Source organism: Amaranthus tricolor, chromosome 17 (assembly GCF_026212465.1).
Source record: "Amaranthus tricolor cultivar Red isolate AtriRed21 chromosome 17, ASM2621246v1, whole genome shotgun sequence".
Lineage (NCBI taxonomy): Eukaryota > Viridiplantae > Streptophyta > Magnoliopsida > Caryophyllales > Amaranthaceae > Amaranthus > Amaranthus tricolor.
The window spans coordinates 10,168,182-10,229,324 of NC_080063.1; the positions used below are offsets into that span (position 1 = coordinate 10,168,182).

A 61,143-nucleotide genomic window follows, 5' to 3' on the forward strand; every position below is an offset into this window, starting at 1 on the left:
CAAGGAATGTTTACGATTATTAAGAGAAATGAATATTTTATATAGTGAATATATTATTTTATAAAATAAATAAATAAATTTGATGGATAAAAAGTGGGGATCATAAACATTAAAAGATAATAAAAGAAAGTTAGTGAGAAAAATATAAGGACCACAACTAATAAATTTTTTTTTTTATAAAGTTAGTGGGAAACATGTGGAGACCATAAGTATATAAAAATGTTAAAATGAAGTTAGTAAAAGATATGTTGGGATTATAAGCGTTATTTAAATATTACAATGAGGATGAATAAGATTATTTTTATCTAAAATTTATGATATAAATAAAAAAATTCTTTGTAAAAACAACAAATAAAACACCTTAAATTAACAAATGAGAATTTCTTTAAGAAAGGGAGTGAATACTATTTAGAACGGAAGATATAATTGCTTTTGTGGAAAGAAGCATCTCGACTTGACCTGTAACTAGCCAAATCATTAAGATTTTAAATTGACTTGATCATACACAAAATAAACGAAATTGTACAACTAAATAACGAAATCTCACATAGAATTTTCTTTTATTTAAATCACACTCTAGTACCATCACATTAAGTTTTTGCAATTATTAAGTATAGTTTCATTTTAAAAATTAATATAGAATTTTCTGGGACATACTAAAATAAAAAATGTAACTCTTCTTATAGAACAAGGAATATTTAACTTTGTCATACCTATTGAAAATCTAATTTTATCTCAGTTAAAATAAGTATTACATTTTTCAAAAAGAGTCCTATTTTTTGATTCTCGCTTGACACCCCCTTTCGCTAAGCTTACCCTATAATTTAACAAACTTTGTCCTACCTATTCTGTAACCTTTTAAAAGTAACAATCATACTTAAATGAAAAATGTAGCTAATCTCAATAAATAAGGAATATTTAACTTTGTCCTACCTATTGAAAATCAAATATTGTTTTCATTGAATCTTATGTACTTTTCAGATAAGATCCTGACTTTAATTCTCACTAAACAACCCCTGTTGCTAAGCTTACTGTATAATTTTAGAAAACTTTGTCCAACTTATTTGTAACCTTTTTAAAATAGAATTTTATAGACGATGAATATATTATTTAATTGAATAATGTATTTGTTGGAGTAAAAGTAGGACCACAAGTATTAAAACATATTAAAATAAATTTAGCAGAAATAATATAGGGACCATAACTATTTAAAAAATGTTAGTGAGAAAAATGTGGAAACCTTAAGCAATATAAAAATGTTAAAATAAAGTTAATAGAGAATATATGGGGACCATAAGCATTATTAAAATACTAATATAGAAACTCGTGCAATGAAAATATTTTTTTAATATAAATCAAGATAAAAAAATAAATTTATATTATTGATTTAATTACATATTATTGTTATTAGATTCAAATCTTTTCATTCAAATATAGTTATCACTCTATAATAATATTATGCCATTTACATAACATATAATTAGATGTGAAAAATTATTCAAATCATACATATACAACTTATGAAAAAATTATAAGAAATAAAATATAGATAATATATATAAAATAACTCCAAATATAAAGAAGATAACTTCAAAGGTTTTGAAAGACCTCTTTATATACAACATCATCAATGCTATACAACTTATGAAAAAATTATAAGAAATAAAATATAGATAATATATATAAAATAACTCCAAATATAAAGAAGATAACTTCAAAGGTTTTGAAAGACCTCTTTATATACAACATCATCAATGCGAGAACTCATTTCATTATTTTGATTACATATAACGGCCCGTTTGATACATGGTATTAGAGGGCGGTAATGGTAATAAAATTAAGTAATAAAAAATTTGGTTGTTTGGATGCCTTCAATGGTAATGGATGGTAATAAAATAAGGTAATGAAATTACCAAAAAGTGTCATTTTTATTACCATCCAACAACCTGGTATTAGGCTGTAATGGTAATGAAGTATTACTGTGGTAATAAAATAAGGTAATGTTATTTCGAGCTGAAGAAAAAAAATAATGAAGAAAAAAAAGGTAATGTATGTAATTATCCAAAAAAATATTATTATTAAAAAAAGAATCATTAGATAGAATAATTTAGATACAATAATGCTTTTAGATACAAATATACAATAATGAAACTAAGAGTCAGTACCATTTTTTATTACTTACAAACAAATGCAATCAATGGAATATTATCTTCCATTACCATTCTTTAGTCATGCACACCAAATAAAAGAATCTGCATTACCAATTCTCATATCCATTCCTTCATTACTATTGTCATTAAAACATTTCATTCCCATTACTTCATTACCATCAACCAAACGGGCCGTAAGAGTTTTAAGACCTTTTCTGCTAGTCACTCAAGAAATTGCGACATAAAATTATCCGTGACTAAAAACAAGCTTAGGTAGGAACGACCAGCATTTGATAATGATTGCCCTTGACTCTTATAATAATCATAGAAAAACACAATGACATGAGAAATTACCTTCTTGTTACCTTTTTTTAGTGAAAATTTGAGGACGATTGATTATTTACCACAATATTACATCAATTAAGGCAGAATTATTTAAATTTGTAAATCATAATATATCAATAATATTGCATCAAGTAAGGCAATTTCATAGAAATTGAAAAATTATTTTTTGGATGGAAATCATAAGATTAACAATATTAGTAGTGGCGAAACTTAAATAAAATTTTATGGGGGCCCAGTTAACAAACCTTTACCCTTCAATTGTAGATGATAAGCTTAATTTTTGATTTTGTCAATTTTCCCTTCGTTTTCTTTTTTTTTTTTGTATTTTTTTCGGTTGTTAAATGATAATTGTAATTATGATTTAAGGATCCATTATTACTTATAAGATGTTTTTTTTTGTTATTCTCTTTCTTTAATTGTGCTGCTTTTATTTGTTGGGCAGAAATTATAAAAATATAAAATGACGATTGTATATTAAAACTTTTGCTGAAAATCTCGGGGGAGAAGCCTTTATGCCCCCAACTAAGTTCCGCCTATGATTATATATCATATTTTTGCATCAATAAATGCAGAATCATATAAATCCCTTATAAATCTATCTGAGGGCTCAAATATTCAAAAGCCCACCCTATTTGCAGACCTATTTTTTTGTCGTTACCCGCCCATTTTCTTTGCGGGTGGAACCCGTGGGTAAGCGGACATTTCTTATACAAAAACTTAACCTACAATACAATATATAAAGCTAAGTCTTTGTAACAATTAAATTAATACACTATACTGTCCAAACTACTCAAAATACATAAAAAGTCTTAAACTAGGTTGGATAATCATTATTCAATGGGTAATGTAGATAGTAAATGAGTAGACTAGAGCAACTTAAAAATAATAGAATTAATATGTAATAATTAATTTATTAAACTAAGTTGGCAGGCGGGTATTTTTTTTGGTGTCGCTACCCGCTCTGTATCTTGGCGGGCGGGTATTATCCGTCCTAATTTTAAATTTTTTTTCAGACACGTTGTCTCGCACATTTTTTTATCCGGATGGGTCAAGTCTGACAGGTAGTTCGCCCATGAACAGCTCTAATATATATATATACAACAAGAAAAAAAACCAAAGTTCAAGCTAGGGGGTGTTTGGCAATTATAGTATGTTGGTTGGCTTTTAGTTTTTTGGTTGGTCAAATAGCCAAAAAATATTTGCTTACTAGTTTTAAATTAGCTGAAAAGTTAGTTTTTAAACCAAAATAAAAAAGTTAATAGATAGTTAATACAACAAATAATTTTTGCCAAATATTTTCATCATTTCATAATAACTAATTTAACTAGCTTAACCAACTAACTTAACTGCCAATACTAATAGCTTATTAAATGAGCCAATAACTTCTAGCTCTAAGTTACAATTATTTACTAAATAAGCCATTTTGGTTTGGTGACTTAAATTTCTTAACTGGATAAGGATGAATAATTGTTTAGTGGAAATAACAGGTCGTTATGCAAGTATGCCCTACAATAGTAGTTTCATGCCATGTCATTGCTAGATGGTATTTTATTACCAATCATTTACGAAGAATCAATTTCAACAGAAAAAAAAGTTCTTGTTATATCGATCACGTAAATTTATAAGGATGCATTTCTGATGGATAAAATGAGGTTCCTTAATCCACAATGATATGGAATTCTTATCCATGTACTTCCTCCATTCTAAAATATTTACTACTGATAATAATATATTCAGTGGAAAAATATCACTCGTAATAGAAAGTATAATGAAATAGAGGAAGTATATATATATATATATATATATATATATAAATATATATATATATATGTGTGTGTGTATATATATATATATATATATATATATATATATATATATATATATATATATATATATATATATATATATATATATATATATATATATATATATATATATATATATATATGTATGTATATATATATATATGTATGTATATATATATATATGTATGTATATATATATATATATATATATATATATATATATATATATATATATATATATATATATATATATATATATATATATATATGTATGTATATATATATATATATATGTATGTATATATATATATGTGTATATATATATATATATGTATGTATATATATATATATGTGTATATATATATATATATATATATATATATATATATATATATATATATATATATATATATGTATATATATATATATATATATGTATATATATATGTATATATATATATATGTATATATATATATATGTATATATATATATATGTATATATATATATATATGTATATATATATATATATGTATATATACATATATGTATATATATATATATATATGTATATATATATATATGTGTATATATATATATGTGTATATATATATATATATATATATATATATATATATATATATATATATATATATATATATATATATATATATATATATATATATATATATATATATATATATATATATATATATATATATATATATATATATATATATATATATATATATATATATATATATATATATATATATATATTACTAGTGGAAAAAAACGTATTTGCTGCTTATCATTTGCTGCGGTTTTTGTATATTCGCAGCAATAAATAGGAAAAAGATTTGGAAAAAAAACAACTACTAATTGCTGCGGTTATCATCGGGCCCGCAGCAAATAATCCAAAATTACCGTTAACACATAGCAAAATTAAAAAAAAGCATTAATTTCTGCGGTTGGCTAGGGCCCGCAGCAAATAACCATATTAATTGTTGCGGTTATCAAGGGGCCCGCAGCAAATAATCCAAAATAACCGTTCACACACAGCAAAATTTAAAAAAAAAGCATTTATTGCTGCGGTTGGCTAGGGCCCGCAGCAAATAACCTTTGTTATTGTATACAACACGCTTCTTCATCAGATTAATTACACAGCCCGCCATTTTTTTTCACAAAACTCGACTACACAACGTTTCCTCATCTCAAACCCATTTTTTCACGCTGTCTGTCGTCTTCATCGTTCAAAAACCCACAAAATTCCGCCATTGTCTTTCCTCTACTGTCTGCGTGGTTCTTCCTCTTCCGCCATTATCACGCCATTTTCTTCTTCTTGTTCTACATTTTCTTCTGTCTGTGGTACTTCTTAAACCCACGAAATTCAAGGTATCTTTTTCATTTTGATTTTGTAAATTAGGTTTAAATTTGTCATACTTTATGAATGTGTATGTTGTTGTTGTTTTTAAGTTTTAAATTTTGATTTGTCATACATGTTCGTTTATGCAAACATTTAGTTACTTGGAGTTCATTGATGTATGAGTTGTTTGTAGTTTGTGATTAGAATTATAGAATTATATAATTCACTAGAAATAATATGCAAATGATCTAATCACATTCTATAATTCACATTCATATAAATCAATTTTATTTGTAAAATTCTTTCAACAATGCTTTTTTTTTAAATCATTCCCTTAACTGGCAAAATAATGATACATAATCTATAATCCAAAACCAAAACCAAATTCGATTTTATGCGTTTTTAAGCCTTTTTGTCAATTTCGCGCGTAAAGTAGGTCAAACTTGGTTTGTTATGCACGAAACTTAGCACACAACACTATTTGGCATATATTATTGTGTTGAAATGGTTAGAATTGAAAATAATAGTCATATGCTAGAAATTAGAAGTTAAGTTGCGATTTTAAGGGTTTTTAAGCGTTTTTGTAAATTTCGCGCGTAAAGTAGGTCAAATTTGGTTTGTTATACACGAAACTTGGCACACAACACTATTTGGCATATATTATTGTGTTGATATGGTTAGAATTGAAAATAATAGTCATATGCTAGAAATTAGGTGTTAAGTTGCGATTTTAAGGGTTTTTAAGCGTTTTTGTCAATTTCGCGCGTAAAGTAGCTCAAACTTGGTTTGTTTTGCACGAAACTTGGCACACAACACTATTTGGCATATATTATTGTGTTGAAATGGTTAGAATTGAAAATAATAGCCATATGCTAGAAATTAGAAGTTAAGTTGCGATTTTAAGGGTTTTTAAGCGTTTTTGTCAATTTCGCGCGTAAAGTAGCTCAAACTTGGTTTTGATGCGAAACCGGGGCTGATTAAGGCCTTGGTTATGCAAGGATTAATGTTGTGCATAAGCTTTGATTAATGACACAGACAAAAACTACAAATGATCATGAAAAGAACACGAAACAACCACAAACACTTAAACAATTCTGATCTAGCAAACTGTCGAGCAGCCCTCCTTTCAGCTCAGCTTCTAGAAGTCCACGGGGATTGTTAGAATGGTTTTAGGACCTTGATAGCTAGATCCAAGTACCAAGATTCCATTTCCACTTTAGCCTAGGTCCTGGATGCATAGGTTTGGTCTCCACGTATCGCGCAAGGTGGTCTGGTCACTAGTTTGCTGTTGTGTCTATTACGCGCGTAAAGTAGGTCAAACATGGTTTGTTATGCACGAAACTTGGCACACAACACTATTTGGAATATATTATTTTGTTGAAATGGTTAGAATTGAAAATAATAGTCATAAGTAGAAATTAGGTGTTAAGTTGCGATTTTAAGGGTTTTTAAGCGTTTTTGTCAATTTCGCGTAAAGTAGCTCAAATTTGGTTTGTTATGTACGAAACTTGGCACACAACACTATTTAGCATATATTATTGTGTTGAAATGGTTAGAATTGAAAATAATAGTCATATCCTAGAAATTAGGTGTTAAATTGCGATTTTAAGGGTTTTTAAGCGTTTTTGTCAATTTCGCGCGTAAAGTAGGTCAAACATGGTTTGTTTTGCACGAAAATTGGCACACAACACTATTTGGCATATATTATTGTGTTGAAATGGTTAGAATTGACAATAATAGTCATATGCTAGAAATTAGGTGTTAAGTTGCGATTTTAAGGGATTTTAAGCGTTTTTGTCAATTTCGCGCGTAAAGTAGCTCAAATTTGGTTTGTTATGCACGAAACTTGGCACACAACACTATTTAGCATATATTATTGTGTTGAAATGGTTAGAATTGAAAATAATAGTCATATCCTAGAAATTAGGTGTTAAGTTGCGATTTTAAGGGTTTTTAAGCGTTTTTGTCAATTTCGCGCGTAAAGTAGCTCAAATTTGGTTTGTTATGCACGAAACTTGGCACACAACACTATTTAGCATATATTATTGTGTTGAAATGGTTAGAATTGAAAATAATAGTCATATCCTAGAAATTAGGTGTTAAGTTGCGATTTTAAGGGTTTTTTAGCGTTTTTGTCAATTTCGCGCGTAAAGTAGCTCAAACTTGGTTTGTTTTGCACGAAACTTGGGACACAACACTATTTGGTATATATATATTATTGTGTAGAAGTTTTTAGAATTAAAAATCATAGTCATATTCTATAATTTACGTGTTAAGTTGCGATTTTATGCGTTTTTAACCGTGTTTGACACTAACATCTATTTTCTCTTAGTGCTTTCAACAACCTTCTTCTTCCGTTGACTGCGGCTACTACGCGCTGAAATATATGGACGATATTATAAAATCCGTGAAGGACTTTGGAGTCGAAAATATAGATGTCGTAAGTATTTGTTACGTTCTTAATTAAATATATTATTGGTAAAATCTAATGTTTCTATATTAATCTTTTATTTTTATATTATATATAGGTTTTAAACAACATTCCGAGGGAAACACGCCCTTTGAGAAGTGAAGAGATGCGCGAATTAAAATACAAGATTGCCGCGTATCTTGCTAATATTTGTCCTTGATAAATTGTAATTAGTATAGATTATTTTTTATACTTTAATGTATATTATACATACATACATATATATATATATATATACATATATATATATATATATATATATATATATATATATATATATATATATATATATATATATATATACATATATATATATATATACATATATATATATATATATATATATATATACATATATATATATATATACATATATATATATATATACATATATATATATATATATATATATATATACATATATATATATATATATATATATATATATATATATATACATATATATATATATATATATATATATATATATATACATATATATATATATATATATACATATATATACATATATATATATATATATATATATATATATATATATATATATATATATATATATATATATATATATATGTACGTACATAATATTATATTATATATACGAGCGAGAGTTTATTATTACAAAGAGATTATTGTTGATTATCTGTGATTATCATTGGATTAATCACTGTTATTACATTGTATTATTATTGGATTATTATAAGGATAAAACGGAAAATGGAAAAAAAAAATAGAAGTATTTGCTGCGGTTTTGCCCTTGACCGCAGCAAATAATGCCCCACTTATTTGCTGCGGTTTTGCCCATGACCGCAGCAAATAATACCCTTTTTTGCTGCGGTTTTTAACCGCAGCATTTAAAATAGGCTATTTGCTGCTATCACTATTGCTTGGAGCCAAAACCGCAGCAAATAATGGCCAAAAAACCGCAGCAAATGAGGTTTTTTCCACTAGTGTATATATATATATATATATATATATATATATGTATATATATATACACACCCGCCGTTTGCTAACTTACAATGCATATTTGTTTTCTAAATTTAATAATGTCTCATATTACTCAGTTTATTTTTTAACAAATAATTAATTCAATTAATAGTTGTGATAATATTATTATACTGATAACTATATTTGAATAAAACTATTTGAAAAAGATAAAAATAATACGTAATTGAATCATTAATTAAAACTAGAATTTTTATATTAATATATATTAAAAGATCCGTGAATTGCACGAGATGCTATACGAGTACATCATAAACTGACAAAAAGAAAAGTGATTATTTAAAAGATATTTTCCATGATTAAAAATAATCACTTTTCTGATCATTTATGAAAATATTCCACTAAAATCATGAATAATTTAATACCTTTAATCATATAAAATGATTAACGAAATATTTAAAATATGTTTGGCAAGTTTTATTCACAACAATATTAAAAAAATTTTGAATGGTAATATTTATGTAATACTATCAATAAATTCAATGCCTTTTAACCATGATGATCATATTGAATATATATTTATTCTCCTTTTCTTATTTAATTGCATTATTATTTACTCTCTCCATTTTTTTTTATTTGTCCACTTTACCTTTTTCACGTATTTCAACGCAAATTTTGAGTTTCGATATTTCATAGTACGCATAATAAAAAATTGTAAAAATTATATATAAAAATTATTTGCATCAAGTAGTGTCTAACAAGATCTCACATAAATATATTTTTAGGGCCGGCAAAAGCTGACCCAACCTGCTAACCTGATCTGAAACCGATCCAAAATTAGCGGGTTTGGGTTTAGATTTTTGACCCAATTAATTAAATAGGTCAACCCGAACTGATCTGTTTATTAAATGGGTTAGGTTCAGGTTGAATATTTAAACCCGAAAAATGGGACAATCAAAGCACAGCGCTAACCATATAGATATAGCCAAAGAAGGAAACAAGAAGCAGTGAATGAAAGCAAATACCAAGGAACGCAATCAAGATATGCAAAGTTTTAAACATCACAGACTTTTGCAGAATAAAGTAATAGTATCAGCTTGTTCAAGAGAATAAAAATACATAATTCGTACCCCAGCTGGTACTTAAAAACATAAAAGAAATATTGTTTGATAGATAGACAGATAGATGGTTAAGCCAACAAAACATAAAACTTAGCAGGAAGAGGGATCAGGATGCAGCCTCTTCTTCATCTACAAACTCGGTCTGCACTTCTACTGTGTCAAGCTTGGCACTAAGACGGGCCTCCATCTGGGTAAGCTGATCAGTAATCGATGCAAGTGTGACACGAATTTTGTCTTGGAAAGCAAAGAACTAAGACTGGAGATCATTGAGCTTCGAGAGCACGAAATCTAGTGGAGTTGTAGGAACAGAAGAGGAATTAACAAAGCCTAAACTAGGTGAAGTGTGTATGGTGAATGGTGGTGGTGTAAAAGGTATAGATGATGGTGGTGGTGATGGAATCTGATGTGATGGTGGTGTGGTTGGCTTTGGTGAAGAAGGTGCGTTAGTGGAAGGCTCAAGAGTGTTGTGTGAGGAAGAGTCATCATCCAAACTAACAACTGGACGTTTTAGTTTAGAAGCAAGCCTATGACTTTTCCTTGGGGTCACAACAAGCTTCTTCTTAACTAGTATTCGAACCTCCTCATCACTGTCATAATATTTCGTACAAAACAACCAAGTTTGAGCTACTTTATGCGCAAAAGTGCCAAAAACACTTAAAAATCCTTAAAATCGCAACATAACACGTAACTTCAAACATATGACTATGATTTTCATTTCTAACCACTTCAACAAAATAATATATACCAAATAGTGTTGTGTGCCAAGTTTCGTGCAAAACAAACCAAGTTTGAGCTACTTTTTGCGCAAAAGGGCCATAAACACTTAAAAACCCTTAAAATCGCAACTTAACACGTAATTTCTGGCATATGACTACGATTTTCAATTCTAACCACTTCAACACAATAATATATATACCAAAAAGTGTTTTGTGCCAACTTTCGTGCAAAACAAACCAAGTTTGAGCTACTTTTTGCGCAAAAGTGCCAAAAACGCTTAAAAACCCTTAAAATCGCAACTTAAAACGTAATTTGTAGCATATGACTATAATTTTAAATTATAACCACTTCAACACAATAATATATACCAAATAGTGTTGTGTGCCAAGTTTGGTGCAAAACAAACCAAGTTTGAGCTACTTTATGCGCAAAAGTGCCAAAAACTCTTAAAAACCCTTAAAATCGCAACTTAACACGTAATTTCTAACATATGACTATGATTTTCAATTCTAACCACTACAACACAATAAATATACCAAAAATTGTTGTGTGCCAAGTTTCGTGCAAAACAAACCAAGTTTGAGCTACTTTATGCGCAAAAGTGCAAAACCCTTAAAATCGCAACTTACCACGTAATTTCTAACATATGACTATGATTTTAAATTCTAACCACTTCAACACAATAATATATACCAAAAGTTTTGTATGCCATGTTTCGTGCAAAACAAACCAAGTTTGAGCTACTTTATGCGCAAAAGGGCCAAAAACGCTTAAAAACCCTTAAAATTGCAACTTAACACGTAATTTCTAGCATATGACTATAATTTTCAATTCTAACCACTTCAACACAATAATATATACCAAATAGTGTTCTGTGCCAAGTTTAGTGCAAAACAAACCAAGTTTGAGCTACTTTATGCGCAAAAGTGACAAAAACGCTTAAAAAGCCATAAAATCGCAACTTCACACGTAATTTCTAACATATGACTATGATTTTAATTTCTAACCGCTTCAACATAATAATATATACCAAAAAGTGTTGTGTGCCATGTTTCGTGCAAAACAAACCAAGTTTGAGCTAATTTATGCGCAAAAATGCCAAAAACGCTTAAAAACCCATAAAATCGCAACTCAACACGTAACTTCTAGCATATGACTTTGATTTTGAATTCTAACCACTTCAACAAAATAATATCTATTAAATCCTATTGTGTGCCAAGTTTTGTGCAAAACAAACCAAGTTTGAGCTACTTTATGCGCAAAAGGGCCAAAATTGCTTTAAAACCCTTAAAATCGCAATTTAACACGTAATTTCTGGGACATGACTATGATTTTATATTCTAACCACTTCATCACAATAATATATACCAAAAAGTGTTGTGTGCCAAGTTTCATGCAAAACCAACCAAGTTTGAACTACTTTATGCGCAAAAGTGCCAAAAACGCTTAGAAACCCATAAAATCGCAACTTAACACGTAATTTCGAGCATATGACTATCATTTTCAATTCCTACCACTTCAACAAAATAATATATACCAAAAAGGGTTTTGTGCCAAGTTTCGTGCAAAACAAACCAAGTTTGAGCTACTTTATGCGCAAAAGTGCCAAAAACGCTTAAAAATCCTTAAAATCGCAACTTAACACTTAATTTCTAACATATGACTATGATTTTTATTTCTAACCACTTTAACAAAATAATATATACCAAATAGTGTTGTGTGCCAAGTTTCGTGCAAAACAAACCAAATTTGAGCTATTTTATGCGCAAAAGGGCCATAAACACTTAAAAACCCTTAAAATCGCAACTTAACATTTAATTTCAAATATATGACTATGATTTTCACTTGTAACCACTTCAACACAATAATATATACCAAAAAGTGTTGTGTGCCAAGTTTCGCGCAAAGTCATCCAAGTTTACTTTATGCGCAACAGTGCCAAAAATACTTAAAAACTCTTAAGATCCCAACTTTACACGTAATTTCTAGCATATGACTATGATTTTCTATTCTAACCAATTCAACACAATAATATATACCAAAAAGTGTTCTGTGCCAAGTTTAGTGCAAAACAAACCAAGTTTGAACTACTTTTTGCGCAAAAGTGCCAAAAACTCTTAAAAACCCTTAAAATCGCAACTTAAAACGTAATTTCTAGAATATGACTTTAATTTTAAATTATAACCACTTCAACACAATAATATATACAAAAGAGTGTTGTGTGCCAAGTTTGGTGCAAAACAAACCAAGTTTGAGCTACTTTAGGCGCAAAAGTGCCAAAAACTCTTAAAAACCCTTAAAATCGCAACTTAACACGTAATTTCTAACATATGACTATGATTTTCAATTCTAACCACTACAACACAATAAATATACCAAAAAGTGTTGTGTGCCAAGTTTCGTGCAAAACAAACCAAGTTTGAGCTACTTTATGCGCAAAAGTGCCAAAAAATGCTTAAAGACCCTTAAAATCGCAACTTAACACGTAATTTCTAGCATATGACTATGATTTTAAATTCTAACCACTTCAACACAATAATATATACCAAAAAGTGTTGTGTGCCATGTTTCCTGTAAAACAAACCAAGTTTGAGCTACTTTATGCGCAAAAGGACCAAAAACGCTTAAAAATCATTAAAATCGCAACTTAACACGTAATTTCTAGCATATGACTATGATTTTCAATTCTAACGACTTCAACATAATAATATATACCAAAAAGTGTTGTGTGCCAAGTTTCGTGCAAAACAAACCAAGTTTGAGCTACTTTATGTGCAAAAGGGCCAAAAACGCTTAAAAACCATTAAAATCGCAACTTAGCACGTAATTTCTAGCATACGAGTATGATTTTCAATTCTAACCACTTTAACACAATAATATATAGCAAAAAGTGTTTTGTGCCAAGTTTCCTGCAAAAAAACCAAGCTTGAGCGACTTTATGCGCAAAAGTGCCAAATATGCTAAAAAAACGCATAAAATCGCAACTTAACACGTAATTTCTAGCATTTGACTATGATTTTCAATTCTAACCACTAATACACAATAAATATGCCAAATAGTGTTGTGTGCCAAGTTTTATGCAAAACAAACCAAATTTGAGCTCCTTTATGCACAAAAGTGCCAAAAACGCTTAAAATTACAACTTAACACGTAATTTCTGGCGTATGACTATGATTTTCACTTCTAACCACTTCAACACAATAATATATACTAAAAAGTGTTGTTTGCCATGTTTCGCGCAAAAAAAATCAAGTTTACATTATGCGCAAAAGTGCCAAAAATACTTAAAACCCTTAAAATCGCAACTTAACACGTAATTTCTAACATATGACTATGATTTTCAATTCTAACCACTTCTACAGTATAATATATACCAAAAAGTGTTGTGTGCCAAGTTTCCTGCAAAACAAACCAAGTATAAGCTACTTTTTGCGCAAAAATGCCAAAAACACTTAAAAACCTATAAAATCGCAACTTAACACGTAATTTCTAACATATAACTTTGTTATTCAATTCTAACCATTTCAACACAATAATATATACCAAATAGTGTTCTGTGCCAAGTTTAGTGCAAAACAAACCAAGTATGAACTACTTTATGCGCAAAGGTGCCAAAAACGCTTAAAAACCCATAAAATCGCAACTCAACACGTAATTTCTAGCATATGACTATGTTTTTCAATTCTAACCGTTTCAACAAAACAATGTATACCAAAAAGTGTTGTGTGCCATGTTTCATGTAAAACAAACCAAGTTTGAGCTATTTTATGAGCAATAGTGCAAAAAACACTTAAAAACCCATAAAATAATAACTCAACACGTCATTTCTAGCATATGACTATGATTTTGAATTCTAACCACTTAAAAAAAATATCCAACAAATAGTATTGTGTGCCACGTTTCGCGCAAAACAAACCAAGTTTGAGCTACTTTATGCGCAAAAGGGACAAAAACGCTTAAAAACCTTTAAAATCGCAAGACGTAATTTCTAGCATATGACTATGATTTTAAATTCTAACCACTTCAACACAATAATATATACCAAATAGTGTTGTGAGCCAAGTTTCGTGCAAAACAAACAAAGTTCGAGCAACTTTATGCGTAAAAGTGCCAAAAACGCTTAAAAATCCTTAAAATCGCAACATAAAATGTAATTTCTAGCATATGACAATGATTTTCAATTCTAACCACTTCAACACAATAAATATAGCAAAAAGTATTGTGTGCCAAGTTTCATACAAAACAAACCAAGTTTGAGATACTTTATTCGCAAAATTGCCAAAAATGATTAAAAACTCTTAAAACCGCAACTTAACACGTAATTTCTAGCATATGACTATCATTTTCAATTACAACCACTTCAACACAATAATATATACAAAAAAGTGTTGTGTGCCAAGTTTCGTGCAAAACCTACAAATTTTGAGCTAATATATGCGCAAAATTGCCAAAAACGCTTTAAAACCCACACAATCGAACTTTAACACGTAATTTCTAGCATATGACTATTATTTTCAATTCTAACCACTTCAACAAAATAATATATACCAAAAAACTGTTTTGTGCCAAGTTTCGTACAAAACAAACCAAGTTTGAGCTACTTTATGCGCAAAAGTGCCAAAAACGCTTAAAAATCCTTAAAATCGCAACTTAACACGTAATTTCGTAAATATGACTATGATTTTCATTTCTAACCACTTCAACACAATAATATATACCAAATAGTGTTGTGTGCCAAGTTTCGTGCAAAACAAACCAAGTTTGAGCTACCTTATGCGCAAAAGTGCCAAAAACTCTTAAAAACCCTTAAAATCGCAACTTAACACGTAATTTCTAGCATATGACTATGATTTTCAATTCTAACCACTTCAACACAATAATATATACCAAAAAGTGTTCTGTGCCAAGTTTCGTGCAAAGCAAACCAAGTTTGAACTACTTTTTGCGCAAAAGTGCCAAAAACGCTTAAAAACCCTTAAAATCGCAACTTTAAACGTAATTTCTAGCATATGACTATGAGTTTAAATTATAACCACTTCAACACAATAATATATACCAAATAGTGTTGTGTGCCAAGTTTCGTGCAAAACAAACCAAGTTTGAGCTACTTTATATGCAAAAGTGCTAAAAACTCTAAAAAACCCTTAAAATCGCAACTTAACACGTAATTTTAATATATGACTATGATTTTCAATTATAACCACTTCAACACAATAAATATACCAAAAAGTGTTGTGTGCCAAGTTTCGTGCAAAACAAACCAAGTTTGAGCTACTTTATGCGCAAAATTACCAAAAATGCTTAAAAAACCCTTAAAATCGCAACTTAACACGTAATTTCTTGCATATGACTATGATTTTCAATTCTAACCACTTCAACACAATAATATACACCAAAAAGTGTTTTGTGCCAAGTTTCGTGCAAAACCAACCAAGTTTGAGCTACTTTATGCGCAAAAGTGCCAAAAACGCTTAAAAACCTTTAAAATCGCAACTTAACACGTAATTTCTAGCATATGACTATGATTTTCAATTCTATGCACTTAAACAAAATAATATATACCAAAAGGTGTTTTGTGCCAAGTTTCGTGCAAAACAAACCAAGTTTGAGCTATTTTATGCGCAAAAGTGTCAAAAACGCTAAAAAATCCTTAAAATCACAACTTAACACGTAATATCTAGTATATGACTATGATTTTAAATTCTAACCACTTCAACAAAAAAATATATAACAAATAGCGTGGTGTGCCAAGTTTGTTGCAAAACAAACCAAGTTTGAGCTACTTTATGCGCAAAAGGGCCAAAAACGCTAAAAAACCCTTAAAATCCCAACTTAACACATAATTTCTAACATATGACTATTATTTTCAATTCTAACCACTTCATCACAATAATATATATACCAAAAAGTGTTCTGTGCCAAGTTTCGTGCAAAACAAACTAAGATTGAGCTACTTTATGTGCAAAAGTGCAAAAAACGCTTAAAAATCATTAAAATCGCAACTTAACACGTAATTTCTAGGATATGAATATGATTATCAATTCTAAGCACTTCTACAAAATAATATATACCAAATGTTGTTGTGTACCAAGTTTCATGCAAAACAAACCAAGTTTTAGCTACTTTATGCGCAAATTTGCCAAAAATGCTTAAAAACCCATAAAATCGCAACTTAACACGTAATTTCTAGCATATGACTATGATTTTGAATTCTAACCACTTCAACAAAATAATATCTACCAAATAGTATTGTGTGCCAAGTTTCGTGCAAAACAAACCAAGTTTGAGATACTTTATGCGCAAAAGTGCCAAAAACGCTAAAAAAAACCCTTAAAATCGCAACTTAACACGTAATTTCTAGCATATGACTATAATTTTCAATTCTAACGACTTCAACAAAATAATATATACCAAAAAGTGTTGTGTGCCAAGTTTCGTGCAAAACCAACCAAGTTTGGGGTCAAATGACCTCATATACAAATTAGTGCATGGTTCCGTCTCTGGAATGTTACACTCCCATATTTTAAAGACATGTTTCCTCAAGGATATATATTAAAGGCATTACTTATATTTCACACTATTATCATTCTCAAATTTAGTTTAAAATTTATACTTCAATTCGATTAGTTTATTTCGAGTACATATGTATTTTTTTTTGAGTTATCAAGTAAATATGTACTTAATTTATAGTATTTTTTTATTTGACTAACTTTATTTTTGACTTAGTTTTACTGATATTTACTGTAATATTTTTTGTTGTAATTACTAATTATGATTTAATTAAATTATTTTTAGTTAAATTAAAATTATTATTTCTACCAATTTAAACATGAAAATCATATAGTGAAGTTTTTTGAGGCACCTTTTCCATCTTAACTTTAACTTGTGAAAACTATTATTTTAAAATATAAAAACATACAGATTACTCTCTATAAAGAAAAACAAAAATTGCAATCATGTCTTATTCGAAATCTGTTGCGTAATTAAGCCAACATTTTAAGTTTATGTGCTAGCTTTTTAGGGGATGGGTCAAGTAGATTTACAAGAATGAATTAATAATTTTGTTTTAACTCAGCTAACAAATTATGTTCATAGTAGCAATTTTGTCAACCCACCAGTAAAATTAAATATTTTGCGAATTACAATATTGAAGTTTTAGACTTTTACAAAATACAGTTTTAATGTTTATTTTTTTACGAATTATAATCACTAAAGTATCAAAGTTTACAACGTTTAAGCCAAATCATGACATAATTCCGACCAAGTTACCTAAAATTCTGACCACCAAAATGGTCGAAATTCTGTGATTTGGCCTGAACACTGTAGACTTTGATACTTTAATAGCTGTAATTCGTAAAAAATAAACATTAAAACTGTAATTCGTAAAAATATTAAACTTTAATACTGTAATTCTCAAATTATTCAATAGAATTTGAAGACACAACCAGCCAAACAATCGCAAAATGATCACTATTTTGAAATATTGATCATCTTGAATCAAGTGGTCGCATATAGACGTGTTCGCTTAATCTTTTTGGTTGAGAAATTAGACACTATGTGCACCACCTGTTAGGTCAATGATTGGTCGACAATTAATAGTTAGTAGTGACGGATTCAGGAAAAAAAAAAAGTGATGTCAAAAAAAAATTTAAGTGCAAATTTAAGTAAAAAGCACCTTATGAGTTTTGAACCATGGTCACTTATAAATGAAAGAAAATACACTAACGAACTCATTTTGGGTATATTTACATATATTACATGATTTTATTTTAGATTTAAGTGATGTCAATTGACCTTAATATTAGAAAACAAATATGTGTAGCCTGTATTAGAAATATAATATATGTAAATACACTACAAGTCTACAATTACAATGCTATATATTGTAGACGCCTTTGTGTATGGCAATGAATGGAAGTATTGATTAGATGAACGCCAAATGTGGAACGCCGTGAAGATTTGATTGTGACACTTGAGTCACTCGAAAACTTAATATATATTAAACGCGATATGCAAACTTTCCTTTTTGATATTTTCCCACAAAAATACTATGTATAAGATATGATCAATCACATCAAACACTAACTGGTACAAAGTGATTAATCTAAATGAATATGTGCTTTAAGGAAAATGATATAATCAGAGACACTGTGAGGAGTTTATAAAGTTTATAAATTATTTATTTATTTTTTTAATCACATCTTATAATCGAAATTTCATGCAAGTTTATAGAATAGTTTTTTTAATTCTACTTTATGGTCCATTGGGTCGATCCAGCACCTATGTATATAATAATATCATATAAAAATAAAAAAATGTGGTAAAATTTGTTTCGCAATCAATTCCTATAATTATCCGACCCGGCCCGGACCAACCTTTTACACCAAGACCCGCTAATGACTCGATCCATTATTAACATAATCCTCTAAGGACCCGTTAAAATGTGACTCGACCTTGACCCGTTGAGCCGACCCGCACAGTTAAACACCTCTAATTGTCAGTAACATATTGCATGACATTTGGTCACGTTGCAAAACAAGCATCACGCTCTGCGATATTTGGTGGAGTTGCACCACCTGTCTTTTGTTCACTTTGCTTCAATTTTTGCATTTTATTTTCTAAAACAATCTGGACTGGTAGATATGAATCTATATACGTTCCACTATAATGGATATAAATCCATAACACTACATAGAATATGTCCTAATAATTGACTCTAAATGCCAACTAACTTGTATTTTGTAAAACTATTGAAAATTAAGTATTAGTGTAATTTGTATTTTGTAAAATCATTACAATATAGAAAATATATTAGTGACATCACGTGCCAAACACAGAAAAACTATAGAAAATATGACTTATACATGCTTGGTCAAACTTCACTTTATGGTTAATTGACGGTTTCCGTTAAATAATAGTGTTTTATAAACATTTGAGTCATATGAAATAGCTTTTGCATTATTAAATAATTTCTTATAATTTTTTCATTAAAATAATGGTGAAATTTTCATTTAAAAAATAAAGTTTTTGTCAACATTTCATTTGGTTTAAAATTGGGAAGTATGTTATACATATCCCAACGTCTAGTGAACAAAAAAGACGTATGAGCTAGTTAGAGTCCCTATCAGCTGACAACTAGAAAATGTAACCGTTAGGTACTCTTCTGTAATTTCCTTCTTACCCGACTCTTCTTTCAAATAAATCTGCCGAAATTACATTCTCGACCCCAATATTATTGTCGCCCTCAATTAAGACACATTTATTTCTTCACATACAAATTTAAGAGAAATTTCACGTGGTAGCATTCAGTTTCCATGAAAAGTCAATGATAGCACTTTTGTAGGATTTTTCACATTGTAGCATCCAGTTTATGCACTATCTAACTACTATAGCCCGTTACATTCTTGTTAATTTCCGTTTAATTGATCATTTTGTAAGATATTACCACATTGTAGCATCCAATTTTTGCTCTCAAATATTTAATTCACCATTTTAACGTTTAATTCACCTATTAGTTTATTAACGCCCTTAAATGTTGTAACAATTAAGTAGATATGTATTAATACTTGAAATGCACCTTTTAAACTTATGAAATACACCTTTTGAGCTTATAAAATGCGTCTTTTGAATTATTTATTAGTGTTTGTAACGCCCCTTTTGAAAACTAGATGTTATCACGTGGAATTTCCTTTTTATAAATGCTGGTTTAATTCTAATTTTTTTTTATAAAAGCAGCTTAGAGTAAATTACTATAATCATTTGTTGTTCAAGTTCAACTAATTCAGCAAGTCTTGTACACAAATTGTTGTGAGAGTCGGTATCTCCGAGTGACGCATTAGATATATGAGCTATATAACCTAATAAATACAAATTAAAGAGAAATAAAAATGTGGATTTCTTGTTTTGGGGTCGTCTCTTTAAGAGACGGTCTCTCAAAAGAGTAGATGAGTCTTGTATGTCGTCTCACGGTGAAACGAGCCTATACAAACAACCCAAATTATTTATATATTTAAAAAATTTAATATAAAATTAAATCTAAACTTTTTTTATTTTTTTAATTAATTAGAATTATTCCAACCTATATTAAGTTGTCACACAGTGAGATCATCATCACCATCATACCCAGTGTATCATGTTACTAGAAAAACTATGATCAGGGTCTAGGGAGGGAAGAACGACGGTAACTCATACCCATAGAGGAGAGTGCGGTTAGAGTCCCTCGGCCCAAGAAAAGAATCTTCAATGAAAATGAAGGCTACAACTAACATGAAGTCTGCAATTTACTACACACATTCACCCTTAAAGATAAATAAATAAATAAATAAATAAAATACAAATAAAATTTAAAAAAAATAAAAAAAATAAAATAAACATAAAAGTAAAAAGTAAAAGGAGGTGGTAATAAGATAAAAACGAGTAAAAGAGCGATATATAAAGGCAAGAAACTATATTAATGATGTATAAGATGTACATATTCAATAATCTAAAATGTGAATAAAGCGCCGCCAACTAATTCTATTTTAGTTTTAGTTTAGTTTTTAAAAGAGCGATAATCTTAATAATGAATTTATTTAACTAATTTAAGTTTTTTTAATTCTTTCCCCTTTTTACGGATCTACCCCTCCACATTTTCCAATTTCCCTTTACATTTTCCAATAAAAATACAAAATTTTTATTTCAAAAAAAACCCTTTTGTAAATTCAAATTTCGGACTCTACTACCCTTTTGTTTCTAAACCCTTTCTCTCTATTTACGCTCTTGTCTCTTTCTCTCTCCTCTACTATACTCTGCGCAAGAAATCAGAAAAAATCATCAAAATGGATGAAGATATGGAATTGGAAGAGGAGGGAATTCCATTTTATCAAGTAGTTGAGATTGATTTTGATTATGAATTTGATGCGACGAGGTTCTTTGATTTTACTCGTCCTGAGTCAGAAGCTGAGTCAAGATTTTCCGAGTCGTGGTTTTTTTCTGCTCCTGATTATCCACCTTCTCGTAAGTCGCTCTTTGAACCGTAATTTTTTTTGGTTCTGCTTGGTGTTTCTTGTTTGTGTTTTCAAAATGTGATTTTTTTTATGCTAGTTTGAATTTCATTAAATGTTGTGAAAAATGCTGTAATTTGAGTGTTAATCTGTTTTGGATTATCAAATCAGGATTCTTTATTGCGATGAATAAATATATAAATTGAAATAAGGGTGGAAATGTGATAAAATTTTATTTGATTCAGTGCAATTTAATTTTTATAAAGAAAAATTCCATTTTTAGCTAGTTTATGTTGAATTAAATGTCGTTCTAGCGTTGAAGATATTTGTGGCAAATGAAATTAGGAATTTAAGGTTTTCATATAAGTTCAATTTGATGTTTGTGGATGTGAAGCTTATATCGTAGTCTTTAATTTGTTAAGCTATGTTTTTGGACTCTGGCAATGTGTTGAGAATCGCCTAATTTAAGAAAGCTAGAAAGTGTTATCATTCTAGGGTTCTTATGATTGTATTTTTTGTGAAATTGAATGTTTAAATGTCTACTTTTGGTATGATGTCATTGCCTTGTCAATTTTTGAATTTCTGAATGTAGTATGTTTGAAACTGTAATAAATTACGACTTGCGAGGATGTGGAACGTTAGACTAAATCTTTTTAGGCTCTGGATTATGTTGCTTGATAGAAAATTTTTTAATACTGTGTTTAAAATTTATTCTTGTTTTTGGAATTGACACTTCTGGTTTCGTTCAACATCACAGCTTTTATTGCTCAACTTTTTCCGCTAAATGGTTTGAACTCGCATCGTGTGGATGTTTCACTCAAGTCTAGATATGATGACCAATCGGAGATGGATGATGATGATGATATTGATCATCGCACGGAACATGGTGATCAAGATGAGGCATGTAGAGGTATTAGTTCAGAGTTTTATTTTTGTTATTTATTCTTATTTTATCTGTGTAGAGGTCTTGTAATTCAGTAAGACTTCATATATGAAAACTATTTTGAAGAATTGGGAGCTTACTTAATAGTCTTTGTTTTTGTACTTTGAGAAATTACCTTATTATTATGTGCAAAGGAAAGATTATAACTAGAATATAAATCATCTAGCTTTTGATTATAATTAGAATATAAATCATCTAGCTTTTGACTTGGTTATTGGCTGGATTTTATTTATCTGCATGTTAACTTCCAAGTAATTTTTACTATCAAATTGGACTTAGTGCATGTGGTTTGGAAACTACCTCTTCTTCTAGAGCCTCCTTATGGCAATACCATTGATGGGTTGGTGTTATCATTGATATTGCCCGTTTTTGGTAGGGGTGTTAAAAAAAAAAACTCGACCTGAAGACCTAGAATCTTATATGTCGAGTCAAATTAGGAAAAAAAACTTAGTCATGGGTCATATCCTGTTATTGTTGGGCCGGGTCATGGGCCTTTATCATAAATACGTGAGTACCCAAAATGGGTTGACAAACTATTTTAATTATTTTCCAGGGCGTTTGAGGACGCTTTATAACTAGGGAAATATTATATGGTAAAATTGACGACGTATTAATATTCCCGAGCGTTTGACTATTATGGGATTATATAACACTAGGAGAAAGATATTTGGATTTTGGAGTGTACAGACGCTATTTCAATGAATTATATGTCATGTTGTAATAGCTAAGTGTATGTCTAGAATAGTAATATAACGTTTGGTGGGCATCCCTGCAGTTGGATTAGAATCATGGTGGAGCTTTGTTTTATGGGGCAATACGTTGCAAAGTGCTATAACAGTATGTTGCTGGGTCAATTGGGTACCCATTGTTTCGACCCAAATTATTCGGGTCGATACATCAGCCGGCAAATTTAATACCCAACTATCTGGGTACTCGAAATGCTGGATTCTCACTTAAGAAAACTCCTAGTTTCTGGTAGCTAACCAAATTTGAGTGGAGCAAAATGCAGTGTTATGTGTGCTTCGAAAATTGCGTGCAATTCTTTCGCTTGCCAATTACACATGTTTTTTTTAAGTAAAAAATCATGTTCCTTATCCGCTGGTGATTTTTAACAAAAGTTTAATCTGACTCATTGTGACATGTCATTGTAGGTCAAAATCAACTATCGTCTAAGCATTTTTTTGATTTTTTTTTTTTTGCAATTTAGTCCTTATGATGTCTTACTTTGATAACTAGTCGTTAGATAGCTTTCCCCCTCTTTATATTAGGGGGTTGCTTATAAAATTTTTATGCCTTTAGGCTTATGTTGGCAAAAATTTAAACTTCTTTTTTTTTTTTTTTTTTACTAATTTAAACTATATATGATGATACCATTCGAATATAATAACCATAGGCTTTGTGGTAAATTTATTCTTTTGTATAATTGAGAGGTCAAAAGTATAAATCTTTGCACCTTGTGTCCCCGTCAAATTTCAACACCAGTTTCGCCACTGTGTTGCAAGTTATGGTGGAACTTATTTATTTTGACTGAATGCTAATAGCCATTATACATTCATTGATCTGGCAATACAATTTTTTCCCTTTTGTTGCAGAAGAAAGCAGTCAGGCTTTGTTGCAAAAAATGTATGACAGTCGTTTCCCCAATTCTCAAAAGCAGGCTACACATTTACATGATGGTCTGCTCATATTCTTTTGTGATTATTCATTTCAAGTATATACATTGCCAATAATATTTTATTTTTCTAAAAACATGAATTATTTTTCAACTATTGTTTGCAAAATTGAAATACTGCATACTTACCTGTAATGCAATATATGGAATCACTATATCTTGATAATGAAGATGGATAGAAGATGGATAAACCTGTAATGTGATATATGGAATCACTATATCTTGATATTGAAGATGGATAAACCTGTAAAGAATGGACGAATGCACGGTGATTACTGTAAAATTATATTTTTGTTGGAATTTGGTCCTTTCTTTAAATCATTAAATCTCCAGTTAATTTCTTGCATTGTTGTGTAATGTAACGGTTTGATTACTCTAATGTAGTTGTATAACTTTTGATGTTACTTGTTTATACCAGGTCCCTCAAGAGGTTTGACTTTCTTCAATCACTTGGCTCATGATATTAAGAAAACAAAAACCAAATCTCTCGCTAAGCCTTGCATTCGAAAGAGCTCAACTTTAATGAAACCCACTGCAAGTCAGTTGGCAAAGCAAAATCAACAGCGTCAAGTTTTAAATTCCAGGTGAGTATCAAAGTGTACAATACAGGTTCTCCCTCCCTCATGCCCTTAATCATCTTTGTTTTGAGTGGGTTGAGGATGGCGGAGGGGTTGAATCAAAAAATTTCTTATTGGTGCTTTTTAAATTTGAAATTATGCTTCTAGGTTGCAAAAGAATGAGGGAACTTTAGGTACTGCTTGTGGCATGGAAAGTCAAGCTTCAAAAAGACAAAAGCTTGATGGAGGCCTTTTACGCAAGGTATGTATATTTCTCCTTTACGTTTGTGCTACTTTAAAATATCATTTTAGTTTTTCGTACATTGACCTCATTGTGGGACCTGTTTTCTTGGAATAGTTTGAACTGGATTTATTATTGTTGAATGGAATTGAATTTTTTTTGTAGAAATGAATTGAGCTGAATTTGATTGTTGAACTAAATTGAACCGATTGTTCTAAAATTACTATAAATTTGCAAAAAAACAAGCCTATAATTTAATGTCTTTTTTATATATTGATGAGAACACTAATTATACTGCTAGCTGTTCAAGAGAAGCACTATCAATGTTATTTTGGGGTAAGATTTTGCATGCATGATCTTGTTCGGATGTTTAATTGATAGACGATGTTATACCATGTGATTTTTAAATTCACTGTCATTCATTTGTTCTGCAGTAATTGATGATGATGCACATGTTTGATTCTTATGGTTGCGTTGATGGCGTATTTTTTTTTCTTTTTTGCGAAGGGTGTATATATTGATCCTGTGCTCTACGGTTGTTATGCGTTGTTTTGATGTATCCAAGTATTGTTGAGTATTTTGTTTCTCATTCTACAGATTACCAATTTGAAGCAGCCTGTCAATCTAATCCACAAGTTGCCCAAAAAGGTATTAACATATTCTGAGGTTTTTCCTGCCAATAATTCCATACATAATTGATTTTGTACAAGTCATGGAACATCTTCTTTCCTTGCTATTGGTTGTGCATAGTCTTACAGAAAGAAAAACGATTTTTGGATATACCCAAAATATAACTTTTGTGCATTTTTGTTTTGTGATGCCGTAAAGGCATTTTGGTAAGTCATATTGTAGCAACACCTTTTCGCTTTAAACTGGTTATAGATATCTTTAATGTTTCTGTACTAAACTGATACTTCTACTATGGTAGATAAAGGCTATTGATCATGTGGATTGCATCCTTGATGCAAGTGACATGGCATATAATCCTGCTGAACCCTTGATTATTCTTTCAGGATGCAACTGTGCAAGGCTTGAATACACAAACGAGGTTGAGGATTACTATTCCAAGGGAGCCAGATCTTGCTACTGCTCATAGAGCAGAAAGGACAAGGTTAATAATGTAGTAATGTTGTATATGTATTACAACTAGCTTGCCTTGTTGACAAGCACTTATTTTCTCTTTAAGTCAGGTTACAAGTTGTAAGATTTTTATGATTTTCCCTACAAATGATGTATGTAACTTTCGTTCTCACAGATCAGCGAGCTCTAAAGAAATGCAAAATCCTACTGCAACCAGATACAAGTTTAAAGCACGGCCGTTAAACAAAAAGGTTTATCTTACTTTTATTCATTAAGCGATTTCTACTATAATTCTGAGACCTATTTTATTAAATTTTTTTTCCTATAATGTGCAGATTCTTGAGACTCCTGTGTTCCCACACCCTACTAGAACTACACAACAATTGCCTGATCTTAAAGTGAGGCATCAATGTCTTGGCCTCTTATTCTCTTTCGGCTCTCAATGCTTATCAAAAGAAATTGATTATATCCTTCACCATCTTGGCTAAAGTTGTTTTATGTTCTATAGGCACCACACTTTAAATCAAGTGGACAAACAAAGCATCATACCTCCACTGCCGCATCATCAGTCTGTCAAACTGATAAGGTTAATTAATTACCTCCTACTTTCTAGATCAATAATTGCTTCTAGAATAAATGTTGCGGTATGTTATTGCATTTTTTTGATACATGAATGACTATCCTTGATTAACCTTATATGTGTGTGAATTGGATTAGTTCTATTGTTTATATCAATTTGTAGATGATAATAGATTACAAGTCATGTCCTTCTATTATGTATATAACCTACTTATAGTTATTGGTATTCTTGACAAGAGAAGGGATCTAGCCCTGAAATAATGGGACTCTTCCGCTTAATCATAAAATGATTGCCTAGATGTAGACCTGGGAAAACGGTCGGTCGGTCGGGTTTTGGGTCAGATCAATTTCGGTCGGGTCATTTTCGGGTCGGGTCAGTTTCGGATCAGGTCAGTTTCAGGTCGGATCACTCTGGGTTTCGGGTAGGTTCGGATTGACCCAACGGTTTACCATAAAACATTAGAATATCCAATCGACTAATTCAACATAAAAAAATCATTAAAATGTCTAAAAAAAATCATTAGAGAAATTACATGTACGATTTTCAAAAAATAGTTGGTATGTCAGGTTCATTTAAGTGCAAGAAAAATAGAGGAATTAATACTTATTTTGAAAGACTTGTAAGATACGCGCTTTATAAAAGTTATTTTGTTTATTATAATTGTAACGTTAGATAAAAATGACGTTAAAATTATCTTCACAATTTTCATGTTGGAAAGATATACAACTAACTAAGTACTTATTTCGTCTTATAAGATACACGTTTTATAATTTAGGGTAGCGACATTCCTTTTTTGAAAAGCTCATTCAAACGTGCGAAACGTTCGTATAAATTATATTGATTTGCTTACTGAAATGTAGAAGAATTAAAAACTCATTTGACTGATTTAACAAGATACATGTATTCAATAAAGATGATTATAACGTCCTGTTTTTAAAGAAAAATAATTACGATGGCTAAAAAGACGTTAAATACGTGTTTTTTGAGATCTATTGATGAGTTTTAGGGTTCAAGTGATAAACTCAATATGTTGAGATACTTTGAAAACTAAAATTTTATTTGAAATGAATTCTAACATTGAAATTACTCTAAAAATTGATATTAAATCTGTCAAAACGGGTCGGTTTCCGTCGGGTAATTATCGGGTCGGTCATGTTTCGGATTAAGTCGCTTTCGGGTCGGTCGGGTTCGGGTTTTGTCGGGTCGGGTCCCAGGTTCATTTTCGGGTCGGATCAAATTTTCCCAGGTCTACCTAGATGCAACTACGACTAGCACCTTGGCGACCGTTGTGTTGGGCACCTTGATGCAAGCACCTTAAAATACATTGTAGCGCGTAAATGCAAGTGCCCTAAAGTGGGTTAGAGTACTTTTTGGTCTTAACCTCAGAAAAAAACTTATTTGATGCGAACACCCATCATGTATTTTTTCTCGTCATTATTTCTCTTATTTTTTTCGGTTCCCTTCTATTTTGTGGGTTTTTTTTCTAGGTTTTTATACAAATTTCTGAATTTTTTTGACTAGAATTTGGGGAGCCTCTCACCCAAAAGCTAGCATCTTCACTCAACGAGCCTATGACCCTTAGTGCCTTATAGTTCTTCTCCGTTGAAAACTAAGCTCTTCCATCAAGTTTTTCGATTGTTATTTTGCCTTAGCAGCCTTACAGATGTGATGTCATACCATATACAACGTCTGAGATGTAACCTGGTCATCCAGTGGCTCTTTGTTAATATTGTTTGAACATGTATAAACTTTAACATCGTCAGTAACTCTGTAACATACAGGAATAGGTTTTGAGAGTTTTAGTGTTCAATTTTTTATGTAATGTATGTATAAATAATTGAAAATACATTAATCATTGGTCTATTTGTAGTTTGTTCTCGCGTTTTTCCTTTTCACGAACGATCTACTAGCAATGGCCAGCTGGCTGCCCTTTCTGGCATAATTTGCTGAAGTTTTTCTCTAATTTTCACTCCCTGTTATGTGCCGTCTTAACAGCCTATTCGCTCATTGTCGAGTTGATTTTTGTTTTTTGAAACTAAAACCCTATTTGGTACTACAACCAGGACACTTTAAAGTTCATATATGGATTGCAGATGCTTTGACTTGGGTCACATGATTCTTTCTGAAATTTTGGAGTCTGATGGCTCATGTTCCTTAAGGTCTTAAACACATTACGTTAAACATTGAACTGGTACCTATGGCCCTTTTTGGTAGAGCATGGGAGCTCACATTGAGGCCAAGCCACCACATTTTTACTTTGACCCCAGATGCAACTTAGGGCTCTGCTTAAATGTGATACTTTATTTATGCTTTGTTTGTTGAGCGTGCTTACATCCTTTAGGTTTTGACATCTGCTAACTGAATTGGTTATTGGTTGTATCAAATTTGCAATTTCATATGATCAAAGTAAACGATTCAAACGGATTCAATAGCTTTGGCGAGAACAAACAGATGCATGAGATTTATTTTTTTTGAATGACTGAGACAATAAGAATGACGAGAGATTACAGCTACCACAAACCAGCAAGTCTTGCTTGTAATGCGATTGTGGTAGTGTTGAGTTTTCTTTTAATTTGTATCTTGGCTACTTGATCCTGCAAGAAGACAAGCATGGGAGTGGATTGTCTAGTGCTTTGTGGTTCAATCTTTGTTTATTCTGTGTGATTAAATGTGGTTTATTCTATGTTTATTCTGTGTTCTTGTGGTCAACCCAGCAACTTAAGTTTTGATTAATGCAGGGCTTGAACAAAGTAACTACTGATAACACTACGGAAACGGGAAACAAGGATGCAAAAAGGTAAGTGGTAGGACGTGTGCTCAAAATTCTTAAAGGTGTAATTTGGGTTAGATGCATGTTATACTTTGCAGAATCCGTGTTCTATATCTTCTGTCTTTTGTCATCTAGTAATGTAGTATAGCTGTCTAATGTTCATTGAGCTAGAAGCCTTTGTATGTGCTTTCTATATACTATAAATATTTAGTCATATTGAAGCTTTAGACGCCAAATATTTTTTATGCTGATCTATGCGATTTAACTCAAGTGAGGATTCGTATGTTAGTATTTCATTGAATGATCATGTCTCATGTCTGAAATAGATGCTTATACTAGGGTGACTTTTTTTCACTATTTCTTTTGATGCTTGCATTATCATGCAGTATATTTCTGAACCCGATGGTTTACGATCAGTTGATTGTACTTTCTGCAGGATTGAATTTGTGGATGCTAAAAAAGGGGATGCACAGAAAGTATCACAAAGTTTTAAAGCAAGACCTCTTGACAGGAAGGTAATTGCTATGATTTGAAGACTTCATGAATGGAATAACTGCTTTGAGGGCCTGCTCTCTTCATCTTAGAACCGAAATGAACAAGAAACATCCTATATGAAATTTTAACAGAGAAAGCGAAAGCCAGGCTCAGTACCCTGGAGAGATTAGATCTAGTCCTGTGCAAAACTTGCTCAGAAACACCCGAACATCACTCACAAGTAGTCATTATCATCCCAAAATCTCTAATAAATGATCTCATTTTCTACTTAGTTTTAACATAGAAATGTGAACATAGATTTGAGGCTGGTTTATGCATTAAATGCGAAACAATAGATAACATTGCCTGATGCAGATATTGACAAGTAGAGGAGACATTGGTGTTTTCAGAAATAGCAAGCGGGAAGTTACAGTACCAAAGGTAATATCTTGATCAAGATCTTTGCTTCAGTGCATATATGTACTTTTATGAAGCAGTATTCCTGAATTTTTGTTTGAACTATTAGGAATTTGAGTTTCAAACAGCGAAGAGGGTTCAGCAAAATCTTCCGATAGAGCTTTTCAGCAAGGTATCCTCACTTATTCATGACTTGGCGGATTATCCATTCAGTTACCTCTAGAACAATATCCTGTATCTCATATTTTTCTCTTGGTATAATTGTAGCTCTCGCTTACTGGTGAATCTCGGCCAAAAAACTGCGCACAGATTGAATTACCCCAGAGAACTTCTATTTCCTCTAAGGTTTTTTGACATTTATTTAAATCATTTTCTTTTCCGTGCTATTATCTTGGAAACTTGCTGACTTCTCACTTCTTCTATAAGGGAACAAAAGAAAACAGTTGGCAACCATTTCACCAGAATTATCAAAACGTATGTTTCCCCTTTTTAAATCAGTTACTTTTGTTTTGACTGTTTGTTTGTAAACTAGCTAAAAGTAAATCTGCATACTCCAAAAGTAAGACCATGCTGTGAGTGGGATTCTAATATACTGTAGGTCTTTACGTTTACGCAGATGACGTACCAGGCAAAGGAAAAACGAGCTACACTGTTAGTCGAAAAGAGACATTGACTGTTGCTAACAAAGGAATTGGCTTAACCAGTTCTCACAATTGCATGAGCAGGTGCATTTTGTTCTCATTTTTCTGAACTAGGTTGTGCTATATCGTTATATAATGTTTGAATATTATACATTGTTGCAGGCCTTTCGGGGGTACGAGACAACAATAGCTCATATTTTCATCTTAAAACTAGGTCTTTCAAATCCCTAGGTGTACAGATGCCTGTTGATTGCGTTTTTTATACAAGTGCTAAGGAATTGGTCTCTTCTCATTGAGCTCTCCTACAGAATAACACTAACCAAGTTTTGTACATAAATCGTGCGCCCCCTTTTTTGCCCGCCTGTATTCATCGATTAATCCAATAGATTTTTTATGAGGGAATATAGGGATGTACTTTTACAACAAAAAGAATACTATCATTCTAATTAATGAAATTTATGCTCAAGAACTATCTTGAGTATTTCTTAAGCAGATATGCTTCTGCTCCATGCAACGTTTTATGTGGTCGTGCAGCTCATATAGTTTGATTAGGGTTTCGAAATTGAAATCATATAGTTTTAATAAATCTGGTATTTAGCTTACGGTTTGTTGTTACTGCTGTTGTTTTACGAGTTGTTCTTAGTCATAGCAGAAACAAGGGAAAGAGGCGCTTGCTTTGTCCATCGCCTTAAGTCGTAAGGTTTTTTTGTAGACTTCTTAGTGTGCTCCTTGGCTGGCCTCCTCTTTGTTATTGCAATGGCAAGGTCATTTGGAAACAACGTCTTCCATATGAAGCCATGGAGAAAAGTAGAAACGAATAGTATGGCCACCATTGTAGTAGACATGAACGAGAGTGATAACGCTAGGCCTTTGCTTACTACCGAAGGCGCTTCCTCTGCGTACTTGATTGTAGCAATTGATGCTGTTGTCATCGGAAAAGTATACGACCACCATGACACTGAAAACCTGTGCAAGAAAGGAAATCACATATTAATTATGTCTGCTTAGATTTCTAAGAGAATATTGAAAATTGCCAAATTTCCTCTCATCACACCTCAATCACACTCGGAATAATGGAGTCACTAGATTAATCTTCTCACTTGATAATTACAGTACGGCGTCAAACAAAGATGAAGTAATAACTCGTAATAAATGTAAGAACAAAAGAGGGAACAAAAATTTGAGGGGTGGGAAAAAATCCCAAGATTCATTTTATCTTGGACTATAAATCTCCATCCAAACAATTTGAAGACAATCTTATTAATGTTTAAAGATTTTAATTACACTTTAATCACTATCTCAACAGTGGAGTCACTCACTATTTGATTTTATAAAATGAAAATCCTTAATTTTTTTCTCTCATTAAATCCTAATTTTTTGGCTCTGCTCTGTCGTTAGATTAATCTTCCTACTTGATGAATATAAGGGTCTAATTAGAAATCACAAAGGTGCATGTAATTCTCATTTCTATCTCCTTTTCTCCCTTCCGTTCCTTTCTCTTCGGTAAAATGATACATGCTTTGTTAACTGCCCATTCTACTAATTAATTTAGTTATCCAAAGTAAATCAGATTAGATGTAAGTGAGAAAAATTACCTGAAACCAGTAAAGAATTGAGGTCGAACAACAAGTGAGATATAAAGAAACAAAGCAATGAAGTAGCAAGTCCTTGATAACCCATCAAATTCACCATAAATAGCACCCCAAGCAATACTAGCTGCTGCAGGTGTTGCTATAAACATACAATAAACAGGGTGTAATTCCTTTGGCAATGTTTCACTTGTAGGCAATCTTTGATAAAGTGTTACAAACACCACAAGATAATGTGCAAATCCCACTGCCCACAAGAACTTTGCTGGCTCCATCAGCCCTGCTTTAGCACCCACAATTGCCCCAACAAAGTTACCAACTACTGATAGATGTGAAGATGGGTTAGCCACCATACTTAAACGTCGTTTTCCTCCTGATAGCCATTGCCCGTAAATCTTAAGCTCGAGGACGAAAAGTGGGCCCGCGAAAAGGAAGAAAATCGAAGGGTGAAGATTGTTGTGTGCTATGATGGGAGGAACTCCTATGGCCATAAACATGGCTACAACCCATGGAGCAAAAAAGAAGTTTACTCTAACAGGGTGGAAGTATTCTCTTTTGACTGCTTCAAAGTAGAATATACATTTGAGTAAATATGTGATGGATACTAATAAGAGGATTAGTAAGGAAAGGTTCCAAAGTACAAGGTTTATGTATGGGGTTATGTTGAGGAATTTCATGCATGGGCTTGTTGATATTGACTTCCATAAGATGGATTGGCTGCTTAGACCTAAGCATATACCAAAACAATTTATTGGGAATCTTAGGAGAAACGGCCATGTTTCATCTTTGGGTAGAAGTATGTCTTCTGAATCCTGTGAAAATAAAAAGTTTGGTTGTAAATCATGTATAGTAATTCACATGTAAATATTGTTGAAGAATGCAAAGAATGGTAAGAAATTTGAATTTCGGGTAGGTGATAAGACTCGAACTCTTATTACAAGGGTGAGGTACACATAAGACTTTAGATCTAATTACTAAAAAATTGTTGTAACATCAAAAGAGACAAATACACATAGATATATACACATAGAAACATATGATCTTGAAAACAAATATCAACAATGCCACACAATATATAATTAAAAATACAAACATACCTTTTATATAAAGCATCCTAAATACATAATCAACATCTTTAATATTATAGTTAAAAGTGCAACCTTTTAACCATTGATATACCAGAATAGCTTAGTTAGCAAACATTTTATAGACTAGCATGTAAATACCCAAATATTTCTAACAAAATCAAGTTTAAAATATAGAAAATTAAAATACCTTGACTTGATCTAGCTCAGGACCTCTAAGAGCAGCGTAGTACCTCCCAGCAGGAACACTTTTATTAACAGATTCATTTTCCTCATGACCCCCATTATTATTACTATTATTATTATTATTATTATAATTATTACTAACATTATTATTAATAATATTATTAATAATATTATTATTATTAACCCTCTCATTAAAATCAATATCATAATTTTCCTTTTTAAAAGTAGAAGGCAACAAAGAGTTTTGTTTAGTAAGAGTAGATTTAGTCCTAAACATACTAAAATCTCCTTTCTTAGGTTCCCCTACACCAACCCCAACCCCAACATTACTACTTTTAGACCCAACCCCACCAAGACTTCTCCCACTTCTATTTAAAGAAATTCTCTCATTTTGCTTCCCTTTCAAAACAGAAAATCCTGTTTCAAGTGATACTTGTCTACTTAGATTCCTATTTCCTAGCCTTCTTCCTTGTTCTTGAAACCTTACAGGCTTGGGCCTGCCTCGTCTCGCCGCGGTCGGCTTTGGTGGGTGTTCTTGATCATCTGCTGATAATGCTTCATGTATATCAACACAATGAACATTTGATGTGCTAGATGATGGTGGAGGAAATTTCTCCATAATTGTGTAACGTTATAATATTGTTCGTTTTGATTTGGTTAAATACTTGACATTTCTTGGATGAAATTGAAAATATGTCTATTATGTATTATTGGGTTTTGTATATATGATTGCTTAAAGAAATCTAAGTAATGTGAATCCATGCAAAAGTTTGGTACTTTAAATTAGTTAGTATCATCACGGGAAATGGGGGTACTAAGAATCGCTTTATTAAGGTGAGGATGTAAATAGTTATGAAATGGGGTATTTGGGGTGGCTATCAATGTCAAAAGAACCAACTCAATCAAAAGCATGAATGTTAAATGAACTAATTCGATCAAAAGTTTAAACTGGTAATTAAGAGAATAGGATATGTTATATACTCTAACATGTCCCTTCATCAAATGAGCTCTTTGGGATATAGGAAACAGCACTGCCCTCCTCATACTTTGCGCTAAATGTTTTAGTATTGAATTTTTAGGTAGTAGAGAATCAAATCTGAGACCTTTTTGTTACGTTGGCTCTTGATACCGTGTTAAGGAACCAATTCAACCAAAAACTTAACTTGATAGTTAAGGCCCTAAGATGTGTTATATACTCTAATAATGAAATGAAATGCTTGATTTGTCTTTTTGAAATTGTAACAGTAAGAGTTAACACAAATATTAAGGATTAATTGGTAATTTTGAATTGTGTAAATGAGTATTAAGGAAAAATGCGTGTACGTACATATCCCATAATCAAATGTTGTAAAGTTAAAGAGACATCCCATAATCAAATGTAGTAAAGTTAAAGAGACGTATTAAAATTAAGGAAAAATTATAAGAAATAATATTACCTTTTGCTTATTTTTCTACAATAATACTAACTTTTGATTAATCATGAATAATATCAATTTAGAAGGGTGTTTCCTAAAATATTCCTAAGATGTTAAAAACAAACTATACAAGTTATACGACGAAAAAATTTTGGTATATTAGTTAATAAACTAAAGTTGGTATTATTCTAAGAAAAAAACCCTCAAGTTGGTGTTATTCATGGTTAATAAAAAATTAGTATTATTATTGGCAAAATCAAAGAAAGGTAATAATTTACATTAATTTTTCCTAAAATAAATTTTGTGGCAATTTCAAAGGGACAAAGTTGAAATAGAGTATTAACTTTTGTTTAATTTGAAATATGAATGGAAGAAAACTGAAGGCTGTGAAGAATCAGCTCGTGAAGCCAAGCGTGTTAAAAGATATATGGTGCCAACTTGACGGGAAGAGCTTTCATGGTCCAACTTCAACTAGGTTTTAGTGTAGAAGATTTCACGGGTTATGACAGTTTCCATCGGTATATGTTATATCTACAATGATGGCTTACAGTTAAAAGAGAATCGAATTTTATTTTAGTCGAAGAATATGTATTATTTTTCTAGAAAAAGACTGAGTTCGATTTTCATTTAATCTATATCTTACTTAGTTTATCCTGTAACCAAAAAACAGTTAATCTAATTGTAAGATATCGTTTCTCAATAAAATGATCTTAAAACAAAGTGTTCCGGTACGGTTCTTTTGCGGTTCGGGACCGGTTTGATTTCGGTTAACCCGTCCCACGGCCATCACTAAGTCGAGCCTTGATGAAGGCCAATTTTGATTGAGAAATAGTATATTATCCCTCCATGTCTTAATATTTGTCTTCACACCTCAATGCATATCTTGCACTATATTAATGTATTCTTGGAATTACCTTTCTTTATCATTGCTCACCAAAATTAGGGATGGGCAAGGGTCTAAGACTCTAGCCGGACCCTATTAGATCCTACCCTTTTTTAAGGGTAAGGGTCTATTTTTTTGGACCCTAAGGGTCCGAGTCCACGTCCGGGTCCAAAAAATATTATAAGGTTCCGGGTGCGGGTAGACCCTTGGACCCTTTTTATTTTTTATATTTTTAATTTTTTTGGCTTGTAGAATATAATTTGTAACATTTGAAAAAATAAATTAGGCTTAAGTATAAATCAATATTTAATCGAGCCTATTCCCATAATATTGTGTTTTTATAAAATAATTCTCACTTTACGTAATAGAGAAATATATTTCCCTTACTACCGTCCACGTAGGATAACATTTTTTTATTTAATTTTGTTCGTTAGCAAACCGCTATCTCAGATAACGGTTTTTATAGAAGAGAAAACCACTATCTGAGATAGCGGTTTGATTGTAAATAAGTGAAATTAAAAATTAAAAAAATAAACTACTTTGCTATCCATCAGATTAGAATCCGCGACCGGAAACAAGAAAAAGCAATTCCTACATCCTCACCACCAACTGCTCTCACACGCTATTAATGGGATACTGTCATGGCTTGTGTTTTTAAAAAAATCATTTGGCTCATATCATTTCATGGATGATGGAACTCATCATTTTTAGTTTTTCTCAAAATTATAATATGAATTAAACCGTCATCGCATATAGCAATTTGCTAGAAAAATAATACCAAACCATCATTTGAAATAGCAGTTTAATTTAAAAAAATACAAAAATATATATTTTATGTACCGTCCTATGTAGACGGTATCATGGGAAATAAGTTTTTCATGAATATAAAGTGGGAAATATGTTTTGAGAATTGCACTATTAAGGGCAAAGATTCTATTTAATCCCTCCTCATTTTATTTTATGTTTTTTTTCCATAATTTTTTTTTCTCATTTGCCAAAATGAAAATCAGAATTTTCATTAAATACTATTCATCATCTTCCCCAAATTTTTTTTCCCAAACCCTATTTCATTTTCAGAGCTCACTGATCAGATAAATCAATAACTAGATCTTCACTGCTTCATCTGTATTCTCAAAAGTCAGACAGCCACCAAGTCTCCTCTTCCTTCGCCTTTGTCATTAAGCAAAACTGAGAAGCAATTTTTCATGTACTCTATATCCCATCGCCAATTAGCATCAACAAAAACCCTGGTCCGTAGTATTTGATTCAAAGCATTTTCCATTGCCATTTTCCCATTCGTTTAACTGTTAATCGCCATTGTTTATGTACTTCACTCAAATCTTGGCCATTCTCATCGTGTTTTCCTTCTACATTTCGATTTCACCGGCATTTACTCTGTGACCGAAAGTGATTTTTCTTTTATTGTCTTTCTTTAATTTAGTTTGTAGAAGTGATTTTTTTCATTTTTTAATTCGTTTTGTAAGTTTTTTGATTTCGTTTTGATTTTGATTATCCCCTTATTTATTTTTGTAATTTTATCCCATTATTCCATTTTGTAACATCATTTTTTATTTCATTTTAAAATTTTTTGTTGAATCTCTTCATTTTTTGTATATTTTGTTGTCTGTTTTGATTATTTATTGTCAATAGTAGACCACATTGGATTTAGGAGATTTGTTTTTGGTCTCAATTCTTTTTTTAAGATGATATCTCGAGCAACCTTAAAGCGTGATATCATGAAAATGTACGATGAAGATAAGAAAGCACTCAAGGCGTTATTGGAGCATAATGAGAGTAAGGTGTCAATTACTATCGATATGCGGACAACCTCCAATCAAAAGAAAGGTTATATGGTTGTTACTTCTCATTTTATCAACCAACAATGGATCCTTAGAAATCGTACTTTAAGGTAATAAGTCAATTTCTAATTTGCAATTGATAATTTATTTACTATAATCTGAGATGTTATATGTTGTTTTATGAAATTCAGAAATATTGTTTGCTTATATATATGTTATATATAGGTTTTGTTATGTTTCATGTTCACATTCAAAAGAGTTTTAATGGATAGTTTGTCTCAATATTCTTTAGAGAACAAAATTTCTTCTATGGTTGTTGATAATTGCAGTACTAATGATGCTATGATGAGAATCTTATCGGATAAGTTTGAGAAAAGTTCACATCTATTGGGTGGAAAGTTTATGCATAATAGATATAGTGTTCATATTTTAAATCTTATTGTCCAAGATGGGTTAGATGTGATTAATTCTGCGATTGAGAAAGTTGAGACTGTGTTTCATTTTGGATGTTAAGACCAAAAAGAATTGAAAATTTTGAGGAGACATGTCGTTTTTTGAATTTAAGTACTAGTAAGAGGCTTATTCTTGATTGTAAGACTAGGTGGAACTCTACATTTTTAATGCTTCAAGCAGTTTTGCCTTTTAAGGATGTGTGCTTGAGGTTAAAACATTTGAATAAGAGAATGAAATTTGAGGTTCCTAGTGAAGAAGATTGGACTTCTGCTGATCCTGTGTGTGAGAAGTTGGATATTTTTTATGATACAACTTTTATATTTTTCGGAAGGAAATACACTACCATTAATTTGTTTTTTCGACGTATTTGTGAAATTAAAGTTGTTTTGAAGCAATGCTTAGAATGTGATGTCGAAGTTATTAAGTGTATGGCTCAAAAAATACAAGAAAAATTTGACAAGTATTGGGAAAACATTAATGGATTCTTAGCTGTTGTATCTGTTTTAGATCCAAGAAACAAAATGGATTGTATTAAGTTTTATTTTGACTTGTTTTATGATGGTGAAGCTAAGGTGCAAATTGAAAGAATTAGAAAGCTTCTTGATATGCTAGTTGATGAGTATCAAGAGAATAAGAATAAGGATTATGAATTACTTACTCAAATTTCCAAGAAATGGGTACCTGTGCAATCTTCTAAGAGTGGATGGGATTTATGGGCCAAAATAAAATTGCTAAGATTAGCACAAAAAAGTGGACCCAATCTTTGAAGTGGATCATTATTTAGCCCGTGAATCACTACCGGAAGATGAAGAGTTTGATGTTCTTAAATGGTGCAGTAAGAATGATAAGTATCCAATTTTCAGAAAGATTGCCAGGGACATTCTTGCTATACCCATATCAACTGTGGCTTCAAAAAGTGCTTTTAGTACGGGAGGAAGAGTAGTTAGTCCACACAGATGTAGACTACATTCCCATACTCTAGAAGCACTTATGTGTTTGCAAAATTGGATGACCAAAGACCTTAAAGGTAATACACCTTTTACTTTTTTTTTCCTCATTTTTTTTCTCAATAATTGCTAGTGTAGTTGTATAACATTTATTTTATTTCATGTTATTGAATCATTTTAGATCCTTGACATTTTTTTTGGTGGTTTTCATTTAAAGGTACATCAGAAAACGTTCATGGTTGTTCAACAATAAATGAAGATTTCAATGTTGAAGGCGATGGTGAAGTAGTTGATATCATAAATTTAGTATTTTATTTTTAACATAAACTTTATATATATATATATACATACATATATATATATATACATACATACATATATATATATACATACATACATATATATATATACATACATACATATATATATATATACATACATATATATATATATATACATACATACATATATATATATACATACATACATATATATATATATATACATACATATATATATATATATACATACATATATATATATATATATATATATACATATATATATATATATATACATATATATATATATATATATATATATATACTATTTTAATTTAAGTTTTTCATTTACATTCGCTTTCTTATAAATGTTTGTAGGATCTTGATGACGACCCTCATGATTAGAGGAAGGAGTGCAGCATTTAGAAAATGGATGATATGGGAGTTAGATTTGAATTTTACAAAGATTAATTGTGTATTTTAGATTTTAGTGTTTTCGTAATTTGAATTTTACAAAGATTAATTGTGTATTTTAGATTTTAGTGTTTTCGTAACTTGAATTTAAGTGTTTTAATGTTGTTTGTAATGTTTGAGTAATTTCTGCCATTGAAGTAAAAATATGTTATTCAAATTTGTTTTTAAGTTTGGTTTTGAAATCATTATTGATTTAGAAGGTTTTAAGTAATTCTCTACGGATTTTAGGAACCTAGACCCTAAGAGTCTAAATAAGGGTTCAGATTAGGGTCTATATTAGGATCTATTTTTTAGACCCTTTAATCTCACTCAAGAAAATAAACTTTTTAGAATATGGTTCTAGACCTTAAGGGTCCGGGTCTAGACCCTTAAGGTTTGGGTCAGGGTCTAAATTTTTAGACCCTTAATATCAGGGTCTAGGTTTGGAACCTACCATAAAATTAGGGTTTGGTTTCAGTTAGGGTCCAGACTCGACCCATACCCTTAAATGTCCATCCCTAACCAAAATACATATTTCTCTTGGTAACTGATCGTATGATTTTTCCAAGTCAATAAAAATCATGTACAAGCCTTTTTCTCTAGTACTACGGCTTAATTCCATTATTTATCACATACAATGAATAGCTTGCATTGTATTTGTATATATCTCTGGTAAATGTACAAATTGGTTCTTAGCAATGTTGTTACATCTTCTCATACGTATCTATATCACTCTTTTCCATAACTTCATCATATGAATTTTATTCCTCGATAGTTGGAGCACTCTTGGACATCTCCAATAACTAATGGTGTTCAAAACATACTCGACGACTCAATATTTACCTGATTTTGTAATCAAATTCGACTTTGACCCAACTTCAAAATAAATCTAAAATTATACAAAATAATACAGACATAATACTCATTTCTAAACAAATCCAAAACAACAACCTAAAATTAATTCGATAATCAAAATAAATAACTCTATCTATAACCCTTTAAAATCCCCAAATAGAGATTACTAAATTAGTCCATAGTCTTAGTTCTAAGTAGACCTGGGAAAAATTGATCCGACCCGAAAATTGATCCAAAACCCGCCCGAAAAAATTGGGTTGAAACCCGAAAATTTTGACCCGAACCCGAAAAATGACCGAACTCGAAGAACCCGTAAAAAAAGGGTCGGTCGGGTCCGGGTCGGGTCTGACCCGATGGGTTGATGCTTGTTAAAAAAACCTACGTTGGTCAATTTCGTTTCATCTTTACTTCTCTCATTCTCTGTCTCAGTTCATCTTCTTCTCTGTTAAAAAAACCAAACAAACCCTACTTCTCTACTAGCGTGCTGCTGCCGCCATTCATCTTCCTCAAGTTCTCACGCTCGATTTTGCTGCCGCCATTCATCTTCCTCAAGTTCTCACGCTCGATTTTGTTTCCGCCATTCATCTTCCTCAAGTTCTCACGCTCGATTTTGCTGCCGCCATTGTCGAATGTAAGTTCTGATTTGTTGTTGTTCCGCCATTGTTGATTCTTGTTAATTCTGATTTGTGATGCCAATTGAGGGTTGAATTGAAATATTTCGGAAGTTTTTGAATCAATTACAATTTGAAGTTTTTGAATTAGTCTTTTGTCTCAACATCAAGTATTACCAATTGGGTTTGCTGAAAAAGGTTGGGTTTATCCAAAAACTTTGATAGACATCTAATTTGACAGTTAATGATCTGAATTTTGCTGGGTTTCGTGCAATTTGATCTGGGTTTACTTCTCTGCGAAATTGGTGTTCTGTGTTAGTTAAATTCTTATTATTGGTTATGTTATTGGCGATCTTGGTTGATTGATTGATTTGTAGTACAAGTTAAGTAAGTTTGCTGCTTTAAAAATTTGTGTTGCTGTTGTGTAAAGTCTGGGTTTATAATGTATGGGTTTTTTTGTATGTTGTTTGTTTGTTGATAAGCATGTCAAAACAAAAACGAAGACCTCCAAAATCTCCATTTTCAATGCCAAATCTTCCAATAATTCAAGGATATACTCAACTCTCACCATCTTCATCCTCAACTCCATCTTCAACTCCAATTTTTTCACCGGAATTTTCAATCTCTTCTTCATGTAGTGCGAATTCATGTCCAAGTGTGGGTAAGTTATGAATAAATTTGTTTTTTTTTTATAAATTAGTTTAACTGAATGTTTTTTTATAAATTAGTCTAATGTTTAATTTTGCTAAGTCAGTCATTGAGTAATCAGCTTGATACAAACTTGTTTCTTTGTCTTTATGAGTAGAAGAGCAAGCAGCTACAAACAACATGAATGCGCCGTTGTCCGAATGTAAAAAAAGAAAATGGACTTCTCCTGTTTGGAAGGATTATGATTGTTTTGATGGTCACATGTTTGAGGACAATATTCCAAGAGCTCTTTGTAAATATTGCAAACAAGGTCCTATTCTTGCTCATTCTACTAATGGAACCACAAATTTTAAGCGTCATAGTGAGTCTTGCTTTGCACGAGCTACTTTTGAAATTAACAAACAAAAAAAGGGTAAGAAAGACAAGGGTGATCTAAAACATTTTGACCCTTCCATGTATAAGCAATTAGTGGCTAGGGCAATTATAAGACATGGTTATTCCTTTACATTTGCTGAAGATGCTGGAAATCGAGCTATACATAGCTTCTTAAATGAAGATTGTAAATTTATTTGTCGAAAAACCGCTAAGAAGTATTGCTTAGAAGTCCATAAAAATGAAAAACTTAAGTTGAAGAAACAAATGAGCATTGGGGTGTCTTCAAAATTTTGCTTAACTACTGATATGTGGCATTCGATTGTGGATGAGGGTTATCTTTCATTAACTGCACATTATATTGATGATGATTGGAAGTTACACAATAAGATTATTGCCTTTTGTCATGTCCCCCCTCCTCATAATGCCAACATAGTACATGAGAGGTTAATTGCAATTATAAAAGAATGGAAGCTTCAACAAAAGGTGTTCTCTATCACATTAGACAATGCTAAGTACAATGATAATATGCAAAAATTGCTTGCTCATAGTCTAAGTGTGTATAATCCATTGCTTGCTTATGGTGATTATTTTTATGTTCGTTGTGGTGCTCATATTTTGAACTTAATTGTTCAAGATGGTTTGAAGGTCATTGGAGATGAAATAAAAACAATAAAGACCTTGGTTAAGTATATAAATGGTTCTGAAGTACGAAAAGCAAAGTTGAGGGAGTGTGCAATTGGTATTGATGTTAGTATTTCTAAAAGGTTGTGGTTGGATTGTCCTATAAGATGGAATTCTACCTATAGGATGCTTGAAAGGGCATTGATTTATTGTCCTTGTTATGAAAACCTGAAAAGAATTGACAAAGACCTTCCTAATATTCCTACACATGATGATTGGTCAAAGGTTAAAAAAATTGTTGCACTTTTAAAACCTCTTGATGATATAACAAAACAGTTTTCGGGAAGAAATTATCCAACTGTCAACTTGTACTTTAAAAGTGTGTGGAGAATCGAATGTTTGTTGATACAATATGCTGATAGTGAAGATAAGTTTTTAAAAGATATGGCAAAGAATATGAAAAATAAATTTGATAAATATTGGGAAAATTATAGTGTTGTTCTTTCTTTTGCTGCCATGATGGATCCTCGTTATAAATTTCAATTGATCAAATATTGTTTTGAACACTTGGATCCTCAAAATGGGTCCTGGAAAGCCAACCAAGTCAAAGACAAACTCTATGATTTATTTGCGGAGTATGTAAGGAATGATACTCCCTGTGACCGTGAAGCTAGTAGTCATGTCGTGGATGATGATCTTCCTGTAAGTATTTTTTTTTTTGAAGTTTTTTATAATTGTATTGTTATTATTTTAACCTTCTAATTACTAGTACTTTAATAGGGATTTTCATCTTTTGCTGGAGGGACTAGTGCAAATTTGTCACAATTAGATGTTTATCTTGAGGAGTCTAGGCTTGATCATCATCTTGAACTAGATGTATTGCAATGGTGGAAAACAAATGAAACTCGACATGCACAGGTTGCGCATATGGCAAGGGATTTATTAGCCATTCCAATTACTACTGTTGCATCCGAGTCAGCTTTTAGCTTAGGAGGTAGAGTGCTTACTAAGTATAGAGCTTCTCTTCAACCGGATACTGCTGAGGCTTTAATTACTAGTCGTAGTTGGCTATTTGGTTATAAAGTAAAAGAAGGTAAATTTATCAATTATTTGAGTTTGGAATGCAAATAATATGATCTTCAATTTGTTAAACTAAAACTATAGTTTATTTTGTGAATTTGTTTTATGTTGATAGATCCACTTGAAAATGGATTAGAGGTTGATCTTCCACCAATGTGTAATGAAGAAGCTAACAAAGATTTAGAAGATGAAGATGAAGATGAAGATGAAGAAGATGAAGATGAAAAAGAAGATGAAGGCGAAGAAGAAAATCTAAATGAAGATGAAGTGTTTGAACAATTTGCTATTTAACATGTTCTTATTTATACTTTTAAATTGATTCATTTGGATATTTTTTTTTGTAGTATGATGCATTTTAGACATTTTAATGATTTTTTTTTATGTTGAATTAGTCGATTGGATATTCTGATGTTTTATGGTAACCCGTTGGATCAATCCGAACCGACCCGAAACCCGAAATGATCCGACCTGAAACTGACCCGATCCGAAACTGACCCGACCCGAAAATGACCCGATCGAAATTGATCCGACCCAAAACCCGACCGACCGACCGTTTTCCCAGGTCTAGTTCTAAGTATCAAATTTTGATAGAAATTCATGTAGTTATCACATTACACCCATCTAGAAAATAAATTAGTTTCTACTATTGTGAGACAAAGACTGATCAATCTTGAATTTTTAGATTTAGATCAAGACACACCAACACCTTCACTAACTCCTAACCCAATTAATTATCAATAAAAAATCTTTCACATTTACTAAAAAAACCCATAAATCTCCAATAAATAAATAAATAAATAAAATAACAAGGTACCCTTCACCTACAAGCCTCCCATAATCATAATCATTCCCATTCCCACCGACACCCATACTTTGCCCACTCATATTATCTTCTTCCTTTTTCAACCCAATCACTTCTCTCCACCTCACCTTTTCTTCTTCCTCAAACCTCAAATTCCTCTCCAATGGTGGTCGAACAATGGACTACCCGTCGTAACAGCAACCCTAAACTCGACAATTCCCCTGACCAAATCCTTCTTGAAATCCCCCAAACACCGCCTTCTGAATCTCGTAATAATAATTCCAACAATCTTGCCGTCGCTTCTTCTGCGTCGTTTGTTACGGTTATTATCGTCGCTTCTTGGTATTCTTCCAATATTGGTGTTCTTCTTTTGAACAAATACCTTCTCTCCATCTATGGCTATCGTTACCCAATTTTTCTTACTACCCTTCATATGATTTCTTGCTCTTTTTACTCTTCTTTTGCGATTCATTCTCTTCGATTGGTTCCTTCCCAATTCATCCAATCACGAAAACAACTTCTCAAGATCTTTTCCCTTTCTTTGATTTTCTGCTTTTCAGTTGTTTGTGGAAATGCGTCACTGAAATACATCCCCGTTTCATTCAATCAAGCAATAGGAGCAACAACCCCATTTTTCACAGCAATTTTTGCATTTATCATCACTTGTAAGAAAGAATCCCCAATTGTTTACTTCTCTTTACTTCCTGTTGTTCTGGGTATAGTCGTCGCATCGAATAGCGAGCCATTGTTTCATCTTTTTGGGTTCTTCTTATGTGTAGGATCTACAGCAGGTAGAGCATTAAAATCCGTAGTTCAAGGAATTTTATTAAGTTCAGAATCTGAGAAATTAAACTCCATGAATCTGCTTATGTACATGGCTCCCATGGCGGCCGGAATATTACTGCCATTTTCACTGTATTTTGAAGGTAATGTAGCAGGAATCACAATCAATAAAGCAAAGGAAGATTGGTTTGTTGTGTTTTTATTAATTGGGAATGCTACCGTGGCTTATTTGGTAAATTTGACGAACTTTTTAGTGACGAAACATACGAGTCCATTGACGCTCCAAGTGTTAGGGAATGCAAAGGCGGCGGTGGCGGCGATAGTGTCGGTATTGATATTTAAGAATCCGGTGACGGCAATGGGAATGGTTGGTTTTGGTATAACAGTAATGGGTGTTGTGCTTTACAGTCAAGCAAAAAGGAGATCTAAACTTACAGCTCATTGATTTTTTTTTCTTTTTCATTTTGTTATTCTTTTTGGTAAACAATATTGAATGATATACCCAAAAAATGGGAGAAGGAATTTATTCTTTGTTTTTGATTTAATTTGAATTATTATTATAAATATTACAGTAATTGTCTCATTTGTTTTTTATATTATTCATCGTATATATTAATATATATATATTATTCTTAATTTATAAATTTAAATATATTTAACTTTTTTAAAGAATAATACAAATATATATTAATATTATTAGATATGCTAAATACATGATTCTCCAAACTAAAAAATAATTAGTAATAATATTTTTAATTTTTTTATCGAGTACAACACTTTTTCCTTCCAATTAAATATGTAACATATTGCATTAGATGAACAAATTTACTATGATAAATTATAAATACATTACATAATATAGCTCTAACTTTAGGTAAAATTTAAATTCTAATCAGGTAAACAAAATTGTAAATTTAACATTCGATTACACTTGTCATTTTTCACATTTTTATTTGTTTGTTTGATACGATGTATGATTAGAATTAGAATTTTGCTTAATTTGTTTTAATATCAATTTTTTATTATATTTCGTCTCTTTTGTTTGCCACTTTAGTTATTTTCAATTGAGACAAATTTAAATTAGTTTTTGAGGAAATATGTTGATGATTAAATATATTAATGTGGAATTTTATATCCTTCGTGCCATTATATTTGTAACTGATAGTGATATTATACGTCATTTTCATTTGCAAGTATTTTAAAACGGAGGTAATGTCTTTTTCATCAAATAATTTTTATAATTTATTATGATGTGTATTTAGAGAAATTGATGATTAAAATTTGTTTATAATGCTGTGTATTTAGAGAAATTGATGATTAAAATTTGTTTATAATGCGTGCAAAAATTAAAATAAATGGACTATAGTTTTTTAATTATGAATAATTTGAGATATTGAGGATTAAAAATACAGTATGTAGAGTATAAAAAGTAAATGAGACAATTATTTTGAATAAAAAGGGTATATTGTGATTAATTTTAAAAAGTGATTTATTTAAGTCTCATTTTTATCACTATTAACATAATTAATAATCCTAGTATAGCAATGAAATTCCAAATTCTTGGCTTAAACAAGTCTCATTTGGAGTATAAGTTATATTATTAAGAGAAAATTATTTAAAACTACCTTTTCTATACCCTTCTTTGCAAAAAACTATCTTTTGTAAATTTTTTTGCAAAAAACTACCTTATTTAAAGTATTCTTTGCAAAAGACTACCTATTAACGGTTTCTTAGTGTTTGACCGTTGAAACTGACGTTGACCATCACGTGCAAGTCATGTGATGTATTAAAAAAATTTTTTTTTTAAAAAGTAACATTAATAATAATAATATAAATAATAAAAATAAATAATAATAATAATAATAATAATAATAATAATAATAATAATAATAATAATAATAATAATAATAATAATAATATAAGAATAAAAATAAAAGAAATAAAAAAAATAATAAAAATTATAATAAAAATAAAAATAAAAATAAAAATATTAATAATAATAATAATAATAATAATAATAATAATAATAATAATAATAATAATAATAATAATAACAACAACAACAACAACAATAATAATAATAATAATAATAATAATAATAATAATAATAATAATAATAATAATAATACTAATAAAAATCATAATAAAAAAAATAAAAATAAAAATAAAAATAAAAATAAAAAAATAATAATAAAAATAAAAATAAAATTAAAAAATAATAATAATAAAAAATTAATTAAAATAAAATAATAATGATAATAATCATGATAATAATAATAATAATAATAATAATAATAATAATAATAATAATAACAACAACAATAATAAGAATATTATTATTAGTATTATGATTATTATTATTATTATTATTATTATTATTATTATTATTATTATTATTATTATTATTATTATTATTATTATTATTATTATTTTTATTATTATTATTATTATTTATTATTATTATTATTATTATTATTATTATTATTATTATTATTATTATTATTTTTATTTATATTATTATTACTTTTATTAATATTATTATTATTTTTTTATTTTTCTTTTTATTTTTTATTTTTAATTTTTATTATTATTATTATTATTATTATTATTATTATTATTATTATTATTATTATTATTATTATTATTATTATTTATTATTATTATTTTTATTATTATTATTATTGTTACTTTTTAAAAAAAAAATTTTTTTTTAATACATCACGTGACTTGCACGTGATGGTCAACGTCAGTTTCAACGGTCAAACACTAAGAAACCGTTAATAGGTAGTCTTTTGCAAAGAATACTTTAAATAAGGTAGTTTTTTGCAAAAAAATTTACAAAAGGTAGTTTTTTGCAAAGAAGGGTATAGAAAAGGTAGTTTTAAATAATTTTCTCTATTATTAATAATATAGGAATCAAAAATATTGTGATTTTAAATACTTGCAATGTTGGATTAGTAAAATTCTTATAAAAATTGATCAAATAAGTCAAGTATTAAAATTTGGAGAAAGTAATAAATTAAAATTGTAATAGTAAGTAATACCAAAAGAAAAAAGGCTTTAAAATCTCTAGCATATATACTTGTACGCGTATTGACTAGTCTATCCCATTTGGACGGCTGCGATGAATAATTCCTAATCCATGATTATTGCTAGATCGAAAAAAATGGACGTAGGTTGAATGTACTCTTACAGAGACCTAAAGATATAACCGTTTAACTCAGTCTAATAACATTTAGTTATTATCATCATACAACCTGGTTACTTACATCCACTAATGATATAGGCGAGAAAGTAGAAAATTCAATGACATGACATTATAGGCAACGATAACCTTAAAGATAATTAACATTATAAATACTTAAAGTCACCTCAACAATCATGTACACAATTATACACATTAACATTAGCACATACATTATTCTTTGAGTGTTATATGGCTCTTCCTTAGAGCATTATTGTTCTTCATTTACTACAGTCTCACTCCATAAATAAATTCTAGTATTGTTCGCCCACTCGAAAAACCACAATGCACTTTAAATCGGAGTACTTATGTACCTTCTCAAATATTAATTATAACTTAAGCTTTGGAGTCGGTCCATGGAGGCACGTTCTAGACCCTTCTCATATTTGTGGATATATGCAGATTACTTATATGAGTTACACACTTCTACATTGGCTAAGGTAAATAATAAACCTTATACCAGCATTATCTTCATTATTTCAGTTTAAATCGATTTTATCTTAATTCTAATTGTGTCTATTCTCATATAGAAACAATACTCCTATGTTTTTTCATTTTCAATGAAATGATTTTGCTTTGTAAAAAAAAATTAAATTTTACACTTACATAATTAAAGAAGAGTTTTGTTTTCACTTAAATATGCTATGAACTCAAGTTGTAATTGATCCTGTTAAAGAAGAGTATTATTATTAAGGAACTAGCTCAACCAAAAGTTTAAGCTGATGGTTGAGGCCCAATAATATGTTATATACTCTAATACGCCCCCTCACGCGAGAGTCCATTGGACTAGAAATGTGGATGCGCATATACGCTAAGTATTCCACTTAAAATGAGAGGTGGTTGAGATTTGAACCCGTGACCTCTTGTCACGTTGACTTCTGATACCATGTTAAGGAACCATCACCAACCAGAAGTTTAAGCTAATGATTAAGGCCACAGAATATCTTATATACTCTAACAATTATTACTTGCTCATATACATTTATTCTTTAAATAAACTTTGTACTAAATACTAGTACTATTTTGAGTGTAAATTACTCCCTAGCTAGCTAATTATGAACTAATATTACCTTTTATTTGTATCAATCCCTTTAATTTTACAATATTTCGTGAATAAAAATGTTGGTAAATGACACCACCATTCCTTAATCATTGTAATTTGTATTACACCTTTTCTAGGCAAATTCATAGGAACATAAAGTATATTAGAACAATAGTATTTATGAAATTATAATGCAAAAGAAACATGTTTATAATAAATAATACAAATATAGCATTATTAGTAGATAATTAATTTTTATCCGGTATAAAAAATAAAATAAATTACTACTGAAAATTAATATTGTATATTAATAGAGACAAAAAAAATGCAAAGAACATATAATCATAAAATTTCTATTTTTATTTCAGTTTGTTCGCTTTTATTTTAATTAAAATTTTAAAAATTTTTGATCAAAGTGTGATCAATATATTAGAGTATTTGGTTAATTACTCCATAAAGTAGGTGCATAAGTACAATCTAATCCAAAACAAACTATTCCAAATTAAATAGAAAGAGTAGATAGGACTACCAAGCAAATTAAAGGGGAAAACATAATAAGGTGGTGGGTATATGGTTGAATGACTTGAATGGACGATGTTTATTGACTTTTGGGGGCCATTTGCCGCATGCTTGCTGGCTGCGTACAACTCTACAAACCCTTAGTTGTCTTTGCTATACTTGGTAATTAGTACATATTTAGGTGCAATTTGAGTCTGTATAATAAAACTTTAAATAAAGTTAAATATATTTGAGTTTTATAGCATAAACTTAAATGGACAGAGGGTATATTAGTTTTTGCGGCATATTACCTTGGAGTTTTACATGAGCATTTATATTTTTAAACGATGAACAAATTTATATTGACTATTATGACTAATGCTTATATTCTTTACTATTTAGAATTTTTTTATTTTAAAGATAAATAAATTTGAATAATGTTTTTAAGAGTTATATACAAAATTAAATTTATTCATATCAGATCTTATTAATAAATTGAATTTAATGTATTAATTTTGATAAGTTCATATAACTTGGGACCAATGAAAAGGAATATTATCATGCACATATCAACTCATTAGGCCGTATTTGAACTTAAGGTGAGAACTAAACCTTTATTGCAACTATTAGACTGATTCACAAGTCTTCTATAAATATTTTTCCCGTGGCAGAAACTTCTCTTAAACTTTCTCGAGTTGGGTACTCTTTTGGTCGCGCTCTCCTTTATGGGTATGAGTTGCCGCCGTTCTTCCTTCCTTAAATTATAGTTTTCTATGAGTGGGATACACTGAGTATGATGATGATGGTTTAATACTTCAAATCAATCTTTCAGCTTAACAATAGTTATATTTGTTGATTGCAAATTAAATTACCGTTCATGAAAGAGAACAGGTGAGCTCAAATAGCTTTTTTTATTGTATGTATTAAATACTTAAAAGCTTATATATATCTTCCTGAAAGTGAGCATAGGTGAGCTCAGGTAGCTTTTTTATTGAATGTATTCAAGAATAAGAGATAATGCAATACAATTATTTTCATCATTTTGTGTATTATTCTTGTGCTCTTACACTTCTTCAATGGAGGCCCTCTCCTAATCATACTTGTAATATGGTATTAGAGCGGGATTAAGATCCTTTCAATACGCTGCTCAAATTTTTTTATTTATTTTTCACTATTCATATTTCATAATAAAAAAATCAATTTGTTGTTTTTTTGTTTCACTAATCTGATTTCATTCTTCTATACACATTAATCTTCATCATTTTTCTCATTTTTCCTATTCATTGATATAGATTTCAACTCAAATAGTTGAATTTCATTTTGAGGATTTTTACAAGATTTTCCAATTTTTTCATCTCAATTCTTTGATACCATTTAAGATTGTTTTGCTCTTCTTTACAGTTTGAAAGTAGAGTATTTTTTGGGTTGATTGATGTAAGTTTGAGGGTGAATTGTTGATTTTCGTTTTGAGGGTTTCTTCACAAAAATTGGGGGTTTTACCTCATTTTTCTTATGAGTTTGATTGTGAAAATAATTTGCCAAGATCGATACGATGTTAAGAACTTTGATAAACGATAATAATTTCAATGAACTAACAAACATTTGATAAAATAAAAATTTGCAAATTTGACACAATGATTTAAGAAGGTTCACCCAATGATGGCTACATCCTTTGTGGTCTGTAGTTTTTTGTTTATATTATTTCAATGGAGTAAAACACTCTTACAAACGAAGTATTACAATTGACTAAAAGATAAAAACAATATGCTATGTGTTTAGCTTAGGAGTTGTGTTTGATGGTTATCTTGGATGAGTATGAGAGTTCTATTTATAGTACTAAGTACATTCAATGATAATTGTTCACTTAATACATGCTTAGTGCTGAATAATGAATGAGTTGAAATAGCTCCAAGGATTTTAAAAGACAAAACACAGCATCCTAAGCGGATCAGAGAAACCGCTTGACCAGAACAGAGAGCTCGCTCGGTCGAGCGGGCTACAGGCAGCTTATGGATACATTCTGTTTGTTCGCTCGACCCACCCAAGAGCTCGCTCGGTCGAGCGACCTTCAGTATCCTTCTAACAGTTTCCGCTCGAGCAAAGCATCTTCTAAAACCCTTTGCACTTCTTCATTAAACATCATTAAAACCAATAACTCACATGATTACTTCAACAAATAAATCACACTTAAACACCATAAACATTAAGTTACTCACTTAATTCTCCTATTAACCAATGCCATAGGATTTCATCCCATCAATTCCACTCATGAATGCACACATCAATTTGTGCACTCAAGTCACATTATTCATAACAGATTGAATCATTTTTAGTTCTTTCACTAGTGGAAAAAAATATATTTGCTGCTCATCAATTGCTGCCTGCGGTTTTTGTGTAATGGCAGCAAAAAATAGGAAAATAGATCAGAAAAAGAAAAAAAATATTAATTGCTGCGGTTTTCCATTTGACCGCAGCAAATAACCCTTCAAACTACATTAATTGCTCCGGTTTTGCTTGAACCGCAGCAAATAACTCTTCAAAAATATATTAATTGCTCTGATTTTTCTTGAACCGCAGCAAATAACTCTTCAAGAAAATATTAATTGCTCCGGTTTTGCTTGAACCGCAGCAAATAACCCTTCACAAATTTTCTAATTGCTCCGGTTTTGTTTGAACCACAGCAAATGACCATTGGAAAAATTTTCTTAAAAACCCGCCAGTTTCTTTATTCACAAATCTCTTCTCAAATACGTATTACAGTACTTTGCTTTGTTCCTCATTGAAAAAACGCTTCATCTTCATCTTCATTTGCTTCGTTCCTCTTCTTCATCTTCACAAACGTATAAGATTAAGCATCAAGATTTGTGTTCGTTTCTTGTGTTCATCTTCATTTTCACAAACCCAGAAATCAATCTTCGTCTTGTTCATCATTCTTGCTGCTGTTCATCTTCACAAACGGTTTCTGAAGGTAAATCCTTGCTGCTGTTCTTGTTCATTATCAAACTTCAAACTTTGAATTTTCATAAACCCCCCTACTATTCTTCAACTATGTTCTTGTTCATCATCATCATCATCATCATCATTCTTCAATCATACTTAATGTGAATGGGATGTAAGGGTGCATAATGATAATAATAACATACATGATGCCTTAAAAATCACCTCTTTGTTCTAGTTTTTTTTACCGTCATCATGAGTTGTAAATCAATTAATATCACAAAAATAAAAGACAAAAATTCATCTTCAAAACTCACGAATTTAGTAATTTAGTTAAAAATGTGATTTGTTAATTATTTGCATATTTAGTAATTATTTGTGAATGTGGTTTGTGTGTGGTTTGTAAATTAGGTTTAAATTTGTCATACTTTATGAATGTGTATGTTGTTGTTGTTTTTAAGTTTTAAATTGATCATATATATCATATTTTGTTATATTTTTAAGTAATTTCTTCATTTTATTTATGAATGTGTGTGGTTTTTAAGTTTTAAATTTATCGTAATTTTTTTTCTAGTTTGTAAATTAGGTTTAATTTGGGTTGTTTATGGTTAAATGAATGAGTTGTTGATATGAATGTTAATTAGTTGTCCAAGTTTATGAATGTGATTTTATTTTTATTGTTTTTATATGTTGTTAATATATATAAATATTAATTATGGTTACTACAATAAACATCATTTGGACAGTTTAAAAAACATTGTTATTATTTGGGTTAATTAGTATTAAATGAATGATTATTTCTTAATTTTGTGGTTAGTTAGAGTTCGTTAAGTATATATGTTTAAAAGTTGTGTATTAATTTTATTTTGAATCAATTAATCACACTAATTAGGATGACAAAAGATCGTTCTTGGATGTATGGAAGCATTGAATCGTCGGAATTTATTGATGGCGTGTTAGAATTTTGTAGTATTACGGTTGGACATCAATTTAGGACGAGGGGAGTTGGTTTTTATTGCCCATGTGTCAGTTGTGGCAATGTATCAAAGGTAGATAGTGTTGATATCCTTAGGGAGCACATACTTCGACGTGGGTTTAGGCCTCAATATCATGTTTGGGTTTGGCATGGTGAGGAGGGAGTTTACAAAGAGAAAAGTGTTGTTGAGGACGTCAATAATGTGGTCGATGTCAATGAGGATGTAGTATATCATGTTGATGGGTATGAGACAGATGAAGAGAATGTCGATGAGGATGTGGATCGTGTTGATGAGATGATGGAGGGAGTCGAGGATGAGTTAGGAAAACGTCCTCGTGTTTTTGACTTGTTTACAGAGGCTTCTCAAAAGCCTTTGTACCCTGGATGTACAAAGTTCACCAAACTAACAACAGTGTTGATAATTTTCAACATTAAGTCAAAGTTCAATTGGAGTGACGCTAGTTTCACAATGTTATTAGAAGCGTTAGGTGAGATGCTTCCTGAGGGAAATGAACTTCCAAAGTCGACATATTATGCCAAAAAGCTCATGTGTCCTTTCGGCTTAGAGTACCAGAAGATTCATGCGTGTCCGAATGATTGTGTGTTGTATCGAAATGAAAACGAGAACTTAGAAGAGTGTCCTAGGTGTGGGTTATCGCGTTACAAGCGTAAAGGGGCTTGGGATGCTAAAGGGCCCCCGGCTAAGGTATTGTGGTATCTTCCAATAATACCTAGATTCAAGCGCTTGTTTTCTATAAAGAAAGATGCGTTAAATTTGAGGTGGCATGCAGATAGGGTGAAGAAAGGTCACTTGCTCACACATCCATCTGATTCTCCGGAGTGGAAGAGTATTGATAGGTTGCATAAGACTTTTGGGGATGAGGTTCGTAATTTAAGGCTCGGAATGTGTACGGATGGAATTAACCCATTCGGCAATCTTAGTTCTCAACATAGTACTTGGGCGGTACTTTTAGTGATCTATAATTTGCCACCTTGGTTGTGTATGAAGCGTAAGTACATAATGCTTTCGCTTCTTATCTCGGGTCCTAAACAACCTGACAATGACATAGATGTGTATCTTGCACCTCTCGTTGAGGATTTGAGAAAGATGTGGGATGAAGACGTTTCAGTGTTTGATGCATATGCTAATGAGGAGTTCACCTTGCGTGCAATGCTTTTATGCATCGTTAATGATTTTCCGGCATATGGAAACTTATCGGGGTATAAGAACAAAGGGAAGAAAGCATGCCCAATATGTATCGATGACATGGAATCCACGTGGATTCCTAAGTGCAAACACGTATTTTTGCACCATCGAAAGTTCCTCCCACGAGACCACCAATATCGTAAGAAGAAGAAGTTGTTCAACGGGGAGGTAGAGAACCATATAGCTCGTCGACCGTTGACCGATTATGAGTTTTATGAACAGGTTAAGGGAGTTGAGACTGTATTTGGTAAAACGGGGCAAGTGCAAGGGGGTGAAGACCGATTATGGAAAAAAGAATCAATCTTTTGGAAGGTTCCATATTAGAGAGATCTACAGGTTAGGCATTGTCTTGACGTTATGCATATAGAGAAAAATGTATGTGATGCCATACTCGGGACTCTCATGAACATTCCGGGTAAGACAAAGGATGTTAGGGCCGTGCGAGATTGGTTTGAATGTAAGGGTCTTCGTCCGGAGTTGTGGGCACATGTTAAGGTGAGTAAGAAAAGAAATAGAGCTGATGAAGTTGGTGGCAGTAAGAAGAAGATGAGTAATGACAAAGTTTATTTGCCTCCAGCTTGCTACACATTGTCCAAAGCAGAGAAGCGGACATTTTGTGAGTGTTTGTATGGCATTAAGGTTCCGTTTGGGTACTCATCCAACATAAAGAGATTTGTGAGCCTAAATGGTGAGCTGAAGTTGGGAAGCATGAAATCTCACGATTGCCATGTAATGATGCAAGTGTTCTTACGAATTGCAATCCGTGGAATACTGCCAAAACATGTGAGATATGCTATTACTGAGCTATGTTCGTTCTTCAACACAATTTTTAGTAAAGTTCTTGATTCCTTTAAACTTGATGCACTTCAACTCGACGTGATTGTAACTTTATGCAAGTTTGAGATGTATTTTCCACCTTCTTTCTTTGACATAATGGTTCATCTTATTGTCCATCTCGTTCGTGAGATCAAGCTTTTGGGTCCAGTTTTTTTAAGGTGGTGTTATACTTTTGAAAGACACATGTGTGTTCTACAAAACAAGGTGAGGAATCCAGCACAACCCGAGGGGAGTATGATTCAAGGCACTGTGAGCGATGAGATTAATAACTTTATAGCCGAGTATTTGACCATGGCAAAGCCTATGGACTTCCCACCTCTAGACATGAAGGAAGGTTTGAGGGAAAAGGAACAATTGGCTCCAAATCGGTCACACCTCCTCGAGAAAGCCTTCTACAAGCACACTTGTATGTGTTGCATCATTTCCGGAAGTTCATCCTTTTTTGAGTGAGCATTTTAATATATTGCGCACAAAACATCCTTCTAAAGGGTATAGGGCATTGATGCAGTTGCATAACAAGACGTTTATTAATTGATTTCATAATTGAGTAATATGCGAAGAACTCAAGGGTGTATCCGAAATTGTTAAGTGGTTAGCTTTTGGTCCTCATGATGATGTCAAAAAATATGAGGGTTACGATGTCAATGGCTTCACATTTTGGACTGAGGGTCAAGACAAGAAGTCATCGTATCTACAGAATAGTGGGGTTTCTATTTTGGCGTCATCTACATTTTACGCGAGTGCAAAGGATCAAGCGCCGGTTGATGCTAAATTGGTATACTACGGGCGGGTACATGAAATATGGGAGCTTGACTACTCTACTTTCAATATTGGTCTTTTCAAATGTAAGTGGGTAGATAATAATCGACGATGCATAAAAAATGACGACCCTTGTGGATTCACTCTTGTAGACTTAGCTCGTTTGCGTGATAGTGAGGAGCCATTCATACTAGCCACACAAGCCAAGCAAGTATTCTACATTGTAGACTCGTCTGATAAAAAATGGTCTATTGTTGTACCGGGAAAAGAAGCATCCTTGGTATAGGTGATGTTGAGGATGAGGAAGAATATGAAGCTTTTGAAGACTCCCCTCCCCTTATCAATCTAAAATCAGTGGATCAAGATGATGTAGATGATGTAGATGTTGGTTATATGCGTGTAGATCACACGGAAGGAATACATTTGAATTAAGTGATTCACAAGGTATGAATTTAAAGCTTTTAAAAGTTTTTTTGGCACTTGGTTTGTTTTGCATGAAACTTTGCACATAACACTATTTGTTATATATTATTGTGTTGAACGTATTTTAATTGTAAATCATAGTCATACTCTTAATATTACTTAACTTATGTTCTAATATATTTCTATTCATACTCTTTCAGGTACTGATATACAATGCATCTATTCAGAGACGAAATTGTCCCCGAGATTGAGACCTCGGATAATGAGCATCATAGTTATGACAGCGAAGAGGACCAAATTGTGAGATACGAGCGTAGTATGGCTGAAGACGCTCCACCGATTGACAATGATTTTGAGACTGAAGACGCCCCACCAATGGATGCTCCCACTACCAGTAAGAAAAGAAAAGGGCGAGGTCCTACGAAAAACCTCAAAGTCACAGAACCCATGCATTTGGAATACAATGCATTGAGTCAACCCTGCGGAATGACGTAGCCAATATGGAAAACAAGTGGGTCTATGTATCCGCAAGCTTTCCATATTGCACGCATGGAACGAGGTTCCAGAGGGTTTGAAGAACTCTCTATGGAATGATATTGTGGTAAGCAACTTTACTTTTTTTTACTCATTTAGTTTCATTTTAAAATTAATTTGATTGACAGTAGTAAATATAATTTTTTTTGTAGAATCTTTTCCACATCGAGAGCGATGAGGAAAAGAAGAATGTGTTTCTTTCAGCTGTTGCTGAAAGATTCAGAGATTTCAAATCCAAGATAGTAACTGGCTGGATTACGAAGAGGCGTGCCCGTACGACCAAAAAGGTCAAAACGGGAAACGAAGGTGGAGAGCAATCACCTTCGAAGATGCCCTACGAAATATGGGGTCACATATCTAAGAGGGATTGGGAGGCCTTTGTTGCCAAAAGAACAACTCCCATAGAAGTTGTAAGTATTTCATATTATATTATAGTTTACCAATTTGAATTTACTTCTTTTGATTCAGTCATTAAACTAACACATGACATTCGATTTCTATTGATTAATTAGGAAAAGCGTGGTAAAGCTTCTGATTCTGCAAGCAAAAGGAAGTTTTACCATCGCTTGGGCCAGAAAACGTACGATGAGGTCCGAAAAGAGTGGGTAGATGTGGGTTTATACCCCAATCAAAGTTCATCCACGCCCTCATCTACGACTACCTCCGCATCCGTGAATACTTCTGCTGGAGATCGGGTGCGTGATTGGTATTGCGGGCTTCATTCCCGAGATGCAAGTGGTAAATTTACCATTAATGATCTGGGAACGAAGAAGGTTGCTGTTGCTGTGGTGAATTTTGAAATTATTAAATATATTCTTGATTTGTTTTGTATTTTTTGGCTTTGATGTACTTATACTAATTGCTATATATGTCACTTTTTATTTGAACAGATGGGCTGGAAGGAAAAAAAAGCTACGGGGGAGTTCACCCCAAGAAGCAATGTTGACGCATTGCATATGGTATTAGGGAAAGACCAGAGTGGGCGGGTAGTCGGAAAAGGAGGCGTCCGCGTGGGGTTAGAGAAGGCATTCGGCAAAGAGTGTGTTGCTACTCAATCCCGAACGGCGCTGCGGGATGAAGTAGCAACCCTCCGAGCGGAGATTACGAAGGACGTTTTCGCCAAGCTGGCCGCCGTGTTGCAAAAGATGGGAGCACCCATTGTTGACTTGGCAAACCTGATTGTCGAGGATCAGGAAAGTCAACATGGGGATCCTAACGCTTCAGTCGAGCCAACACCCGAGCCCATTACCCCCGTAGCACCCCAGCTCATTACTAATACCCCTGAAGGGGAAAACCCCACACCGGAGAACATAAACTCCGTTGATCAAAATCCGGAGCCAACTCCAGAGCCAATGCTGCAGGTACATAGTTTTTAAATATATAAGCACTTATTAATTTAAATTGCAACGCGTTTTAATATTTTATTATGATGCTTATTATACTAAATGACACAATTTTCAGGAGGCGACTCCTTGTTCTCTTTTGCTGCCTCAATTAGGTGTTGCTAGTGATGGCGACTTAACTGAGGTTGCATATGGTGTGGCCCAGCCAACCAAAGAGGGCCAAACAGTGCATTCAATGCCTGTTACAAATGGCCACATCAGTGTGGCTGTGGAAACTATTGTAAAGGGGTTTGAAGATTTCTCACTCCCGGTTCCAATGCCAGCATGGAGCCTTGAGAAACTATCAGACGCCCTAGGTAGTTTCGTCACATGGCCATATGCTTGGGTCCGATTCACTAACATGGTAAGAATCATTTGTACCTTATTTTTTTTATTTTTTTAATTGCATGCTCACACTAATTTAATTGTATAAATTGAAATAGCAAAAGAGTCCAAAGGGATCTTGGAGAGAGGTCGGTTCCTCAGCAAAGGTGTTGACTGGGTCAAAGTCGATGCCAAGCACTCCAATTTTGACTGATGAGGAGCTAAAAGATCTCTCTCAAGATTGCAAATGGCTGCATTGTTGTGCATCTCGCATAAGTAAGGAGGACCCACTCATTCTGAACCTGCTGAACGAGCAATACTACTTTTTAGAGAGCCCGTTTGTAATTATTGGTCCTAGTGACATCGGGCAATTTTTGAGATGAGAGATGCTGAACGTAGCTCTTTTCCATGTCTACATGAGGTGATGATCATTATCTTACAAGTTAGGCATTGTTGTTTAATTGTTTTAATAACCGAATTACTAACAAAATTTTCTTATTTGTGAGTTTAGTGCGGCTTACGAGGAGCTAAATTCTTGCGAACCTCCAATAAAAATTGGATGGTTTTGTCCAGAGTCGATTTCGCGTAGTAAATGTGTAAATGATCCAGATGACGTTAGAGCATACATTGAGACTGCTTTGATTAATTCCCTTGCATCTAAACACACGTTCATTCTGGCTCCATATGTGGAAGAATAAGTTTTATTTTTGAAATTGAACTTATCTTTAGATTTTTAAAGTCACCTAATCTCTAATTTGTTGATTTTAAATTTGCGTTTGTAGTTTGCATTGTATACTTTTGGTCATATGTCCTTT

General features: G+C 31.5%; 3 protein-coding genes and 1 long non-coding RNA gene across 4 annotated transcripts; 3 read left to right on the plus strand and 1 right to left on the minus strand.

Annotated features, from left to right (window-relative positions):
• Window positions 1-21,398: 21,398 nt before the first annotated feature.
• On the plus strand, window positions 21,399-31,788 carry LOC130803729 (protein TPX2-like). The gene is made up of 19 exons (XM_057667929.1): window positions 21,399-21,409; window positions 21,528-21,937; window positions 22,682-22,834; window positions 24,460-24,543; window positions 24,958-25,123; window positions 25,265-25,358; window positions 25,935-25,985; window positions 26,351-26,448; window positions 26,593-26,668; window positions 26,753-26,815; window positions 26,926-27,003; window positions 29,736-29,794; window positions 30,204-30,282; window positions 30,617-30,682; window positions 30,768-30,830; window positions 30,926-31,003; window positions 31,085-31,132; window positions 31,275-31,383; window positions 31,462-31,788. The coding sequence occupies exons 1-18, from the start codon at window positions 21,399-21,401 to the stop codon at window positions 31,329-31,331; spliced, it is 1,734 nt and encodes a 577-aa protein (XP_057523912.1). The 3' UTR covers window positions 31,332-31,383; window positions 31,462-31,788.
• Window positions 31,789-31,910: 122 nt separating this feature from the next.
• Window positions 31,911-34,933, minus strand: LOC130803874 (guard cell S-type anion channel SLAC1). The gene is made up of 3 exons (XM_057668097.1): window positions 34,164-34,933; window positions 32,895-33,700; window positions 31,911-32,265 (listed from the first exon to the last, which is right to left on the minus strand). Exons 1-3 carry the CDS (start codon window positions 34,776-34,778, stop codon window positions 31,926-31,928), a joined length of 1,761 nt encoding a protein of 586 aa, XP_057524080.1. The 5' UTR covers window positions 34,779-34,933; the 3' UTR covers window positions 31,911-31,925.
• A 2,192-nt stretch (window positions 34,934-37,125) lies between these two features.
• On the plus strand, window positions 37,126-40,600 carry LOC130803875 (uncharacterized). The gene is made up of 3 exons (XR_009039953.1): window positions 37,126-39,736; window positions 39,874-39,936; window positions 40,316-40,600. It is a non-coding gene; the product is annotated as an uncharacterized LOC130803875 (long non-coding RNA).
• Window positions 40,601-45,375: 4,775 nt separating this feature from the next.
• On the plus strand, window positions 45,376-46,759 carry LOC130803876 (probable sugar phosphate/phosphate translocator At1g12500). Its single transcript, XM_057668098.1, has one exon. The coding sequence runs from the start codon at window positions 45,546-45,548 to the stop codon at window positions 46,608-46,610; it is 1,065 nt and encodes a 354-aa protein (XP_057524081.1). The 5' UTR covers window positions 45,376-45,545; the 3' UTR covers window positions 46,611-46,759.
• The last annotated feature ends 14,384 nt before the right edge of the window (window positions 46,760-61,143 follow it).

Excerpts from the sequence above, each read along its gene's own strand:
- LOC130803729 (XM_057667929.1), top strand. Across the intron at positions 27,004-29,735 it reads CAGTCTGTCAAACTGATAAG|GGCTTGAACAAAGTAACTAC; the intron begins GTTAATTAATTA and ends TGATTAATGCAG. Across the intron at positions 30,283-30,616 it reads CAAGACCTCTTGACAGGAAG|ATATTGACAAGTAGAGGAGA; the intron begins GTAATTGCTATG and ends TGCCTGATGCAG.
- LOC130803874 (XM_057668097.1), bottom strand. The coding sequence starts at position 34,778 with ATGGAGAAATTTCCTCCACCATCATCTAGCACATCAAATGTTCATTGT. Across the intron at positions 33,701-34,163 it reads CTGAGCTAGATCAAGTCAAG|GATTCAGAAGACATACTTCT; the intron begins GTATTTTAATTT and ends TTATTTTCACAG. Across the intron at positions 32,266-32,894 it reads CAATTCTTTACTGGTTTCAG|GTTTTCAGTGTCATGGTGGT; the intron begins GTAATTTTTCTC and ends TTTCTTGCACAG.
- LOC130803876 (XM_057668098.1), top strand. The coding sequence starts at position 45,546 with ATGGTGGTCGAACAATGGACTACCCGTCGTAACAGCAACCCTAAACTC.